Source organism: Dendrobates tinctorius, unplaced genomic scaffold, assembly GCF_039654945.1.
Source record: "Dendrobates tinctorius isolate UK_male_01 unplaced genomic scaffold, ASM3965494v1 ptg000120l, whole genome shotgun sequence".
Taxonomy (NCBI): Eukaryota; Metazoa; Chordata; class Amphibia; order Anura; family Dendrobatidae; genus Dendrobates; species Dendrobates tinctorius.
The window spans coordinates 32,884,910-32,956,500 of NW_027361788.1; the positions used below are offsets into that span (position 1 = coordinate 32,884,910).

General features: G+C 45.9%; 3 protein-coding genes and 1 long non-coding RNA gene across 4 annotated transcripts; 2 read left to right on the forward strand and 2 right to left on the reverse strand.

The window, feature by feature from the left end:
- The first annotated feature begins 2,143 nt into the window (after positions 1-2,143).
- On the forward strand, positions 2,144-41,169 carry LOC141046741 (uncharacterized). Its single transcript, XM_073541384.1, has 5 exons — positions 2,144-2,440; positions 6,298-6,496; positions 36,200-36,299; positions 36,381-36,499; positions 40,101-41,169. Exons 1-5 carry the CDS (start codon positions 2,144-2,146, stop codon positions 40,457-40,459), a joined length of 1,074 nt encoding a protein of 357 aa, XP_073397485.1. The 3' UTR covers positions 40,460-41,169.
- On the reverse strand, positions 27,860-32,241 carry LOC141046590 (uncharacterized). Its single transcript, XR_012219614.1, has 3 exons — positions 31,823-32,241; positions 31,570-31,722; positions 27,860-29,447 (listed from the first exon to the last, which is right to left on the reverse strand). It is a non-coding gene; the product is annotated as an uncharacterized lncRNA (long non-coding RNA).
- Positions 41,170-49,338: 8,169 nt separating the features above from the next.
- On the forward strand, positions 49,339-54,134 carry LOC141046592 (cilia- and flagella-associated protein 157-like). Its single transcript, XM_073541072.1, has 4 exons — positions 49,339-49,394; positions 49,683-49,833; positions 50,044-50,219; positions 53,791-54,134. The coding sequence occupies exons 2-4, from the start codon at positions 49,690-49,692 to the stop codon at positions 53,876-53,878; spliced, it is 408 nt and encodes a 135-aa protein (XP_073397173.1). The 5' UTR covers positions 49,339-49,394; positions 49,683-49,689; the 3' UTR covers positions 53,879-54,134.
- On the reverse strand, positions 54,099-57,553 carry LOC141046591 (probable peptidyl-tRNA hydrolase). The gene is made up of 5 exons (XM_073541071.1): positions 57,370-57,553; positions 56,959-57,178; positions 56,145-56,244; positions 55,688-55,733; positions 54,099-55,599 (listed from the first exon to the last, which is right to left on the reverse strand). The coding sequence occupies exons 1-5, from the start codon at positions 57,463-57,465 to the stop codon at positions 55,390-55,392; spliced, it is 672 nt and encodes a 223-aa protein (XP_073397172.1). The 5' UTR covers positions 57,466-57,553; the 3' UTR covers positions 54,099-55,389.
- Between the last annotated feature and the right edge of the window lie 14,038 nt (positions 57,554-71,591).

The window sequence follows — 71,591 nt, forward strand, 5'->3', positions numbered from 1 at the left end:
GATGCTGTGTGGCGGCTCGTTTTTTGCGGGACAAGATGATGTTTTCAGCGGTACCATGGATATTTATATGCGTCTTTTTGATCGCGCGTTATTACACTTTTTGTTTGGCGGTATGATGATAAAAAAAAACGAAGCAAAAAATAATTTATTTTTTAAGGGGTTCGCTAAAGGGGTTAACTAATGGGACAGTTTTATAGGGCGGGTCGTTACGGACGCGGCGATACCTAATATGTGTACTTTTATTGTTTTGTTTATTTTTATTTTCAAAAAATGAATTTATTGGGGAATATTTTTTTTTTTTTACTAATTTATTTGGCAATTTTTTTTTAAATTATTTTTACACTTTAATTTTTTTTTTACTTTATTACATAGTCCCAGGTGGGACATCACTGTCCTGTGAGAGATCGCTGATCTGTCACATCACAGATCACTGTGACAGATCAGCGATCTGTCACAGGCAGTGCCGAAGGCTTCCTCATGCCTGCGCTTTGCAGGCACTGAGGAAGCCAGCTTCCTGCAGGCCCCCGTCGCCATCTTGGATTCGGGGGCCTGCAGGAAAGGAGCCCCCAGCAGCAGCGCTGCACATTGCGCTGCCGTGGGGGGCTCAGGGAAGCACGGAGGGAGCCCCCTCCCGGCCGATGCTTCCCTTTAACTCCCGGTACACCGCGATCATGTTTGATCGCGGTGTGCAAGGGGTTAACGTGTCGGGGGCGGTCCGTGACCGCCCCTGACACATTATCACAGCCGACACCCGGCACAATCAGCTGACACCCGGCCGCGATCAGCGGCGCTCACCACGTGGGCGCCGCTGATCGCGGTAGACGTACTATCCCGTCCACGGTCATACGGGCCCGGGTACCGTGGACGGGATAGTACGTCGGATGTCAGGAAGGGGTTAAACGCCACCATATGTTTAGTAAAAAGCGGGCTGGGGTTAGTATTTTTATTAAAGTTAGCATGAAAATTATGAGGGAACAACCGATTGTTGAGCCTGAAATTGTCAGCTGCAACAGATGAGTTTCCTGTACACATAGAATATCACACTTTGACTTGTGAACCTCATTCCATATCATGTTACGCTTAGCTGGGGAATTTAACCCTTTAGTGTTCAACGATAAGAACTTTAACCCCATTTCAGATCATGCAGAATATTTATGTTACCTATAGGAAGGAAGGGAGGGGAGGGGGGGAGGGAAGTGGAAGATGGAGAAGGAGTGGGTGAGGAAAAAAGCATGATAACTAGAAGGAAAGAAGCAGAAGCTAGCAAAAATAACATGAAGAAAACATGCAGTCAAATAAACAGCTTTAACAAGAAGCTGTATCACCACCACCACAAAGGGGGTAGCTGGTGGCTAAAAATGAAACTGAGCCACTTGGGGGCACCTGGTGAAGAAAGAAAAAAAAAAAAATAGACCAGGATCTTGAGCAACAGTGAGCTGGCTCTCAACTTCAGGTTTTGATCCATTCCTCTGAGATCTTTTCCAACTTGGAATTATCTTGAGGGCGACCTGCAGCCTCACAATGTGGGAGAATGTTCCAGGATTCCATCAGTTTTGCTAGATGGGCAGGAGACCGGCAAACATGGAGGGCACCGTTGTGTGAAACTGAGAGACTGACTGGGAAGCCCCAGCGGTATTTTATTCCAGCATCTTGGAGAGCTTTAGTGAGAGGAGCATATTCCTTTCTTTTTGCAAGTGTCCCTGCAGATAGATCCGGGAATACCAACAAGGCTGCATATCTTGGGGATAAAACCGGCTGTCTCCTCAGAGCTCGCAAGAAGGCTTCTTTAGTCTTAAAGAAATGTAACCGGGCCAGGGTATCACGTGGGATGTCAGCTCCGAGCGATCTAGGCTTAGGCACTCTGTGGACCCGATCCACCATGAGACTGGCCGATTCAGCCTCAGGGAGCACCTCAGATAACAGACCTTGTAAAAACTCTGACAACTCCCCATTTGGTACCGACTCGGGGATTCCACGAATCCTTACATTACGGCGTGACTGATCCTCCAAATCTGTAACTTTAGCTTGAAGGCCACTAACGTGATCTTCTAGAGTAGAATGGGCGTCTATAAGGTCGTTATGAGACTCGGTGAGCTCCGCCATTTTAGATTCTAAATGATCCGTTCTGTCCCCTATAGCCGTTATGTCCTTCCGGATCCCCGCCAGCATACCTCTCAGATCCTCCTGTAAAGAAGCTCTCAGTGAGACCAGCAGGCTCTGCATTGTTTTCTTTGTCAGCGGGATGTCTGACTGGTCCGGTGCCGAGTCAGAGTTCACCACTGAGGCTCTTCTGGAGGAGCGGGAAGAAGTGGAGGCAGGGGAAGCTGCAATCTTCCCCTTCACCATGCTGCCATCTCTGGGGAAGAAGTCTGTAAGTTTGGCTGGAGAAGGACGCTTAGCAGCTTTCCCTCTGGTCATCTTGTTCCTGGGAGGCACGCAGGTAAAACTCACAACCCCAGCCAGGAGAGGAGGAATGAATCTATTTGAGCCGATTTAGAGCAGCTCAGAAGTTATGCAGCCAGCACCATTGCCAGTCAGGCCACGCCCCGACGTGTGAATGTATTTTAATGCACACCTGAAACCCAATGCATCTTTGTTTAGCATCATGGGAAAGTCTCAAGAAATCATCCAAGATACTAGGAAGAGTATTGTGGACTTGCACAAGTCTGGTTCATCCCTGGGTGCAAATTTTAAGATACCTGAGGGTGTGTGCACACGCTGCGGATTCTGCTGCAGATCGCAGCGGATTTGGCCCTGCCGATCCGCAGCAGTTTCTGCTGCGGTGTACAGTACCATTATTCCCTATGGGAATAAAAAACCGCTGTACACATGCTGCGGAATTTTCCGCGCGGATTGTGCTGCGGTTTCAAATCCACAGAAAGAATTGCATGTCAATCCTTTTTGCAGTTTCCGCTGTGGTTTGCCATCTCCTCCATTGTGGAGATGAAAAACCGCAGGGCAAAACCGCAGGCCAATCCGCAGATAAACCACAGGTCTTTTGACCTGCGGATTTATCTGCGGTTTTGCAAAATCTGCGCGGATGAATCCGCAGCACATTCCGCAACGTGTGGACGTACCCTGAAGGTGCCTTGTTCATCTGTATAAATAATTATATGCAAGTACAAACAAGATGGGAATGTCCAGCCATCATACCGCTCAGGAAGGAGATGGGTTCTGTGTCCCAGAGATGAACGTGCTTTGGTCTGACATGTGCATATCAACCCAAGGAGAAAAGCAAAAGACCTTGTGAAGATGATGGCGGAAGCATGTAAGATTGTGTCAATATCCACAGTGAAAAGAGTACTGTATCAACATGGAATGAAGGCGACTCTGCCAGAAAGAAGCCATTACTCCAAAAGAAACATAAAAAAGCCAGACTAATGTTTGCAAATGCACACAGGAACAAAGATCTTAATTTTTGCAGACATGTCCTGTGGTCTGATGAAACTAAAGTGGACCTTTTTGGGCATAATGACCATCATTGTTTGGAGGAAAAAGGGAGAAGCTTAGAAGACAAAGAACACCATCCCAACTGTGAGACACGGGGGTGGCCGCATTATGTTGTGGGGTTGTTTTGCTGCAGGAGGGACTGGTGCACTTCACAAAATAGATGACATCATAAGAAAAGATTATGTGGCAATACTGAAGCGACATCAGCCAGGAAGTTAAAGCTTGGGCGGAAATGGGTCTTCCAAATGGACAATGACCCAAAGCATACTGCCAAAATGGTAACAAAATGGCTTAAGGATAACAAAGTCAATGTTTTGGAGCGAACATCAAAAAGCCCTTATCTCAATCCTATTTAAAATTTATGGGCAAAGCTGAAAAGGCTGGTGTGAGCAAGGCGGCCTACAAACCTGGATCAGTTACCCCAGTTTTGTCAGGAGGAATGGACCCAAATTTCGACCAAGTGTGTTGTCTGTGTAGTGTTCTGCCCACAAGGAGATAGAGCCGGCGTTCAGTGGTATGAGCCCTGGTCCTTGCAGTCTTGCTAAAGACAGCCGGGCCAGCGGATGAGAGCATCCACTAATCCCCTTTCTCCACACTCACCACTGAGCAGATATAATGGTGAGAGATGGGTGATGTCCCCACTGAGCAGATATAACGATGACCGATGGTGTGACGTCACCACTGAGCAGACATCATGGGGGTGACAGATGGGTGATGTCACCACTGAGCAGATATAACAGGGGTGACAGATGGGGTGACGTCACCACTGAGCAGATATAATGGTGAGAGATGGGTGATGTCCCCACTGAGCAGATATAACGATGACAGATGGTGTGACGTCACCACTGAGCAGACATCATGGGGGTGACAGATGGGTGACGTCACCACTGAGCAGATATAACTGGGGTGACAGATGGGTGACATCACCACTTAGCAGATATAACGGTAGACGAGTGGCGTCACCACTGAGCAGATATAATGGTGACGGGGAGCACGCCTGTCTCCGCTGACAGCCTGGCAACGTGTGCCTGAAACCCCGCCCAGCTGAGTAGACACGCCCACTCGCATGAGTCATAGTAGGCGTGGTTTTGCTGTGCTCTCCGGCGGACAGGTCTTTGGTTGCTAGGTAACAGGACGCTACACTCTGTGACATCAGGAGAAGCAAGATGCCGCCCAAGAAGAAAAAGGGAACGTAAAGCTCCGCCGGTAAGAAGAAGACTCTGCTGGAGACGAGCAAACCGGAGCCGGTGTCTGAGGGGAGCAAGGAGTACTACCCAGGGCCGGATTAAGGTTGGTGGGGGCCCCTGGGCAGAAAATCTGGTGGGGGCCCCCATATCATTAACATTTTAGCCATAACAGTAGAGCGCGAACTGTAGCACTCAGATGTACAATCTAATCTTATCCTCTTGTTCTGCCACATTCAGATTTACAGTACTACAATAGAGATACAGTCCAGGATAACTCAAAGCAGTCCAATTATAGACAGAAAGAGTTACTCACTTTTTTTTATTCAACCCAATGTTAAGACAGCCAAGGAATAATAAAAATGCAGAAAGGGAAAGTTTTCACCGGCAGCAATTGTTGCTAACTACTGTATAACAATATGCTCTCTATTGTATTATCTCCGGAGTACAGCTCCCCCCCCCCCCACGCAAGGGTATACAGCTCTTGCCCCTACAAGGGTATACAGGCAGCTTTCCCCCCCATGGGAATACAACTCCTCCCCCAAATGTACAGCTCCCCTCTCGCGCATACAGCTCCCCCGATCAATATATAGCTAGCTGGAGCCTGGAGGCAAGGGGGTTAATCACCGTGGCGCTGCAGAGTTGATTGGCGGGTACACAGCAGGCGGCGGGCGCACGATGCTCGTGAACGCGGCGAGCAGGCAGAGGAGATCCACAGGACAGGAGGCGTGACAGGAGAGGAGGCGTGACAGAAAGAAAGAACAGAGAAAAAAAAGAAAAGAGAGAGAGAGAGAGAGAGAGAGATTTTTTTTCGTCCGCCAGAAGGGATTTCAGGGTTAAATTTCTCCCCGACTTCCTTTCTCCGGGCATGCGCAATGGAAAATGCAGATCCAACAACAAAAAAAAAACGTTGCAAGGTCCGTCCGGGCATGTCGGCGGCTGAAAAAAATTGGCAGTTACTCACAAAAACGGATCCAACGGATTACCATCCGTCAAGATCCGCCAGTAATGCAACTCTATGGGGAAAAAAACGAATGTTTCTTGCACTTTTTTTTTCCTTTTTAAAAACACATTGTAAAAAAAAACAACACCTCACCAAAAACTCATTGTGGGAACATAGAACGGCATTAGGCTATCTACAAAATCTGCAGGTAAAGCTCCACACATACCGGCTAGACAAACTGACAAGCCGTGGATGTGACACGAGCGCCGCAGGTCAGATTACACAGCGAAAGATAGGAGAAAAAGTTGTGGGGCCACGAGATCTCTATAAATCCCATCCACTTTGCTGGGACTGGGAGACGGTGCAGGCTTTTCTGGGGCGCAGTGAAAATACACAGAGTCAAGAACTTATGGTGGGAACTTAAAAGAAACAGAAAAAAAAAGGGAGAAGTGAACCTGACAAAGTATGGGCACGATTGCACACTTTAGTCTACATATAGAGTATACAGGCAGAGCGCGCAGTGCACATGTGAACATGCCCAAAGACTGCACAGAGGAGAAATGTGAGCCAGACACAGCACAGGCCCCTGTTCACACTGGCGGCGCTGGTCCAGCCCTGTCTCACCTCCTCTGCGTCTTTGGCTCTTGACAGGACGATGCACTCACCACAACCAATCAGATTCCACTTCTCATTTACACAGGCAGCTTGAAAAAATAAAAGCTGCTTGATTGGTTGCCATGGGCGACAGCTCCACATTCCTCTGCGCAGCCATATGGCGCACACTGCTCTCACCACGACACACGCCCGCGCCCCCAGCAGAACTACAAGTGCCAGCAGGCCACTACAGACAGACCTGAGAGCGGCGGGCAGAACTCCGGCAAGACGACGGACTCTCCCCGTGCCCGACTCCTTCCTTCAGGTAGTCCTGGAAGTGCACCTCCCGCATTCCCAGCCACAGGCGGTTGGCAGTGCCCTGCAACACTCGGCCGCTCCTCCCGGTGATGCTGTTGTTTTTCCCTACAGAGAAGATACCACCGCCATACGATGGGGGTGGACTGTAGCACTTATTCCAGTCTTACACCCCTCTATCAATCACCCCTATTTTTGAAAGTAGGAAATCCCTATTGTATTTGTTTTGATACGCAGCCGGTACCACAGCTATACGCTTACGGGGGTAGGAGGTCGCGACACACTTGTGTGGTCATTGCCCCCTGTTTCGATCCACCCCCCCCCCCCCTATTTTTAAAGGTGAAATATTCCACTTGCGTTGATTTCCCTACTGAGAAGATGCCATTGTAGACGATTTTAGGGGGAGAGTGTATTTAGAAAAATGTGTTTTGAAGTTCACAAGCTGAGCTGGGTGTAGAAGGGAGGTGACCTGTGCATGCAGACAGCGAGTACAGCACAGGCCTCCAGCCTGGGACTGCTTGGCAGGGTGAACGGTTGTTCTTGTAATTGCCCCTGGGAATATCCCAGTAATAGATCGTTCTAACCCTCAGGCAGTTTTCGCTTTTACTCTTCATTGCTAGACGATTTGTATTTTTTTGAACGGCGCCGTTCATTTCACCGTACAATGTACTGAAACGCTTCCGAGTGCGGAGAAATGGGGAAAAAATGCAATTTCCGCCATTGATATTTTTGGAATTTTTTATTCTGAGGTTCATTTTGTGCTAAAATGACCTGGAAATGTTATTCTCCCGGTCCGTACAGTTATGGCAACACCAAACGTGTATTTTTTTACGTTTATTTTAGTGCCTTAAAAAAAATGTAATTTTGAAAAAAATTGGTTCGTGCAACTTTAACCCCTTACTGCCATGTGACGTACTATCCCGTCCATGTGTCCTGGGACTTAATTCCCAGGGACGGGAGAGTACGTCACAGCTATCAGCGGCACTCACGTGGTGAGCGCCGCTGATCGCGACCGGGTGTCAGCTAATTATCACAGCTGACACCCGGCACAAAGTGTCAGGGGCGGTCATGGACCGCCCCGACACGTTAACCCCTTGCACACCGCGATCAAACACGATCACAGTGTACCGGGGGTTAAAGGGAAGCATCGGCAGCAGGCCCGGATTGGCAATATAACCAACCGGGCATTTTCCCGTTGGGCCGCTGTCATGTGGGCCGCGGGCGGCAGCGCCTGATCATCTGGCCACTTGCCAGCTGCTGCGGCCACTGTGGCTCCTGCCGCAGGCCCTCTGTGGGCATGGCGGTCATAGTTTCCAAGTTCCTCCCGCACTGCAGGGAGATAAGCCACCACGCCTCCCCCACGCACCCCATCCTCGCCGTAGCATGAGACCCCCCGCCCCCGCAGCCACTCACAGCGTCGCTTGCCTTCTCTGTTCGCAGGACCTGTGAAGAGGTCACAGGAGGGGAGGAGTCAGGGGGTCACCTGATCAGGAGCATTTGTCCAGACCACTGATCATGTGACCCCTGACTCCGCCCCTCCTGTGACCTCATCACAGGTCCTGTGCGCTCAGCCTTGCCTCTTGGTGTCTGCAAGACTCTGCTGTGCTGTTGGCTGTAGTCATGGTGCTGGATGAGATAAGTATGTGTGGGGTCAGGAGGGGTTTACAGGGTAGATGTAGCAGGGCTGTATGTGTATGGGGTGTATGGAGCGGAGCCGTGTTTGTATGAGGTGTATGGAGCGGAGCCGTGTGTGTACGAGGTGTATGGAGCGGAGCCGTGTGTGTACGAGGTGTACGGAACAGAGCCGCGTGTATGAGGTGTACGGAGCGGAGCCGCATGTGTATGAGGTGTACGGAGCGGAGCCGTGTGTACGAGGTGTATGGAGCGGAGCCGCGTGTGTACGAGGTGTACGGAACAGAGCCGCGTGTACGAGGTGTACGGAGCGGAGCCGTGTGTGCACGAGGTGTACAGAGCGGAGCCGCGTGTGTATGAGGTGTATGGAGCAGAGCCGCGTGTACGAGGTGTATGGAGCGGAGCCGCATGTGTACGAGGTGTACGGAACAGAGCCGCGTGTGCGAGATGTACGGAGTGGAGCCGTGTGTACGAGGTGTATGGAGCCGCGTGTGTTTGGGGTATACGGAGCGGAGCCATATGTGTACGGAGCGGAGCCAAGTGTGTACGAAGCATACAAAGCGGGCTTTTCCCTCGGACACAGGAGTACACGGCGGAGCCCCGAGGAGCATTTTAAAACACACACATGACGTTCCACCTGAAGTGATGTGCTGGAAGCTGACCGGAAATGAGATAATTTCTTGAGGAGATTGTAACAGAACCAGGAATGCTTCAGATCCATCACGTGTCCTCCTCCGACAGCGCAGACAGCAGGATCGCCTTGAAATCGGGGATGCCGGCCATGTGAGCGCATCATGATATGTCCTGCACCGGGAGGCTCAGGTGGGCACTACAATGGGAGCCGGGCTGCTATAGTATCTTTATAGAATCTTTATTTCTTTCTCTCTTTTTTTTTTTTTTTTTTTTTTTTTTTTTTTTCTTTCTCATTCTCTGTTCTGTCTTTCCCTCATTTTCTTTCTCTCTCTCTCTGTTCTTTCTTTCTCTCTCTAATCTTTCTTTTTTCTTTCTCTCTCTCTCTCTGTTCTTTCCCCTATTTCTTTCTTTTTCTTTCCTCTCTTTCTTTCTTTCTTTCTTTCTTTCTTTCTTTCTGTTCTTCCTTTTCTTTACTTCTTTCTCTCTCTATTCTTTCTCTGTCTCTCTCTGTTCTTTCTTTCCCCTCTTTCTTTCTCTCTATTCTTTCTCTGTCTCTCTCTCTGTTCTTTATTTCCCCTCTTTCTTTCTCTCTCTATTCTTTCTGTCTCTCTCTGTTCTTTCTTTCTTCCCCTCTTTCTTTCTTTCTCTTTTTTCTCTCTCTCTGTTTTCTCCCTTCCTTAGTGCCAGTCAGTGTGCCCATAATGCCAGCCACTGTGCCCTCAGTACCAGTCAGTGTGATCAGCAGTGCTAAATGGGTGCGATTAGGTGTGGACATGGGTGTGACTAGTTGCGGAATGGGTGTGGCCGGGCGTGGCCTAAAATTTGCAGCGGCGCGCTGAGCGCGCCGCAGTCTTTATCCCTCTTGCCCTTCCTCAAAACTTGGGAGGTATGATAGGGGCGGCTATGACCAGGGGGTCTGGTCCAATGGATAGCAGTTCTGACAGGAATTCTGTAATCGTGCATACAAAAGGGGACAGAGCTTTGAGAGGAGTACTGCAACTAAAAGTAATAAATAGGACTGAGCTGAAATACTGGGCACAGCTGTGACTACATGTTATATAGTCGTGCTAATCTCCTCTCACTGCTTGTAACCTACAAGTGTACAAAGATATTATATAGTCACCATGTGACTAGTGGGCCTGTGTAACTTCAAGTGCCAGGGCTGAATTTTAGTCCCAGTCCGGCCCTGATCGGCAGGGAGGGGGCTCCCTCCCTTCCCTGAGCCCACAGCAGGGGGTCTCTTTCCCTGCAGGTCCCCGGATCCAACATGGCGACGGGGACTTTCGGGGGCCTGCAGAGAGCTGGCTTCCTCAGTGCCTGCAAAGCGCAGGCACGAGGAAGCCTTGCTCGGTGCCTGTGACAGATTGCTGATCTGATACAGTGATCTGTGATGTGAGAGATCAGCGATCTGTCACAGGACAGTGATGTCCCACCTGAGACAATGTAATAAAGTTAAAAAAAAGTGTAAAAATAATTTTAAAAAAATCGCTAAATAAATTATTAAAAAAAAAAAAATTATTCCCTAATAAATTCATTTTTTGCAAATTAAAAAAAAACGATAAAAGTACACATTTGGTATCGCCGCGTCCGTAACGACCCGCCCTGTAAAACTCCCATTAGTTAACCCCTTTAGCGAACCACTTAAAAAATAAAAATAAAAAACGAAGCAAAAAATAATGATTTATTATCATACCGCCGAACAAAAAGTGCAATATTGCGCAATCAAAAAGACGCATATAAATATCCATGGTACCGCTGAAAATGTCATCTTGTCCCGCAATAAACGAGCCGCCACACAGCGTCATCAGAGAAAAAATTTATAGCTCGCAGAATAAAGCGATGCAAAAATAATTATTTTTTATATAAAATTGTTTTCATTGCATAAAAGCGTCAAAACATAAAAAAACGACATAAATGAGGTATCGCTGTAATCGTACTGACCCGAAGAATAAAACCGCTTTATCAATTTTACCGCACGCGGAACGGTGTAAACGCACCCCCCAAAAGAAATTCATGAAACGCTGGTTTTTGTAAATTCTGCGTCCCAAACATCGGAATAAAAAGCGATCAAAAAATGTCACGTGCCCGAAAATGGTACCACTAAAAACGTCAACTCGTTCCGCAAAAAATAAGATCTCACATTACTCGGTGGGTCAAAATATGGAAAGATTATAGCTCTCAATATGTGGTGATGCAAAAAACTATTTTTACAATAAAAAGCATCTTTTAGCGTGTGACAGCTGCCAAATATAAAACCGCCATAAATAGTAAATCAAACCCCCCGTTATCACCCCCTTAGTTAGGGAAAAATAATAAAATAAAAAAAAGTATTTATTTCCATTTTCCCATTAGGGTTAGTGTTAGGGCTAGGGTTAGGGGTGTGTTGGGGTTAGGGTTGGAGTTAGAATTGGGGGGTTTCCACTGTTTGGTCACATCAGGGGCTCTCAAAATGCAACATGGTGTCTGATCTCAATTCCAGCCAATTCTGAGTTGAAAAAGTAAAATGGTGCTCCTTCCCTTCCAAGCTCTGCCATGCGCCCAAACAGTGTTTTACCCCCACATATGGGGTATCAGCCTACTCAGGACAAATTGCAAAACAACTTTTGGGGTCCTATTTCTCCTGTTGCCCTTAGGGAAATAAAAAATTGGGGGCAAAAATATCATTTTTGTGGAAAAAAAAATGATTTTTTTTATTTTCACACCTGGGCGTTAAAACTTCTGTGAAGCACTTGGGGGTTCAAAGTGCTCACCACACAACTAGATGAGTTCCGTGGGGGGTCTAGTGTCCAAAATGGGGTCACTTGTGGGGAGTTTCAATAGTTTAGGTACATCAGGGGCTCTCCAAAAGCAACATGACACTCGCAGACCATTCCATCAAAGTCTGCATTCACAACGTCACTTCTTCCCTTCCAAGCTCCGACGTGTGCCCATACAGTAGTTTTCTCCCACATATGGGGTATCAGCGTACTCAGGACAAATTGGACAACAACTTTTGGGGTCCATTTTCTCATGGTACCCTTGGGAAAATAAAAAAATTGGTGACTAAAAGAACATGTTTGTGGAAAAAATACAATTTTTTTATTTTCACGCCCAGGCGTTATAAACTTCTGTGAAGCACTGGGAGGTTCAAAGTGCTCACCACACATCTAGATAAGTTCCTTGGGGGATCTAGTTTCCAAAATGGTGTCATTTGTGGGGGGTTTCTACTGTTTTGGTACATCAGAGGCTTTCCAAACGCGACATGGTGTCTGATCTCAATTCCAGCCAAAAACTTCAAATGGCGCTGCTTCCCTTCTGAGCTCTGCCATGCACCCAAATAGTGGTTTACCCCCACATGTGGGGTATCAGCGTACTCAGGACAAATTGCACAATAACTTTTAGGGTCCTATTACCCTTGGAAAAATAAAAATTGGGGGTGGAAAAACCTTTTTTTGGAAAAAATATGATTTTTTTAATTGTACCGCTGTACGTTATAAACTTCTGTGAAGCCCTTGTGGGTTCAAAGTTCTCACCATATATCTAGATAAGTTCCTTGGGGGGTCTAGTTTCCAAAATGGGGTCACTTGTGGGGGGTTTCCACTGTTTAGGCACATCAGGGGCTCTCCAAACGTGACATGGCGTCCGATCTGAATGCCAGCCATTTTTGCATTGAAAAAGTCAAACGGCGCTCCTTCCCTTCTGAGCTCTGCCATGCGCCGAAACAGTGGTTCCCCCCCACATATCAGGTATCAGCGTACTCAGGACAAATAACTTTTGCAGTCCAATTTCTCCTGTTACCCTTGGTAAAATAAAAATAAATTGAACCTGAAGTATTTTTTTTTGTGAAAAAAAGTTAAATGTTCATTTTTTTTAAATATTCAAAAAATTCCTGTGACGCACCTGAAGCGGTAATAAACTTCTTGAATGTGGTTTTGCGCACCTTAAGGGGTGCAGTTTTTAGAATGGTGTCACTTTTGGGTATTTTCTATCATATAGACCCCTCAAAGTGGCTTCAAATGTGATGTGGTCCGTAAAAATGGTGTTGCAAAAATGAGAAATCGCTGGTCAACTTTTAACCCTTATAACTTCCTAACAAAAAAAAATGTTGCTCCAAAATTGTGCTGATGTAAAGTAAACCTGTGGGAAATGTTACTTACTAAGTTTTTTGTGTGCCGTATCTCTGTGATTTAAGGGCATAAAAATTCAAAGTTGGAAAATTGCGACATTTTTCAAAATTTCGCCAAATTTCCATTTTTTTTTCACAAACGCAAGTTATATCAATTAAATTTTACCACTAACATGAAGTACAATATGTCACAAGAAAACAATGTCAGAATCACTGGGATCCATGGAAGCGTTTCAGAGTTATTACCTCATAAAGGGTCAGTGGTCAGAATTGTAAAAATCGGCCTGGTCATGAACGTGCAAACCACCCTTGGGGATTAAGGGGTTAAAAAAAAATATTGGATGGCTTTTAATATATATATATATATATATATATATATATATATATATATATAATTTTTTTTTTTTATTTTTTTTTTTTTAGATTTTTATCCTTTTTTTTTTTTATTTCACACCTTATTTTTTTAGTCCCCATAGGAGACTTGAACCTGAAATCATTTCAGCCCTCGTTCTATGTGAGGTAATACATTAATGATGCAGTGTATGGTACGAATCATGGTCTTCTTTGAAGGCCAGCCTGTGGCAGCAGCTTTTGTAGTATGAATAGCTCCGGAGAAGAATTTGTTATGCTTACAGCAGAAAAAGGGTCAACAGCAGGTCTGAGCTAAGAAGTAAAGAAACTAAAATTTGCAGAGAAGATTGCAGCAGGGAGATCTCTCCCCCAAGAGGAAAATTCCATGGAACATGGTAACTGGACACAAAGCATTTTGAATACTCAGACACACATAGGTGTCTCACTCAGCCTTCGAAGGCCTTGGGTGATGATGTTTGCTGTAACGGCTCCAACCCCCACTTACCGCGCTGCGCGCACCCCTTCGCGCGCTCCTGCTTCTCGGCGCGTCCCCGCTCCCGACCTCCGGCTCCCTTCTCGTCGGGCACCTGCACACTGCGTGACTCCAGGTGCGCAGCCTCCTGGGTAGAGTGACGCGCTGGCCCCGCCTCCAACATGGTGGCTCCCACCACTACATATGTCCGGCGTCTGGACAGGTAAGACGCCTGTCTATCAAACGCGGTAGCGCTGTCTCGTGCGGCGTGCTCTGTGTTTCCAGGCCCCTTCACCCTTGCCTCTGTCAGCGCTGCGCTCTGTGTCTCTGGGGCTCTCTGCCTGCGCTGTCTCTGCCTGTTAGTGCCTCCGTGCTTCTCCCTCCGTCTCTGTCCTGCTCCTGCCGCTTCTCGTCCATCCCTGTTACCTCCCTTGTTATTGCATACCCTCCTGCCTAGTGTATCTTTGTGCTTCCTCTCTTTTGCAGCCTCCCGTCCCGGACGCCCCTGGCTCTCCGGTCCTGTGCTCAGCTTAAGTCTCTGTGTTCTCTGGTGTCCTCCTGTGCGGATATGTCAGTGCCTCCTTCTAGTCTATTGCCCCAGTCGTCCCTTTGGTTCCGGCTGTCGCGGTTCTATCCCCTGGGGCTCTGTCCCTAACACTCCCTGTATAGGGGGTGGTCCTCACCTGGGTGCTCGCACTCGGGGGCTCTGGAACCGTGACCCAGAGGGTCCACTCTCGGGTAGCCTTTTGTTTTCCTCTTTTGCAATAGCGAACCGTAACAGATAGTCAGGCCATGGACCCCGCTGGAGCCACGGCTGCCCAAAAAGAGTTAGTTTTCCTTCGGGAGAACCAGACGCGCATGATGTCCTTTATGAAAACCATGGACTCGCGTCTTTCCGCTCTCCAGTCCTCTGACCCTGGTAACGCCGCCCAGTTGGCTGGCCTACAACAGGAATTGGCTCAGTAGCGTGACACCCAGTGCCATATCCTCAGCTACATGGCTTCGGTGGATGGTCGGTTGCTTTCCTTGCACTCGGCCGCCTCTGCTCCTCCTGCTGCGGCTTCCCATCCTCCTCCACGGTTGGCCAAACCACCCCGTTATGGCGGGGACGCCAAATTGTGCCAGGGATTTATAAATCAGTGCCGCCTGCATTTTGAGCTGCTGTCCCAGCAATATCCCACAGACCGAGCCAAGGTGGCCTTCATCATTTCCCATCTGGAGGGGGACGCGTTGGCTTGGGTCAATCCTCTCTGGGAGCGAGATGACCCGATAGTTACCCAGCTATCTGTTTTTCTAGACACTTTTAGTCGGGTTTTTGACGAACCAGGTCATTTAGCTTCCACCACTGAGGCTTTGTTCAACCTGTGCCAAGGTTCTCTGACTGTGGGCCAGTACGCCATACAGTTTAGGACCCTGTCTTCCGACTTAGGTTGGAATAACGAGGCCTTGGTGGGCGCCTTCTGGCGAGGCCTCTCGAGTCGCATAAAGGATGAGCTCGCTGGTCGTGACACTCCAACTGCTCTGGAGGATTTGATCTCCTTAGCCACTCGGATTGATCTCCGGTTTCAAGAACGGGCCAGGGAGAGAAGGGTCTCTCGTCCATTTTCTTCTATTCGTAGACCACCCAGTCCCCGACCTAGGAGCCTCCCTTCACCTTCGGCACCCGAACCTATGCAGGTGGACCGCCTGAAGCTCTCTGATCAGCGTCGTAGGGAGAGGAGTCTCCACGGTCAATGTTTCTACTGCGGTAGCAGTTCCCATCTCCTCCGAACTTGTCCAGATCGTCCGGAAAACTCCTCCGCCTAGGCCAGGTAAGAGAGTCCTCGGTGTATGTGATACCTCTCTTCCCCTCACTTTGTCTGTCCTCTTGCATGTTGGTGGGAAGCGGGCTTCTCTACTGGCCTATGTGGACTCGGGTGCCGCCGGGAATTTTATTAGGCTAGAGGAGGTTAACAAACTTTCTATTCCCGTGAGGGCTTTGCAGAATCCCAAAGTTCTCACCTCCATAGATGGTCGACCGCTGCTAGAGACAGTTACTCTTGTCACTCATGAGGTAGAGTTACAAGTTGGGATCCTACACAAGGAGAGAATTACGTTTTATCAGGTATTTCCCATCCAATCCTGCTTGGTCTTCTCTGGCTGCGTCTTCACGAGCCCACCTTAGATTGGCATAGTGGCAATGTTTTGCGCTGGGGGGGAGTCTTGTCGGGCTCGGTGTCTGCTGTCAGTGCATCCCGTAGGTACCCCTCTCCCTTCCCTTGTTCCCTGTGGATTACTGGTGGCGTACTATAACTTTTTGGATGTTTTTGACAAGAAAGAGGCTGAGACTCTACCGCCGCACCGTCCCTACGACTGCCCCATTGAGCTCGTTCCTGGCACCACTCCGCCTCATGGAAGGATTTATCATCTCTCCTCGGCAGAGACACAAGCCATGTCTGAATACATCCAAGACAACCTGGCCAGAGGCTTCATTCGGAAGTCTTCGTGCCCTGCAGGAGCAGGCTTCTTTTTCGTAAAAAAGAAAGATGGATCCCTGCGCCCGTGCATCGATTATCGTGGCCTGAATCGTATCACGGTGAAGAATAAATATCCACTACCACTCATCTCCGAGCTTTTTGATCGCCTGAGGGGAGCACGTGTGTTTACTAAGCTTGACTTACGAGGGGCCTTTAATCTGGTTCGTATACGCTCTGGGGACGAGTGGAAGACTGCGTTTAACACGCGAGATGGGCACTACGAGTATTTGGTTATGCCCTTTGGGCTCTGCAACGCACCTGCAGTATTCCAGGAACGCGTTAATGATGTCTTTCGAGATCTTCTCCACTCCCGTGTCGTAGTCTACCTGGACGACATCTTAGTCTTCTCCCCAGATCTGGCCACACATCGCCGAGACGTTCGCCAAGTCCTTCAGCGTCTCAGAGAGAACCACCTTTTTGCCAAGTTGGAGAAATGCCTCTTTGAGCAAACGTCATTGCCTTTTCTTGGCTACATCGTCTCAAACTCGGGGTTAGAGATGGATCCTGAGAAAGTCTCAGCAGTTCTCAATTGGCCACGTTCCCAATGCGTTAAGGCAATTCAGCGGTTTTTGGGTTTTGCCAATTATTACCGGCAATTTATTCCTCATTTTTCTTCTTTGACAAAACCCATCTCGGCTCTTGTCCGCAAAGGAGCCGACTCTAATCATTGGCCCGCTGAAGCAGAGGCTGCCTTTGAGATCCTGAAGCAAGAGTTCGCTAAGTCCCCGGTATGCCAGCAGACCCTTCATCCTTGAGGTCGACGCATCCTCTGTAGAAGCCGGAGCAGTTCTTTTGCAGAAATCCTCCTCTGGCCGCACTCTCACTTGCAGATTCTTTTCTAAGGCTTTCTCCGCTCCCGAACGTAATTATGCCGTTGGAGATAGAGAACTCTTGGCCATAAAAATGGCTCTTGAAGAATGGCGCCATCTTCTCGAGGGTGCTCTCCACCCATTGATCATTTTTACGGATCACAAAAATTTGGCTTACCTTCAGTCCGCCCAAAGGCTCAACCCACGGCAGGCCAGATGGTCACTGTTTTTCGAACGCTTTGACTTCGAACTCCACTTCAGACTCGGGGATAAGAACGTCAAGGCAGATGCCCTCTCACGATCATTCCTATCTGTCGATAAGGAGGAGGGTCCAGTCCATCTCATCGACCCCCGCCAAGATCCTTACCGTGGCCCCACTAAGCCTGGTTTCTCCACCATTCGGTAGAACCTTTGTTCGCAGTGGAGATAGACTAAAGGTTCTACGTTGGAGCCACTCTTCAAAATTTTCTGGACATGCTGGAGTTAGAAAAACTCTCTCGCTTGTCTCCCGCCATTACTGGTGGCCTTGCGCTCCGCAAGGATGTCCAAGATTTCATCGCTTCCTGTCCTTCCCACGCCCGGAACAAGGTCCCTCGACATCCTCCCTCGGGACTCCTTCATCCGTTACCAGTACCAGCCAACCCATGGACTCATATTGCTATGGATTTCGTCACCGATTTGCCTCCCTCTTCTGGTTGTACGGTGATATTGGTGGTCGTGGACCGATTTTCCAAAATGGCCCACTTCATCGCCCTACCAGGTCTGCCTTCCGCACTCGGGCTTTCTATCACTCCGTCCCATCGAGAGATCTTATCCCTGCTCATTTTGCCAGACTGTATTGACCAGGTGCTACTTGGTCTTCCCTGGCTCCGTTGCCACTCTCCTCATATTGAGTGGGCATCAGGGAAAATACTGGCCTGGAGCAAAAATTGTGAGGGAAAGTGTCTGAAGGACAGTCTTCAGGTGGCTTCCACTGAAGTGCCTGCGGATCTCTCCGCACTTCCGTTGATCTCTGAACTCTTAGACAGGTTGCGAGGGGCCCGAATCTTTACAAAACTAGTTCTACGAGGGGCATACAACCTGATCCGCTGTAACAACCCTGCTGGCATCACTGCATGGCCTCCCATCCCCCGCACATCAACTTACTCACTGCTCCGGGTCATGCTGTGAATTCTGTCTGTTGCCAGTCCTGTGATCTGTGCCTCTGCTCTGCTGTATGTTTCCTGGCTATGTGTGTATAGGGGGGCGGCACCAGAACTCTCTGGTTCTTATGCAGTCAGGGTGCAGCTGTTTAATCTGTCCCTGACCAATCACCTAGAGCCCTTGACTATTTAGTTCCGCCAAACCCACTGAAACATTGCCTGTGCTATGTCTAAAATCAGTTAGCTCCTTGCTGCTGAGCTAGCCAGGTCCTGTCCTATGTCTTGCCTTTTCTGAAGGCTCTTATTGCGTATTCCTGTGTCTTGGTACCTTGCCTAGTACTTCTCTGTCCGCCTGCCAGGAGGCAGAATATCCTGGTTCTTGTGTCTTTGTCCCTGTGTCTCTGTCTGAACTCAGTCTTACCTCTGTCTGTCAGTCTCCTTGTCTGTGGTTCCTTCTCTGCTGTCTTTCCTTGTGTCCTCTGTTGTGAGTTCATTTTTCCCTTCTTTACTGAGGTCTGGGGAACTCCCTATTCTGGTGGAGGAGCAGGGCCGGACTGGGACTAAAATTCAGCCCTGGCATTTGAAGTTACAGAGGCCCACTAGTCACATGGTGACTATATAATATCTTTGTACAGTTGTATTTTACAAGAAGTGAGAGGAGATTAACACGACTATATAACATGTAGTCACAGCTGTGCCCAGTATTTCAGCTCAGTCCTATTTATTGCTTTTAGGTACAGTACTCCTCCCAAATCTCTGTCCCCTTTTGTATGCATGATTACAGAATTCCTGGCAGAACTGCTCTCTATTGGGCAACCAGACCCCCTGGTCATAGCCGCCCCTATCATACCTCCCAACTTTTGAAGAAGGGAAGGATGGACAAAGACTGCGGCGCGCGCAGTCACGCCACGCCCAACCACACCCATTTCACAACTAGTCACACCCATGTCCACACCTAATCGCACCCATTTAGCACTGCTGATCACACTGACTGGTACTGAGGTCACAGTGGCTGGCATTATGGGCACACTGACTGGCACTAAGGAAGAGAGAAAACAGAGAGAGAGAGAAAAAAGAAAACAGAGCGAGAAAGAAAGGGGGGAAAGAACAGAGAGACAGAGAAAGAACAGAGAGAGAGAAAGAAGTAAAGAAAAGAAAGAGAGGAAAGAAAAAGAAAGAGAGGGGAAGAAAGAACAGAGAGAGAAAAAAGAAAGATCAGAGAGAGAATGAAAGAACAGAGAAAGAAAGATTCTACAAAGATACTATAGCAGCCCGGCTCCCATTGTAGTGCCCACCTGAGCCTCCCGGTGCAGGACATATCATGATCCGCTCACATGGCCGGCATCCCCGATTCCAAGGCGATCCTGCTGTCTGCGCTGTCGGAGGAGGACACGGTGATGGATCTGAAGCATTCCTGGTTCTGTCACAATCTCCTCAAGAAATTATCTCATTTCCTGTCAGCTTCCAGCATATCACTTCAGGTGGAACGTCATGTGTGTGTTTTAAAATGCTCCTCGGGGCTCCGCCGTGTACTCCTGTGTCCGTGGGAAAAGCCCGCTTTTAATGCTTTGTACACACTTGGCTTCGCTCCGTACATCCCGTACACATATGGCTCCACTCCGTGCACGCGTGGCTCCTCTCCGTCCACCTCGTGCACGCGCGGCTCCTCTCCGTCCACCTCGTGCACGCGCGGCTCCTCTCCGTCCACCTCGTGCATGCGCGGCTCCGCTCCGTACACCTCGTGCACGCGCGGCTCCGCTCCGTACACCTCGTGCACGCGCGGCTCCGCTCCGTACACCTCGTACACGCGCGGCTCCGCTCCGTACACCTCGTGCACGCGCGGCTCCGCTCCGTACACCTCGTACACGCGCGGCTCCGCTCCGTACACCTCGTACACGCGCGGCTCCGCTCCGTACACCTCGTACACGCGCGGCTCCGCTCCGTACACCTCGTACACGCGCGGCTCCGCTCCGTACACCTCGTACACGCGCGGCTCCGCTCCGTACACCTCGTACACGCGCGGCTCTGCTACATCCACACTGTAAATCCTGACCCCACACATACCTCAACCAGCACCATGACAACAGCAAAGCAGAGTCTTGCAGACGGTAGAGGCAAGGCTGAGCGCACAGGACCTGTGATGAGGTCACAGGAGGGGCGGAGTCAGGGGTGACATGATCGGGGGTCTGGACAAAGGCTCCTGATCATGTGACCCCTGACTCCTCCCCTCCTGTGACCTCATCACAGGTCCTGCGAACAGAGCGAGCAGGCAAGCGAGTGCGACGCTGTGAGTGGCTGCGGGGGGAGGGGGTCTCATGCTAAAGCGACGATGGTGGGGGGGGGGCGTGGTGGCTTATCTCCCTGCAGTGCGGGAGGAACTTGAATCTATCACCGCCGTGCCCGCAGAGGGCCGGCGGCAGGAGCAACAGTGGCCGCAGCAGCTGGCAAGCGGCCAGATGATCGGGCGCTGCGGCCCACGTGACAGCGGCCCAGCGGGAAAATGCCCGGTTGGTTATATTGCCAATCCGGGCCTGTGGAGGAGGGTGATGAGCCTGATTATCAGGCACCTGAGTCTAATGAGGATGACTGGCTGAGTGGGGTCACTGACTGGATATAAGGCTGCCGACGCCCTCCTGCCCTGCGGGTGATTTCTCTGTGGACTTAGGACACCAGTCTGATTCCTGCTTCCCTAAAGCTAAGTTTCTGCTTTGCCTGTTTGCATTTATGTTTTGTGTTTGTTTTCCTTGCTTTTCTGGATTCTGCCATTCCCTGCTGGGATGAGCTGAATCTCCTTGTGCCGGTTGCTCTGTCTTCAGAATATTCCTGAGTACTGACATAGCTTTTTTGAAGCCTAGCGTCTTCAGGGCCTTTTTCACTGTCAGTCTGTTGGCTCTTATTTTCATAGGGTTTTTCACGGATTGCAGACAGCAGCCTTCCTGTCCTTTTCTGTCTTGTTAGCTTGGGCCCCGTCTTTGCTCAGTCTATCTTTCTGTCTGTGTTAGTATTTTCATCTTGCTTCACCGTCATTATATGTTGGGGGCTGCCTATTGCTTTGGGGTCTGCTCTGGGGCAGTTTAGATTTCCCCTTTCTTTCTTTAGGCCTATTTAATTCTCCGGCTGTGATCGAGGGGTCTAGGGCATCGTAGGAACCCCCCACGGCTACTGCTAGTTGTGTTGATAGGTTCAGGGGTCTGCAATCCGATAGCTGCCAACTTCTCTGGTTTTCTGGACTTAGCTAGCATTTTGTTTTTGCCTCCTACGGTGACTCAATCATAACAGAATCACCCGCCATACCGCAGATCCTAGGGTACTCAATAGCAGGAAAGTATTGTGTTAAAAAAAAAAAAAAAAAAAAAAGGTGTGTGTATATTCTTTCCTCTATATCTCTGAGGCCGTAGGGGGAATTTTTTTTTTTCTCTCTCAATGGAGATAAAGCAATTGTCTGATCGTGTGGAGCAGCTCACTGCGGAAGTGCGGGGAATTTCTGCCTACCTTGCTCGTTCGCATGCTGTTGAACCAAAGATCCCTACACCCGATGTATTTTTTGGGGATCGATCTAAATTTTTGAGTTTCAAAAATAATTGTAAATTATTTTTTGCCTTGAAGCCTAACTCGTCAGGGAGCTCCGCGCAGCAGGTTAAAATTGTCATCTTTGCTGCGTGGCGATCCCCAGGATTGGGCGTTTTCTTTGAAACCAGATGATCCTATTCTGACTAATGTGAACGCATTCTTTCAAGCTTTGGGGTTGTATGATGAACCTAATGCTATTGATCAGGCTGAAAAGGCCCTGTTGGCATTGAACCAGGGTCGAGATTCTGCAGAGTTGTACTGTCAAAAGTTCCGAAAGTGGGCGGTCCTTACTACCTGGAATGATAATGCCTTGGCTGCTCTCTTTCGGAAGGGTTTGTCAGAAGCCGTAAAAGATACTATGGTGGGATTTCCTGTTCCCTCTGGTCTGGACGATTCTATGTCATTAGCCATTCAGGTTGATCGGCGTTTACGTGAACGCAGGATTGCACAAGAGGTGTTGCCACCGGTTGAACAGACGTCTGAACCTATGCAATGTGATAGTTTTGTCTAGGGCGCAACGTCAGGAGTTCAGAAGGCGTAATAAGCTGTGTTTTTTCTGTGGAGATGCCTCGCATATTATTTCTGTTTGTCCTAAACGAGAGAAACGCTTTGCACACACGTTTTCTGTTGGTGGTGTTCAACCTAAGTTTCTTCTGGCAATTAGGCTGAGTTCACACGTGGCGTTTTTTTCGCGTTTCCGTAGCAGTTTTAACCGCGCGATTTTGCCGCGAAAACGCGAAAAATAAGCATCCCATGCATTCCTATGGGATTCCACAATGCTGTGCTAATGCTGCGGTTTTTACCGCGGCGGAATCGCTTCGCTGTAAAAACCGCAGCATGCTCATTAATTTGCGGAATCGCGGCGATCCCGCACTCAGGAATGCATTGTTCCGCTTCCTTCCCACATGTGGCTGTGCATACCATGCGGAAAGTAAGCAGAACAATTGCGGATGGTACCCACGGTCCGGAGGAGAGGAGACTGTCCTCCGGGCTCCCTGTAAAAAATAGAATTATAAAATAAAAAATATTGTTATTCTCACCTTCCGGCGTCCCCCGCAGCCTTCCCGCCTCTCTCCACGCTCTCGTTCCCAGTAGTCCTTTGCGAAAATGCCTGCGATGGCGTCCGATCTCGCGGGATCCCGAAGTCTCGCGGTCATCGCGAATTACCGCGAGATTTCGCGATCCCGCGAGAACGGACGTCATCGCGGGCATTTTCGCAAAGGATTACTGGGAACGCCTGCGTGGGACGTCGGAAGGTAAGAATAACAGTATTTTTTATTTTTTTTTTACATTCTATCTTTTACTACTGATGCCGCATAGGCGGCCTCAGTAGTAAAAAAGTTGGTCACACTTGTCAAACACTGTGTTTGACGAGTGTGACCAACCTGTCAATCAGTTCTCCAAGCGATGCTACAGATCGCTTGGAGAACGCTAGCATTTTGCAAGCTAATTACGCTTGAAAAATGCTAGTTTTTCCGTGGGAAAATCGCGGGAATTTAAAATGCGATTTTCCCGCGGACTGGAATTCCGGAATTCTCGCGGTAACTTCCGCGAGAGTTCCGGTACGTGTGAACTTAGCCTTACTCTGATCTGCTCCCTGTCCACGTTTTCCGCCAAGGCTTTTGTGGATTCGGGAGCAGCGCTAAACCTAATGGACTTGGATTTTGCTAAACGTTGTGGATTTCTGATGACACCTCTGCAGACGCCTATCCCTTTGAGGGGGATTGATGCTACTCCTTTGGCTAAAAATAAACCTCAGTTTTGGACCCAGGTGGTCATGCGGGTCGCCCCAGACCATCAAGAAAATTGCAGATTTTTGGTATTACATGGTCTGCATGATGCCGTTGTTCTGGGGTTTCCCTGGTTGCAAATTCATAATCCAGTTTTGGATTGGAAATCTGTGTCTGTGGTGAGTTGGGGTTGTCGGTGTGCCTTTAGTGAGGCTCCAGTTTTTTCCACCTCTCCTCAGTCGCATGATGTTCCTGACTATTTGGCGGACTTTTATGATGTATTTAGTGAGAATGAGTCTGTGTCCTTGCCTCCTCATAGGAGTTATGACTGTGCAATTGAATTAAGCCCGGAGTGTAAATTTCCCAAGGGTCGGCTCTTCAATTTATCTGTACCCGAGCACGAGGCTATGCGGTCCTATATTAAGGAGGCGTTGAAGGGTCATATTAGACCATCCTCTTCACCCTTAGGTGCCGGGTTTTTTTTTTGTGGCCAAAAAGGATGGTTCTTTAAGGCCTTGTATTGATTATCGTGCCCTCAATAAAATTACTATTAAATATCAGTATCCGTTACCCCTGATTTCGGATCTATTCTCTAGAGTTAGAGGTGCTTGCTGGTTTACCAAGCTTGACCTCAGGGGGGCGTATAATCTTATCCGCATTAAGCAGGGGGATGAATGGAAGACGGCGTTTAATACTCCGGAGGGACATTTTGAGTACCTGGTGATGCCTTCTGGGCTCAATAATGCCCCTTCTGTCTTCCAGTGCTTCATGAACGATATTTTCCGAGACTTTGTCGATTAAATTTTTGATTATCTATCTGGATGATATTTTGATCTTCTCCAAGGATTGGGATTCTCATGTGGAACATATTCGGACTGTGTTCCGGATCTTGAGGCAGAATTCCCTGTATGTCAAAGGATCGAAATGCCTTTTTGGAGTACAGAGGATTTCATTTTTGGGATTTATTTTGTCTCCGTCAACTATTGAAATGGACCCGGCCAAGGTACAGGCCATTTATGATTGGGTTCAGCCCACTTCTTTGAAGGCCCTCCAGAAGTTTTTGGGTTTTGCTAATTTTTATCGGAAATTTATAGCAAAATTTTCTAGTATTGCCAAGCCATTGACTGATCTGACTAAGAAGGGTGCTGGTGTGTTGAATTGGTCTCCTGAGGCTGTTGCTTCCTTTCAGGAGCTGAAGCGAAGATTTACCTCCGCCCCGGTTTTGCGGCAACCTGATGTCTCACTCCCGTTCCAGGTAGAGGTGTATGCTTCTGAGATTGGTGCAGGAGCTGTTTTGTCCCAAAAGGATCCTGTAACATCTAAAATGAATCCCTGTGCTTTCTTTTCCCGAAAGTTCTCTCCATCTGAACGTAACTATGATGTGGGGAATCGGGAACTGTTGGCCATGAAATGGGCATTTGAGGAGTGGAGACATTGGTTGGAGGGAGCTAAACATCAAGTTGTGGTCCTCACTGACCACAAGAATTTGATTTACCTAGATTCGGCTAAACGCTTGAACCCTAGACAGGCTAGGTGGGCCTTGTTTTTTACACGTTTTGATTTTGTGGTCTCTTTTCTTCCTGAACTAAGAATGTCAAGGCAGACGCCCTCTCTAGGAGTTTCTTTGCTGATTCTCCTGTGGTGACCAAGCCTGCTACCATCTTAGGAGAAGGGGTAGTTCTTTCTGCCATCTCGCCCGATTTGAGACTTGCTCTGCAAGAGTTCCAGGAGGACAAACCTGAGCGTTGTCCCAGTGAAAAGTTGTATGTTCCTGACCAGTGGAAGAAGAGAGTGATGTCTGAAGTTCATTGCTCTGCATTGGCTGGTCATCCAGGTATTTTTGGTACTAGAGATCTGGTGAGTCGCTCTTTTTGGTGGCCCACCTTGTCTCATGATGTCAGGAATTTTGTGCAGTCCTGTGGGACTTGCTCCCGGTCTAAATCTTGTTCTCGCTCTAGTGGGTTATTGATGCCTTTTCCAGTCCCCAGGAGGCCATGGACCCATATTTCAATGGACTTCATCTCTGATATGCCGGTCTCTCAAAGAATGACTGTTATTTGGGTGATTTGTGATAGGTTCTCTAAGATGGTTCATCTTGTACCACTCCCTAAGTTGCCATCTTCCTCTGAGTTGGTGCCCCTGTTTTTGCAACAGGTGGTTCGCTTACACGGGATTCCTGAGAACATTGTATCTGACAGAGGAGTTCAGTTTGTGTCTAGATTTTGGAGGACTTTCTGTTCCAAGCTGGGAATTCAGTTGTCCTTCTCTGCTTTTCACCCTCAGACCAATGGGCAGACAGAGAGAACAAACCAGACCTTAGAGTCGTATTTGAGATGTTTTATTTCCGCTGATCAGGATGATTGGGTTTCATTTTTGCCCTTGGCCGAATTTGCTTTAAATAATAGAGCTAGTTCTGCCACTTTGATGTCACCTTTTTTTTGTAACTTTGGGTTTCATCCTCGATTTTCTTCAGGGCAGGTGGAGCCTTCTGCCTGCCCAGGTGTTGACACTGTGGTGGAGAGAATGCACCAGATCTGGGACCAAGTGGTGGATAAGTTATCTCTCTCTGGTCCCCAGTTTAAGATTGGTGATATGGTGTGGTTATCATCAAAAAATATTGCTATGAAGGTGGCTTCTCCTAAGTTTAAGCCTAGATTTATTGGCCCTTACAAGATTTTGGAGATCATTAATCCGGTCTCTTCCTGTCACATTTAAAATCCATAATGTGTTCCATAAGTCCTTGTTGAAGAGGTTTGTTGAACCAGTTGTTCCTGGGGTGGCACCTCCAGACCCTGTATTGGTTGAAGGTAACATGGAATATGAGGTAGAGAAAATACTGGATTCCCGTCTGGCTAGACTGAGACTCCAGTATTTGGTTAAGTGGAAGGGTTATGGTCTGGAGGATAATTCCTGGGTCTCTGCCTCTGATGTTCATGCCAAGAGATTGGTGCGTGCATTTCATCGGGTTCACCCTGATCGCCCTGGTGGCGTGGTTGAGGGTTCGGTGACCCCTCCTCAAAGGGGAGGTACTGTAGTGAGTTCATTTTCCCCTTCGTCACTGAGGTCTGGTGAACTCCCTATTCTGGTAAAGGAAGGTAATGAGCCTGATTATCAGGCACCTGAGCCTAATGAGGATGACTGGCTGAGTGGAGTCACAGACTGGATATAAGGCTGCCGACGCCCTTCTGCCCTGCGGGTGATTTCTCTGTGGACTTCTAGGACACCAGTCTGATTCCTGCTCCTCTAAAGCTAAGTTTTCTGTTTTGCCTGTTAGCATTTTTGTTTTTTTGTTTTCCTTGCTTTTCTGTATTCTGTCATTCCCTGCTGGGGTGAGCCGAATCTCCTTTTGCCTGTAGCTCTGTCTTCAGAATATTCCTGAGTACTGACATAGCTTTTTTGAAGCCTAGCATCTTCAGGGCCTTTTTCACTGTCAGTCTGTTGGCTCTTATTTTCATAGGGTTTTTCACGGATTGCAGACAGCAGCCTTCCTGTCCTTTTCTGTCTAGTTAGCTTGGGCCCCGTCTTTGCTCAGTCTATCTTTCTGTCTGTGTTAGTATTTTCATCTTGCTTCACCGTCATTATATGTTGGGGGCTGCCCATTGCTTTGGGGTCTGCTCTGGGGCAGTTTAGATTTCCCCTTTCTTTCTTTAGGCCTATTTAATTCTCCAGCTGTGATCGAGGGGTCTAGGGCATCGTAGGAACCCCCCACGGCTACTGCTAGTTGTGTTGATAGGTTCAGGGGTCTGCAGTCCGATAGCTGCCAACTTCTCTGGTTTTCTGGACTTAGCTAGCATTTTGTTTTTGCCTCCTACGGTGACTCAATCATAACAGTGGTCATGATGACATCCGCTCACCATGGCAACGATCGGGACCCCGCGTCACACCACGGGGTCTCCGATCCAAAGGCAGAGGGTCTGTCAGCCCTGCGCCGACTCCTGGAATATTGCGATCTTGTTTGATCTCAGTATTTCCAGGGTTAAAGTGGCGGGAGCGGTCTGTGACTGCTCCAGGCACCTCGTGCCGGATGTCAGCTGTGAACGCGGCCGATCGCGGTGACGTAATATTACGTCCATGGTCAAATTGGCCCAGGGCACATGGATGGAATATTATGTCTGATGTCAGAAAGCGGTTAAAGGCCTTATGTAAGACTTTCTTAGGGTTCCCCCCCCTGAAGAAAATCTCTGAAATAAAATGTGACTTTCCTTGCCAAACAAAACATTAGAGCAATTACGCCTTGCCTTAAGGTATTGCCCAACTGGTATCCGAGCTTTGAAGGAAGGAGGGTACCAGCTTTCCCAATGTAAAAAATTATTAGTGAAGGTAAGCTTCCTAAAATATCATCCCACAACAAGGGCCTTAGAAAACATGGCGCTTCCCACCAAATGTATAAACCAAACAGACTAAGGAAGCATGTTGCCATAAAATCCACATTGCTTTATTAAAGTACATATAAGACACACATACATGATAAAAGGAGATATGTATACCAGGGTATCACAAGTACATGGCATCCAAAAATGGAAATACGGGGCTCAAAACACAGTACTATACCACCAGAAAGAGAGAATGCAATATGATCATAAAATGGGCGCTGTATTGTAATTTACTGAAGTCATGCGCCACATTGTATCATATGCTGCTATATTAATATACAAAGAAAATCCTGAATATGGACATCATCCTGACGGTGAATCAGGGGGCATAATACAAACAAGTTTTTCCCCAATGAAGTTAGTGTAATAACAGTCCCTCATGAAGGAATATACATGACCTGTGACACCGCGATCCCCGACGCGCGTTTCGCCTTAGCTTCGTCCTGGGAGGTGAGTAATAGTGGATCTAAGGTACATGGGGGCATATATAGCAGTATAATTACCGAAAAATTTCTTGCACCTGAAAGGAATGGCGCCCGGCGTGTGGCGTCATCGTGGCACGCGCCTCCCGGCCCCTCAGCCACTCCCACCGCACATGTCACGATGTGGAGACAGGTGATGAGGGCCTGAGACGACGCGCAGCCATGGCAACCCACCACGCTGCAAGATGGCGCTGAGGACATGCAAGCCACTCCCCCGCCCGACGTGTAAGGGGGGAGAGACGGACCGCACATCAAACAGACGCCTCTATACAGAGTGTGCACAGAGCTCCAAGTGGCGCTAACTAGAATAGTGTGAGGACTCGCTGCCAAGAGTTCAATATTGTGTTACATATATGCAAAAGAATAGGAGTGATATTTTGGAAAATATTTGAGAATACTAAGGGATGAAATTGTGGACCTGTGCTGCATATTACATAATGCACGGCGATATACCCAAATTTAATATAGTATTATACTCTTTAAAGAAGGGAGCTATAACACTTCCCACCAAGGATATACATATGTGGAATATATTAGAGGTAATATGCACAGAGGGCAGTATCCTGTTCAAAATGCATATATAGTGACCAGTGCAACACACCTCAAAGAAATGAGGACTTAGACATATATATACAAGTGCATACTCACACCCATATGCATATATAAATGTGCACAGATGTATGCCATGCCAATAAATACAGTTAGAGATATGTAACGTAACACATCGGAAGTTCAAAACCATCTCGATATTATTGTAGACAATGAATTGCCAATACACAATATGAAGAGGGTTTTTATATATATAAAATAACCTAATTAGTCCATAACAATATATAAGGGATCATAGTGCAAGAATTATCCACTAAGCAGCACATAACAGTGTGTAAACCAATCTATCGTACATATTGTAGCCCATAAAATCACATTGATTAGAAGGTAGATATGTATTTTTGAAGTACAAAAACTCAAAGTTAGTCAGATTTTCCCCGAGTATGGGCCACATATCTTCCGAATATTCTCCAAATGGTGATGATGTAGCAGATCCACCAACACGTTGCTGGAGGACGACATCCCAATCCAGTGTTCACAATGCACCTCATGCCCTTCACATCCAAAGTACGAAAAGGTAAATACGCTAGAATAAAACTGAAAAATAAAATAAATTAAAAACATGTAATCCATCACCATATCAAAAGCATCCTACAGAAAGGGGGCAAAGCTTAGGACCTCATTAAGTCCTTTAGGTTGAACCGTACCCAATTTATATATCCATTCGACTTCTTTCTGAGCTAGTTTCTTCCTCCAGTTGCCACCACGGTGGTCAATATGAACTTTATCGATTCCACAGACTTTGAGTAGTTTGGGATCACTCTCATGGCACAGCTTAAAGTGTCTCGGGATTGGTTTGAGCATCATATCATCCTCTATCTTGGAGGCATTCTTAATGTCCCTATGATGTTCTCTCACTCTGACTCTCAGAGGTCTAGAAGTCATCCCAACATAAATCCTTTCACATGGACATACGGCATAATATATTACACCATTAGTGTTACAGGTAATATGTTGTGTGATGTTATACGTGGTTCCACCATCACTGGATACAAAAGAGGACGCTTGTTTCATGTTAGGGCATGCAATACACTCTCTACAAGGAAAAAATCCCCATTTAGGGCCTTTAGAACCAAATGCTTTCTCTGGTCTTGGGCCCTCAGAGTAACTATGCACAAGTTTATCTCGCAAATTACTTGACCTTTTATATGTAATAGAAGGATATTTAGGAATTTATTGTTCCAAAGTCTTATCTGTCATAAGGATAGGCCAATACTTATTCAAGGCCTGCTTCATCTCAAACCACTTATCATTGTACGGAGAGATAAACCTTACTTTTTGTGTCAATGTGGATCTCTGTTTGGGAACAAGTAGATCCACCCGTTTAGCCCGATTGGCTCTCCTCATTCCCCTGAGGATACTACGTTTGGAGTAGCCTCTAGATGCAAACCTTGATGTCAAATCTTCTGCTTGCCTTAGATATGTTTCCTCACTGGAACAGATACGTTTTGCCCGGAGGAATTGACCAGTTGGAATTCCTTCCACCAGTGATTTAGGATGTGAGGATGTAGCATGTAGAATTGAGTTTACCGCAGTTTCTTTTCGGAACATGTCCGTATGTAAAAAGCCATCATGTCCTCTAAAGATTTTGACATCCAGGAAATCTATGTCAGACTGACTACACTTACAAGTGAGCTTGATATTGATAGAGTTACTGTTCAATATCTTAAGAAAACTGAGAAGGTCCTGCTCTGTTCCCTGCCATATCATGAGTATGTCATCAATATAGCGGGCCCAGAACAGGACCCTCTCAATGAAGGCAACAGGCCGGGTGAAGAAAATGTCTTTCCCACATGCCCAAAAATAAATTTGCATATGAGGGGGCAAAGGCCGCCCCCATAGCAGTACCTTGTTTTTGCAAATAGATAGATTCCTTGAACATAAAGTAGTTATGCTCAAGGGCAAATCTCAATAATGTCACTAATAAATGAACAAATCTCTCATCATGGTCAGACATCATAAGATAGGTCTGAGTAGCCCGTACACCATCCAGATGTTGGATAGAAGTGTATAGGGACTCCACGTCAAAACTAACTAGCCACATGTCGTCCTCAATGGGGATGCCCTCAATTTTTCTGAGGACATCGCTCGTATCTTTTACATATGATGGGAGATCATGGACCAGAGGTTTCATATAGAAGTCTAGATATTTAGATACAGTCTCACATAGACTCCCGTTTCCAGACACGATGGGTCGTCCTGGCGGGGTGGTACAGGTTCTTATGGATTTTGGGTATGAAATATATGCATGCTACCTTGGGGAATTCAGGTACTAGATTGTCCCTAAGTTCTTGATTAATCAATCCATCAAGAAAGGCACGATCTAAAATTGCCTTAATTTCTTGCTGGTAGGCTGACGTGGGATTGTAAGTCATTTTTTGACAGCACTGGCTGTCCCTCAACTGTCTCAACGCCTCTCTCTCATATGCTGCCACAGGCCATAGCACCACATTTCCCCCTTTGTCAGCGGGTTTAATCAGCACTTCTTTAAGTTTGCTAAGTTCCTTGAGCGCTTCTCTATGAGCAAAAGTGAGATTGCCATGTGAAACGCGTCTTGAGATCTTTTCAAACTCATCGGTGACCAGACGGACAAAGATTTCAATGTTCGAATACAAATTCAAAGAGGGGAATTTTTTTGGCATCGGCGGTCTAAACTTACCCGTATTAGTAGTTCTCTCATTTTCATCACTGAGTTCCTCCAAAATAGCAATCGCCTCGATTTCTTTAGGGCTCCATACTCCACCATCATTGCCCTTATCATGTAACTTTTTAAGTAGTAATTTTCGTGCAAACAAATGGAGATCCTTTACCGCTGTAAAACAGTTAAATGGAGCCGTCGGTGAAAAAGAAAGGCCTAAGCTCAGGACTTCCATCTGTGATTGTGATAGCTGCAGATCTTAAAGATTTATTACCTGTAATCTAGAGGGAGCCAAGGTATCCACTTTCCTCTCTCTTTTTCTATGCTGTTCATGCCTTCTCTTAAAGTTGTTCTTTCTTAAATTGTATACCCTATGATCAGATCTATATTCATCCTCTTTTGAAGAGACAGATGACATGGAGGATGACCTGGAAGTTTCCAGACTGTCTTTGTTGATGGTTTGCCACCTGTACATGTGGCCATTTTTAAGATCATTCAGATCCCTTTGAAACTTCCTAGCCTTAATGTCTTTGACCTCTTTTTCCCAGATATTCAATTGGGCATCTATTTCCTTGTTAAAGGTCTCTACCTCTGATCCAGATAATTTCTCAAGCAACTTAGTACGAATATGCTCAATTTCCAAGTCTACTTTATCCAAACTCCTTTTATTATTCCCAATAAGTAGTTCTATAAGTGATCTCGAGCATGTATTGCACACCTCCTCCCATCTCGTACGGAAGGTGGAATCCTCCACTGGGTATGATGGCATGATTCTAACCCTTAGGCCTCGGGGTATGAGGCTCTTTGCCAGGTAACTCTCTAATGATGCCTTGGTCCACCACATCCTCGTCCTTTTCTTTAACAAGATTTTTATTGAACTCTTGAGGTCTGAGCTTTGCCCACCCTCTGCAGTGCTACTGGATCTACCATCTCCATTAAAAACAGTATCCATAGAAGATAACCAGCATTGATCTCTAACTTTAGTATCCATAATGGCCGCACAACACTGTAACAGAGTACAGAAACCAATTAGTATATATATTCCCACAACAAGGGCCTTAGAAAACATGGCGCTTCCCACCAAATGTATAAACCAAACAGACTAAGGAAGCATGTTGCCATAAAATCCACATTGCTTTATTAAAGTACATATAAGACACACATACATGATAAAAGGAGATATGTATACCAGGGTATCACAAGTACATGGCATCCAAAAATGGAAATACGGGGCTCAAAACACAGTACTATACCACCAGAAAGAGAGAATGCAATATGATCATAAAATGGGCGCTGTATTGTAATTTACTGAAGTCATGCTCCACATTGTATCATATGCTGCTATATTAATATACAAAGAAAATCCTGAATATGGACGTCATCCTGACTGTGAATCAGGGGGCATAATACAAACAAGTTTTTCCCCAATGAAGTTAGTGTAATAACAGTCCCTCATGAAGGAATATACATGACCTGTGACACCGCGATCCCCGACGCGCGTTTCGCCTTAGCTTCGTCCTGGGAGGTGAGTAATAGTGGATCTAAGGTACATGGGGGCATATATAGCAGTATAATTACCGAAAAATTTCTTGCACCTGAAAGGAATGGCGCCCGGCGTGTGGCGTCATCATGGCGCGCGCCTCCCGGCCCCTCAGCCACTCCCACCGCACACGTCACGATGTGGAGACAGGTGATGAGTGCCTGAGACGACGCGCAGCCATGGCAACCCACCACGCTGCAAGATGGCGCTGAGGACATGCAAGCCACTCCCCCGCCCGACGTGTAAGGGGGGAGAGACGGACCGCACATCAAACAGACGCCTCTATACAGAGTGTGCACAGAGCTCCAAGTGGCGCTAACTAGAATAGTGTGAAGACTCGCTGCCAAGAGTTCAATATTGTGTTACATATATGCAAAAGAATAGGAGTGATATTTTGGAAAATATTTGAGAATACTAAGGGATGAAATTGTGGACCTGTGCTGCATATTACATAATGCACGGCGATATACCCAAATTTAATATAGTATTATACTCTTTAAAGAAGGGAGCTATAACACTTCCCACCAAGGATATACATATGTGGAATATATTAGAGGTAATATGCACAGAGGGCAGTATCCTGTTCAAAATGCATATATAGTGACCAGTGCAACACACCTCAAAGAAATGAGGACTTATATATACACACAAGTGCATACTCACACCCATATGCATATATAAATGTGCACAGATGTATGCCATGCCAATAAATACAGTTACAGAGATATGTAACGTAACACATCGGAAGTTCAAAACCATCTCGATATTATTGTGGACAATGAATTGCCAATACACAATATGAAGAGGGTTTTTATATATATAAAATAACCTAATTAGTCCATAACAATATATAAGGCATCATAGTGCAAGAATTATCCACTAAGCAGCACATAACAGTGTGCAAACCAATCAGTGTGCAAAGAAACTGCGGTAAACTCAATTCTACATGCTACATCCTCGCATCCTAAATCACTGGTGGAAGGAATTCCAACTGGTCAGTTCCTCCGGGCAAAACGTATCTGCTCCAGTGAGGAAACATATCTAAGGCAAGCAGAAGATTTGACATCAAGGTTTGCATCTAGAGGCTACTCCAAACGTAGTATCCTCAGGGGAATGAGGAGAGCCAATCGGGCTAAACGGGTGGATCTACTTGTTCCCAAACAGAGATCCACATTGACACAAAAAGTAAGGTTTATCTCTCCGTACAATGATAAGTGGTTTGAGATGAAGCAGGCCTTGAATAAGTATTGGCCTATCCTTATGACAGATAAGACTTTGGAACAATACATTCTTAAATATCCTTCTATTACATATAAAAGGTCAAGTAATTTGCGAGATAAACTTGTGCATAGTTACTCTGAGGGCCCAAGACCAGAGAAAGCATTTGGTTCTAAAGGCCCTAAATGGGGATTTTTTCCTTGTAGAGAGTGTATTGCATGCCTTAACATGAAACAAGCGTCCTCTTTTGTATCCAGTGATGGTGGAACCACGTATAACATCACACAACATATTACCTGTAACACTAATGGTGTAATATATTATGCCGTATGTCCATGTGAAAGGATTTATGTTGGGATGACTTCTAGACCTCTGAGAGTCAGAGTGAGAGAACATCATAGGGACATTAAGAATGCCTCCAATATATCTTCCCCAAAATAAAATGTGATTGGTGTAAAAAATCAAATCCTCACAAAAAACGTGCCCATCCTCCCACCACCCTAAAAATAAATAGGCAAATGTTGGTGCACAGGAAGTACCCATCGCGAGACCCCTCATCAGCATTTGTTGTTTATCCGTTGTTTAGCAATACCACAAACAACCCCTGGAGAGGGATGGCGCTGTAGCTAGAAGAAAAAAACACAACTATGTTTTTGTAATCCTGCACAATCCCTTTAATTAACTAATATTTCTGTATTTTCAAAGGATCTACAGCAACTTCCTATTATCACAAACTGGTCAAGCGATGCTGGAATAAGGTTATTTTTTTTTTTTGTCTGCAATCTCCGTCTTTTTATAGTGCCATATACTCAACGGTTTATTATGTCATTGCATCCAATATGTCTGACTATGGTTGAAACTTCCTGGCCCAGCTTAGGGAAGTTATAGACCAGGGCAGCACCTGGCAACCTCAGGCAAGTGCTGGGGCCACTGCGCCTGGGCAGCTCCGTCTCCCCCAAGTCTCAGTTTGCAGCATCCGACATGCATGTGTATCCGAACGGCTGTCGGCTGTGTTTTACAGCCAGCTCCTGAGTCGTACTGCTGGGATTGCAGCAAGCTCTGATCATTGCAGTTTAAACTTTTAGACAATTGTGACAAATGTATTTAAGAAGTTGGAAATGGTGGGAAGGTGATTGTGGAGTGCAGATGGCACTGAAGACATCTACGGTATGTCTGCCATGTTTGTACAACCATGTCTGCCTAGCTTGTGTCTAGGCTTTATAGTAGTTTGGTGATTTTACAATACACTGCAATATTACAGCACAAGTGAAAGTGATCACAGGTTGAATTCCCCAAGGAGGACCAATAATAATGTGAAAAGAAAAATATTGAAAAGTTCATATATAGCCATTTTTTACATAAAACAGATAAAATCTTAAAAATAAAAATTAGTTTAGTATATTTGGTATCTCTAAATGCATAAGTTTATATGGGCTTTTTTAATTTTAATACTAATTTTTATGGTCTTTACCAAGGGGGCGTGGTTCACAGGGTAATAATGCAGAGCAGCCTAAAGACACACCCCTGAGGACCATGTAAAACACTTTTCCTCTGTAAAGACTATAAAAAAGACCATATAGATTTACAGAAAAAGAATCAACGATATACCAAGGGGAACAGTGGGAATAAAATAAAAACAAAAAGTGGCCATTTTTGACCTGGTGACAGGTCCTCGTTGAAAAAAAAACAAAAGGAAAAAGGTAAGAGACTGATATACCAATTATGATGCTGGTTCCCAGGATTCCAGTTTGTCCACCACACCCAATGCACATTTCGCCAAGCTTGGGGTTAGTCTGATTTTTGTATATACCCCATGTAGAATTCATGAAAGACTGTTTTCCAGGTCATGGATTCTGCTTCTCTAACCCCAATTACACGGTTTTTCTCTTGCAGTGATCCCCGGACATCCAACCTTGGCCCGAGTGGTTGTTGCAGGAACGTTCTTCATATTGGCGGCTGTGATTGCTGGACTGTTTCTTTTCTTTTATATCTAGTAAGTTCTTCTTAGTGCAGTGTCTGATGGCAATAGTCATCACGCTTTATGACGGGGCATCTCACCACTTTTACAATTTAGTTGCAGACACAAGGATGAATATGCCGATCTCGAAGAAGGTCTGTTGTCACGAAGACGATGTTTTAAGCCACAGTTAGAAGATGTGGAGGCTGGTTTACCTACATACAAGACAACTCCAGGTAACATTAGGACACCATGGTTCTCAAAACGGTTGTGTGAAATTAGAAAAAAAAAATCCATATAGGACTGGGTGATTAAGCAAATTAATTTGATTTTGCACAATTCTACTTTTGCTCGCACCCAGTGGATGCGGCAACAATATATAGAACGGGAACGGTAAGGCTTTTGGGCTCGGGATGGTCATAGAATGGATTATTCTTCTGTCTGTAAAGGGAGGAGGGGACATGGTGGGACATGGTCACCGCCACATCAGTGCAGTACAAGCAGCTCGATCTTTTACTTAAAAAGAATCAAGCTGAACCCGATTAACTGACAGTGATGAAAGATGAAAAGCCACAGTAGATATAACAATCAGGAGGCCATTGCCTGTGAGGAATTAGATTCCTCTGGAACGCTGCCAGAAGCCGGTGTCTTGCTATGTACACGTGCTTCTCACTAAATTAGAATATCATCAAAAAGTTAATTTATTTCACTTCTTCAACACAAAAAGTGAAACTCATTATATATAGTCATTACAAACAGTGATCTATTTCTGTTAATGTTGATGATTATGACTTACAGCCAATGAAAACCCAAAAGTCATTATCTCAGTATATTAGAATAAATAACTAAAAAAAAAAAACTACAAAGGCTTCCTAAACGTTTAAAAAGGCCTCTTAGTCTGTTTCAGTAGGCTCCACAATCATGGGGAAGACTGCTGACTTGACAGATGCTCAGAAGGCAGTCATTGACACACTCCACAAGGAGGGTAAGCCACAAAAGGTCATTGCTAAAGAAGCTGGCTGTTCACAGAGTGCTGTATCCAAGCATATTAATGGAAAGTTGAGTGGAAGAAGGTGCACAAGCAACTGGGATAACCGCAGCCTTGGAAGGATTGTTAAGAAAAGGCCATTCAAAAATCTCGGGGAGATTCACAAGGAGTGGACTGCTGCTGGGGTCATTGCTTCAAGAGCCACCACATACAGATGTATCCAGGACGTGGGCTACAAGTGTCACATTCCTTGTGTCAAGCCACTCATGACCAATAGACTACACCAGAAGCCTCTTACCTGGGCCAAGGAGAAAAAGAACTGGACTGTGGCTCAGTGGTCCAAGGTGTTGTTTTCAGATGAAAGTAAATTTTGAATTCCATATGGAAATCAAGGTCCCAGAGTCTGGAGGAAGAGATGACAGGCACACAATCCATGTTGCTTGAGGTCTATTGTGAACTTTCCACAATCAGTGATGGTTTGGGGAGCCATGTCATCTGCTGGTGTAGGTCCACTGTGTGTTATCAGGACCAAAGTCAGCACAGCAGTCTACCAGGAAATTTTAGAGCACTTCATGATTCCCCCTGCCGACAAGCCTTTTGGAGATGGAAATTTCATTCTCCAGCAGGACTTGGCACCTGTCCATACAGCCTAAAGTACCACTACCTGGTTTAAAATCAAACAGTATTACTGTTCTTGATTGGCCAGTAAACTCACCTGACCTTAACCCTATTGTCAAGAGGAAGATGAGAGACACTATCAAAGCAATCTGGGCTTCCATAACACCTCAGCAGTGCCACAAGCTGATCACCTCCATGCCACGCCGAATTGATGCAGTAATTGCTGCAAAAGGAGCCCCGACCAAGTATTGAGTGCATTTACTGAACATGCATTTCAGTAGGCCAACATTTTGGATTTTAAAATAATTTTTCAAGCTGGTGTTATAAAAGTATTCTAATTTACTGAGATAATGACTTTTGGGTTTTCATTGGCTGTAAGCCATAATCATCAACAGTAACAGAAATAAACGCTTGACATAGATCACTCTGTAATGACTACATAATATGAGTTTCACTTTTTGAATTGAAGATCTGAAATTAACTTTTTGATGATATTCTATTTTATCGAGAAGCACTTGTAACGTGTCTGCCGCAGGTTATAACAGCCAGAGGGGCTCTGCTACTAAAGGGGAGAATAATACTGAGAATGGAGTAGTCAGTAAAAGTGGCATTTTATACTGAATTTTGGAGAAACCACTTGTTCTATTAATTATTTTGAGCTAATTACATTATATTATTAGTTAATTGTTAGTTTGAGAGATACCTCTCCTGATTCCTCCATACACATGAGCACTCGGCTTAGCAATCTTGTTTTTTCAATGGAGAGAGCTGTCAACAGACTCCTCTGGCAGCGGCTAATCTACGCTGAAAACAAAAGGATGGGCGTGCAATCATAAGAAGTGAAGTGATCGCTTAAGTTGGGAATTTCATAAAATCATCGCTGAGAACATCTGACAACCCGGCCCACGGGACGTCATCACTGGGGAAGGATGTAATTCAGGTGCTGATAAAAGGTCAAGACATATTATGATCTGTGTCCAATGTAGAGAGATACAGTTGGAACCAGAAGTCTACATACACTATATAAAAATACACATCTGCATGTTTTTCTCAATATCTGACATGAAATCAGACTAAACCTTTCCCATTTTAGGTCAATTAGGATTACCATAATTATTAATATTTGCCAAATGCCAGAATAATGAGAAATATAATGTTTTAAGGCATTTTTCATCCTGCAAAGTCAAAAGTTTACATACACTTCATTAGTATTTGGTACCATTGCCCTTAAAGGGAATCTGTCACCCCTTTTTTGAGATATCATGTAATGATATCATTCAATTGTGTGTCACATAAGGATTCTCTTAGTACTTTTGCTTCCCCCTGACCCCGCACCTTTCATGCATGAATACCTTTTTTATATTGGTTCAGATGTATGTAAATTGCCGCGGTCCGGTCCGATGGGCGGGGCATATTCTCCTGTTCCCCCCCCCTCCCTGTCTTGCTTTACGCATTTCTTCTTCCTGCGTTTACATATTGTTTCAGCGCTTGCGCATTGCAAAGGCATCCGGCGCTTGCGCAGTACGCTTTGCCCAACTGTGGGCAAAGCATAAAATCGTTACTGCGCATGCGCCGGTATTTTTTCAGTGCTGTTTGTGCCCCGGAAGTCTTCACATGCAGGACGCCGGCTGCCTAGTAAAGCCCTGCGTACCCTGACGGAAGCCGAACATAGACGGCGCTGAAAAATACTGGCGCATGCGCAGTAAAGATTGTATGCTTTGTCCAGCGCTGTCTATGCCCAGGAGTGTGTCCTGCATGTGAAGACTTCCGGGGCCTAGACCGCTGAAAAATACCGGAGCATGCGCAGTATCGCTTATATGCTTCGCCCACAGTTGGGCAAAGCATACTGCGCAGGTGCCGGAGGCCTTTTTGAATGCGCAACAACGCTATCTGTGATATTCACAGATGAAGATTACGCTCAGCAAGCCGAGGAGGGGGGGGAAAGAAGCCGACTAAGCCACGCCCATCGGACCGGACTGAGGCGATTTGCATACATCTCCACCAAGATAACAAAGGTATTTTTGCATCAAAACGTGCGGGGTCGAGGGGACTAAAAAATCCTAATAGAATCCTTATGGGACGCACAATTGGGTGATATCTTTACATGATATCACTAAAAAGGGATGACAGATTCCCTTTAAGTTGTGATTATGGACCAACCCTTTAAAACAAAGGTGGGGGCTCTGCTTTACACATACCTGTAAAACTAACCACTGTACTTTATATAGCAGTTGCTTTCAGAAGAGCACCACTAAGAACATTTTGGAGAACAGAAAAAGAGGATGATGACAGCTATACTCGGAGTAAAAAGACATTTCAAGGCCTGGCAAACATATTGGGGAGGAAGACGAGAACAAAAATGAGAGATGATGACAGGCAGGTGGATGATGGAGACCTAAGAAAGCTGGGCAAAGATCGGAATATGACGGAGGTTAAGGAAAAACTGAAAACAGAACAGAAGAGAAGTTCCGACATGTCAGATCCATTAAAAAAGAAAGATAAAGGTGACCACAAGAAGAAAGAAGATGGCGAGACATCGAAAAAAGACAATAAATCAACACGAAAGACAGAAACTTCAGAAGACAACTGAAGGGACCTCCAAAAGAGAGGATAAAAATGTGACAAAGTCAGAAGAGTATAAGCAAGCGAAACCAGCAAAACAAGAAAGGAAGCGGAAAATTCTAAAGGAAATAAAGATGGCCAAGCGTCCCAAACTGAAGAAACTGAAGACCACAATGCTGAAGAAAAATATAAAGACCAAAATTCGCAGGAAGAAAAGATGAGGCTTCCTCTGCTCTTATTCATTTCTTATTGTTTTCCTAACCATTTCAATAAAAGTGGTTCCGATCCGTCCGGCCACATTACAACCTTAGAAAGCAGGGCTGTGGAGTCGGTAAGCCAAACCTGCGACTCCGACTCCTCAATTTCCCTTACACTGACTCCAACTCAGACGCTCCGACTCCCACATATTTTGCTTATATTTAAGTGAAAAATTTATTGTAGTACAATGTGAACATCAGCCATTTAATCATTTCTATAATCCAATAATCAAGATATTTAGATAGAACATATCTATTTATTGGAATACAACTTTAGAACACTAAAAACTGTAATAAATTGTAAATCTGTAATACACTGTGTACATGTATACGGTACAGACCAAAGTTTGGACACACCTTCTCATTCAAAGAATTTTCTTTATTTTCATGACTATGAAAATTGTAGATTCATTCTGAAGGCATCACAACTATGAATTAACACATGTGGAATTATATAATTAAAGTGTGAAACAACTGAAAATATGTCTTATATTCTAGATTCTTCAAAGTAGCCACCTTTTGCTTTGATTACTGCTTTGCACACTCTTGGCATTCTCTTGATGAGCTTCAAGAGGTAGTCACCAAAAATGGTCTTCCAACAGTCTTGAAGGAGTTCCCAGAGATGCTTAGCACTTGTTGGCCCTTTTGCCTTCACTCTGCGGTCCAGCTCACCCCAAACCATCTCGATTGGGTTCAGGTCTGGTGACTGTGGAGGCCAGGTCATCTGGCATAGCACCCCATCACTCTCCTTCTTGGTCAAATAGCCCTTACACAGCCTGGAGGTGTGTTTGAGGCCTTTGTCCTGTTGAAAAATAAATGATGGTCCAACTAAACACAAACCGGATGGAATAGCATGCCGCTGCAAGATGCTGTGGTAGCCATGCTGGTTCAGTATGCCTTCAATTTTGAATGAATTCCCAACAGTGTCACCAGCAAAGCACCCCCACACCATCACACCTCCTCCTCCATGCTTCACGGTGGGAACCAGGCATGTAGAGTCCATCCGTTCACCTTTTCTGCGTCGCACAAAGACATGGTGGTTGGAACCAAAGATCTCAAATTTGGAGTCATCAGACCAAAGCACAGATTTCCACTGGTCTAATGTCCATTCCTTGTGTTCTTTAGCCCAAACAAGTCTCTTCTGCTTGTTGCCTGTCCTTAGCAGTGGTTTCCTAGCAGCTATTTTACCATGAAGGCCTACTGCACAACGTCTCCTCTTAACAGTTGTTGTAGAGATGCGTCTGCTGCTAGAACTCTGTGGGGCATTGACCTGATCTCTAATCTGAGCTGCTGTTAACCTGCGATTTCTGAGGCTGGTGACTCGGATGAACTTATCCTCCGCAGCAGAGGTGACTCTTGGTCTTCCTTTCCTGGGGTGGTCCTCATGTGAGCCCGTTTCTTTGTAGCGCTTGATGGTTTTTGGCAATGCACTTGGGGACACTTTCAAAGTTTTCCCAATTTTTCGGACTGACTAACCTTCATTTCTTAAAGTAATGATGGCCACTCGTTTCTCTTTACTCAGCTGCTTTTTTCTTGCCATAATACAAATTCTAACAGTCTATTCAGTAGGACTATCAGCTGTGTATCCACCAGACTTCTGCACAACACAACTGATGGTCCCAACCCCATTTATAAGGCAAGAAATCCCACTTATTAAACCTGACAGGGCACACCTGTGAAGTGAAAACCATTTCCGGTGACTACCTCTTGAAGCTCATCAAGAGTGTGCAAAGCAGACATCAAAGCAAAAGGTGGCTACTTTGAAGAACCTAGAATATAAGACATACAGTATTTTCAGTTGTTTCACACTTTTTTGTTAATTATATAATTCCACATGTGTTAATTCATAGTTTTGATGCCTTCAGAGTGAATCTACAATTTTCATAGTCATGAAAATAAAGAAAACGGTTTGATTGAGAAGGTGTGTCCAAACTTTTGGTCTGTACTGTGTGTGTGTGTGTATATATATATATATATATATATATATATATATATATATATATACACACACTATGACTTATCTCGGCTAAGATAAAGCCTAGATCCTCAGGCTACATTCACACTATGGGCGTAGCCAGGATCAAACCTAGGGGGGGGTGGCAGAATCTCATACTGTTGCGCAGAATTTCATACTGCACACCTCAGCTGCTGCAGAACCTCATACTTCACACCCCTACACTTGAAAATAAAGCCAGCACCTTAAGAAGATGTGGTGATGAATGCAGTCTATTTATTCCAACTATCAATTGATGTTGATGTGTTACTGAAGACGAGCAATGCCTGTCCTGGGCGGCCTTTTGGGCAGCTATGAGGTGTACCTGACTGGTGCTAAAAAAAAGGAGTGTTAGTCTGTGTGCTATCCGGGCCGGCTTTCATTCTTTTTGGCACAGATATGATATGGATAGACAGATATGGATAAATGGATATATAGATAGAGCAGATTTCTAATCTGCTTTTGCTATTGAAAACATTATCTATGAGCGCAAAAACCTTTCAGGTGATGCGGTTTTTAAAAAGGTGATCTGCTTTTGCAACTGAAAACCGTATCCTCAAAAACGCAGGAAAAACGCTGTGTGTGAATGTAGCCTTAGATCAGGAATAGAACAGTCATTTATAGGACATTTCATAACTTTCCCAAATTCCTATGGAAAAATATTCAGTACATTCTGCATTGATCTACTGTACCCAATTTATTATATATTTTAGGAGTCGGAGTCGGTCCATTTTATACCGACTCCAATGTTTCCCGGAGCCTGGACACATTACGGGTATATATGATTTGGATTTATATATTAAATATTTTTTATGCATTTTTTATGCACTTTATGAGTAGCTGATTTTTCAGCCCATTTATATTATGCACTTTATTATTATTATCCTTATCATTTTTGTATGATTTATTTATAGTGGTCACTATGTCCTTTTTATATGTATTTTGCTGTAATTATGGTATGTTACCATGTCTGGTTCTGTAAGTTCATGTTTATGGAGAGGTCATAATTATTTCTGTGGCACAGCTACAATATCCAATCACTTTCAGATTGTGGGAGCAGCGCTTGGCTCCTTTACAAATGCGACCTCCACAAAGACAATCCTAGCCAAGTACTGTGCAGGGGAACTAGAACATAGCAGGTAGCCAGCCGCAGCAGAAGCCACACGCAGAACGGAACCGAAGATCTAAGTTCATGTCATCAGTAACAACCTCTTCTTACCTGGAGTCCAAACATGGGGTCTCTCCAGACTTTTGGAATCCAATGAAAGAATGAAAATGTTGGGACTTAATGATAAATATACTGAAGATTACACTCCCTCTAGATTATATGAAGATCTTCTGTGAAATCTGACAAAAAGAAATCTGTCTCCAATGTGTACAGATAAATGATTTTATTACAAGATGAGGGAATGTTATAATAATTGTAATAAAGTCCTTTCTTTTATGTGTATTTATATATATATGTGTATGTGTGTGAGTGTATGTGTGTATATATATATATATATATACACACACACTGTATATATATACACACACACACGATTGCATATATGCCGTTATTTTGCTTAGAAACTTTTCAGCTGACGTATTGTGAACATATGGAGGTTACCTTTGGGTGTTACTTTTGTGAACGCTAGCTGGCTTTCCTTGTCTTACGTGCAAATAAAATGTCATATGTTTACTTCTCTGGTAACGTAGATAAGGACTGCTGACAGCTAAGCATATTCCAATCGTATGTACTATTTTGCAAACGTAGTCTTTTGAACGCCCTCTTCTTGCTCTATTTAAACTCTAAGGCCGGAGTCACACTAACCTGCGCAAAATACGGTCAGTATGTTACAGGCGTAATACGGATGAATGGCCCCTAAACAGTGCTCCGTATGTCATCCGTAATCAAGGTGTGGTCGCGTATTTTTCCCATGTCAGCATCCGTATGTAATCCGTATGGCGAGATTTTCTCGCAGGCTTGCAAAATGGACATATAATGGAGCCCTATGACAGGGTTTCTAACAGAAACCAAAGAATAGATATAGACACATAGAATACATATATATATATACATACATTCTATGTGTATATATATCTATCCTTTCTTTATTAAACCTGTCAGTGTGAGTTTACTGTATAGCGCACTGAATTGCCGGCTTTGCTAAAGGACACCGGGTGCGTATTTCTCGCAGGTCACATGTGTGGTCCGTGTGTAATCCGTATTTTTTGTGCACCCATAGACTTGCATTGGCGTATTACGGCCGTAGTACGCTGACAATAACAGCATGCTGCGATTGGCACGGACCGTAGAATACGGATGAGAAATATACGGCTGGTGCGAGGGACCCCATAGAGAATCATTGGTCCATGTGTAATGCGTGCTTTTAGCGCCTCTCACTCGCCCGTATTCCTCGCCAGTGTGACTCCGGCCTAAGAACGTATTGAGTCAGACAGATGACTGCCCACAGCTGGTGTGGCTGTCATTCTCTCTCCATGCCGGCATGATCAATAAAGAATCATCTTACTTATTCAGGTCTGGATGATTTCTAATTGGAAGACTGACACTCCTCTGACAAAAACGGTCACACATGTGACACAAGTGAACAATACATAGGCTCATAATAAAGCCAGTACCCTCTAGACTCAAATGTGTGCAATCTGTATAATACCCATATAAACAGCATACCATCACAGAGAAAAAATAACATGTCCACTGTTTGTGAACATACCTAGGCAAAAACCGCATATATCCCTAATAAGTGAAAAAATACCTTGTTATAATTGAAGGTTTTCAGGTAGCTTGCAAAAGGATAATCAAGATGTAAATAATAAACCTGTGAAAAAGCGCAGCTTACCCTACAATGGAAATCGCAACATCCCATATGAAGGAACAGCAATTGCACAAGGGATAAAAAAAAGTGCTATGCCACAAAAAACCCCATTAAATGATCAGAGATTTAAGGTGAAAAGATCAGGTGTGGACACAGCAAGGGTCACAGCAAATGCTGTGAAAACTGCCTATGAGTGGAATCAAGGCACAGCTGTGATGGTAGTGAATAAAGCACACATAGGGCCTCGTGGGGCAAAGAGCAAGAGATTTTTTCTCTGTGATGGTATGCTGTTTATATTGGTATTATACAGATTGCACACATTTGAGTCTAGAGGGTACTGGCTTTATTATGAGCCTATATATTGTTCACATGTGTCACATGTCTGACCGTATTAATGTTTTTAATGTTTTTTGCATGTTTCTATATGTCTAATAAAATTCATTTGCTATTTCCATGCCTTGTGGTGATCCCCTCTTTATAGCCTATACTTTTCTTCTGGTTGTGTTTGAATCCCCGTACAGGATTATGGAGAGGTACCCACTACCCACTGTGCTGCTGAAATGGACGGCCACGGCAAGGAAAGAGCTTCTCCTCCATAAAGCATCAGGGTTGTCCAGGAATAAGATGGTGAAGACCTGCCATCAGGCGCCGGTCCGCAGTGTACGGTGCACAGCACTATGCGCTGTGTAGTGGCCCTTATTGGGTATTGCAGCTCACTTCCCATTGAAATTAATGGGAATATTTGGTTTTGAAACCCCCCAAGTGTAGTTTATTTTAATAAAAAAAAACAAACAATTGAGCTTTACTCACCCTCCCTGGGTCCAGCACTGAGTCTCCACTGCAGCTCCCATCCACAGCGTGGAGCGCTCAGCGGCTCATGCCAGTGACTTGGGCAGAGTCTCAGAGCTCAGTTACTGGCTGCAGTGTTGGAGCGCTGTGGAGACTGAGTGCTGGACCCAGGAGGTGAGTAAAGCTGATTTAACAAAAAAAAGAAGCTGCCATCAGGGAACAGTGGGTTTCTGAAACTAGAAAGGCAAGGTACCTAAGGATAGCTCTTCAATTTCTAAGGGCCCCGTCACACATAGCGACACGCCAGCGATCCCAACAACGATACGATCTTGTCAGGATCGCTGGTGCATCATTACATGATCGCTGGTGAGCTGTCAAACAGCAGCACCAGCCACACGCGGGTAACAAGCGACGCACGTCGCTTAGTTATCCGCAGTGTATCTTAGTTACCAGCGTGCTTATGTAGGGAGCTGGTAACCAAGGTACGCATCGGGTTTCTAAGGGGCGCATTTAGAAACCCGACGTGTACCTTGGTTACCAGCTCCCTGCATCAGCTCGCTAGTAACTAAGGTACACATCGGGTTTCTAGGCGCCGCGCACCCCTTAGAAACCCGACGTTTACCTTGGTTACAAGCTCCTGCTCGCTGGTCTCCCACCTGTCACACGCAACGATGCGTGCTGGCCAGCGGGAGACCAGTGACCCCAAAAAAGTCCAGACATTTCCCCAGCGATCAGCGATACCCGGCAGGGGGGGCGGTCGCTGATCGCTGTCACACACAGCGATCTCGCTGGTGAGATCGCTGTGGCGTCACAAAACTTGTGACTCAGCAGCGATCTCGCTAGCGAGAACGCTATGTGTGACGGGGGCTTAAGTCTTGGACAACCCTATTGGCATCTTTAGGGTAGTAGGGTCGCACAGCAGGGGAAGCTGCAGATTTCACCTGTAGATTTCCGCAGAGGATTATAGTATCGGGCATGAAGACGAGATTTTACTGATACGACGCAGAATTTTCCCACGTGAAAACTCACCTGCGGAGCTGATTTTAGCTCCTTCCCTACGTAGGACGGTACTGGTAAAGGGGGGAAAAAAATCACCACCAAAATTTCCATTTGTTTGGTTGTTGCCGCATCTCCCTCTATAAACATTGTACGGTGCCCAAAATGGTACCAAGAAAATGAGCTCTGTCAATGGAAAAGTAAAAGAAAAAAATGGCAGTACAAAACTATTCTTTTTGAAAAGTTTTGTACCAGCCCTTATTCTGCCATCTTGATTGAAAAATAATAAAAAAATTAAAAATCGCCTGAGTGGGAAGAGGTTAAAATCCCATGCAGATTTTACCCTCCTTTTTCCAATGTATGAGGGGGGGGTGAAACTTGCAGTAGAAAAATCTGCACCGTGTAAACCTATCCTTAAAGGGTCACGGTTACATGACAATGGTACTATAAAGGGACCCCCATCTCATTTACAGAGTGGGACATAAATGTATAGTAGATATGGGTCTAATGGACGATAACACCATAGAAATGATAAGAATAATAGGCCTCAGTTCCCACAACTGTCTACAAAGAAAACTGTTGCTGATAGCAACCAATCACAGCTCATTTTCCATCTTTTAAACAGCTCTGGGACAGCGTGGCGAGTGCTGAGTGGCGACTTTTGTGTTTCGACTTTTATGTGGCGAGGTTGGTGTATGTGTGGTTAAATGTGTGCTGAGGGTGGTATATGTGTTGAAGCACGTGGTAGTGTGTGGCGCATTTTGTGTGTTCATTTCCCCATGTGTGGTGAGTATCCCATGTCAGGGCCCCACCTTAGCAACTGTACAGTATATATTCTTTGGCGCCATCGCTCTCATTCTTTAAGTCCCCCTTGTTCACATCTGGCAGCTGTCAATTTGCCTCCAACACTTTTCCTTTCACTTTTCCCCCATTATGTAGATAGGGGCAAAATTGTTTGGTGAATTGGAACGCGCAGGGTTAAAATTTCGCCTCACAACATAGCCTATGCCGCTCTCGGGGTCCAGTCATGTGACTGTGCCAAATTATGTGGCTGTAGCTGCGACGGTGCGGATGCCAATCCCGGACATACATACACACACCCACATTGAGCTTTATATATTAGACTAGATTATGGCCCGATGCTATAGCATCACACCTCTTGCCATGTTAACCCTCAACACACACACTCCTCTCACCTTTCACCATCTCCACTCACGTCCACTCACTCTTTCACTCCACATACGACCCCTTGTCTCACTCCGTCTCTCATACTCACGCCGTCATCGCCGCTACTCCACGATCCCCGACATCATCTTCCGCCGGCGCCATCCTGGATCCAGACGTTGTCCACGCCGGCGACATGTTCTTGCGGCGACGCCATCTTGAGTATCGTGAAATCCCGCGATACTCAAGATGGCGTCGCCGGAAGAACATGTCGCCGGCGTGGACGACGTCGGGATCCAAAATAGCGTCGGCGAAATCTCGTGAATTTTCGCCGACGCCATTTTGGATCCCGACGTCGTCGTCGCCATGTTCTTGCGGCGACGCCATCTTGAGTATCGCGGGATTTCGCCGATCCAAAATAGCGTCACCGCAGGAACATGTTGCCGGCGTGGATGTCGTCGGGATCCAAAATGGCGTCGGCGAAATCTCGCGAGATTTCACCGACGCCATTTTGGATCCCGACGTCCTCCACGCCGGTGACATGTTCTTGCGGTGACGCCATCTTGAGTATCGCGGGATTTCGCGATGCACAAGATGGCGTCGCCGCAAGAACATGTCGCCGGCGTGGAGGACGTCTGGATCCAGGATGTCGCCGGCGGAAGAAGATGTCGGGGATCATGGAACAGCGGCGATGACGGCATGAGTATGAGAGACAGAGTGAGAGAAAGGGTCGTGAGTGGAGATGGTGAAAGGTGAGAGGAGTGTGTTGAGGAGTGGTGTGTTGAGGGTTAACATGGAAAGAGGTGTGCGGTGACGTCACCGGTTACAACTGGACGGAAGTTGTTACAACCGGAAGCTGCTTAGGGCATTTATTATATTAGATAAGTCTTTTTGCATAGTGATATTCAGCTGTGCGTGCGCTCCATTCTGTGCTTCTTTTTCTCGGTACTTCCGGCACTGTGCTGCACCCAGCTCTCATTTATGTGTTACATGTCGTGGTGCCCACCCACACATACATACCTTGTTTGTTACACTACAAATAAACCCTATTTGTAGACTGATTGTGAGGTCAAGTGCTGCTACACAAAGCAGGGAATCATCATGGAGCCATATCATCCCCTACTTGTAGCCACAGGCTGTGCAGCACTGGTCACATAGACCTCAGTGAGGCATCCTATACCAAGTAGTAATTCTACATGACCAATGGTAACAGCGTCTGCTTCTCCCCCACAGGCAGAGGATGACGTCCCTGGAGGAAGAGGTGCAAAGACTTATGGAAGGGATGAACACAGCAAGCAGGCAGGCAGATGACGAGGTGAAGAAGAGGCAATCGGTGGAGAAAGTCCTAAGTCAGGCAGCGTCTTCTCTGAAGGACATGCTCGTGGTATGACACCACCACACATTATGCCTGAAATATCAGTATATGGACATGGTCACACAGTGCGATTGTGGCGACCCATCTGATGTTATGGAGGTCACACACCCATGCTTTGCCAGTGCTCACTCCGACCATTTAATGCACAGCATGAAGCCCCACACCGCTCCCGGAGAGGCCCATCTCTAGCCCATTCACAGCATTCTCGTGTCTTTACAGGAGAAGTCTGCGGACGAGGAAGGTGAAAGACACGATGAATCCCTGGAAAGACGGAGCAACGTGCTGCACAGTCTCCTGCTGCTGCTGACCAGTGCGGCCGCTCTGGGGCTGGGGCCAGGGCTACATGACTTCCAAAGAATAGACCCGGACCATTACGTGGCACCCAAGGGCAACAGGTACATGAAGGTCATCACCGAGTTCAGTATATGCTTTGTTACGGGTCCGTGCTTCCACTAGAGTCCATGCATTACACAGACAATGTATAACTACAGCATTAACCCCTTCACTCCCGGAGCTTTTTTCGATTTTCACTCCCCTTCGTTCCAGAGCCATAACTTTTTTATTTTTCCGTCAATATGGCCATGTGAGGGCTTATTTTTTGCAGGACGAGTTGTACTTTTAAACGACACCATTGGTTATACCATGTTGTGTACTTTAAAACGGGAAAAAAATTCCAAGTGCAGTGAAATTTAAAAAAAAAGTGCAATTGCACACTTGTTTTTTGTTTGGCTTTTTTACTAGGTTCACTAGATGCTAAATCTAACCTGCCATTATGATTCTCCAGGTCATTACGAGTTCATAGACACCAAACATGTCTAGGTTCTCATTTATCTAAGTGGTGAAAAAAAATTCCAAAGTTTGCTAAAAAATAAAAAAAAAAAATTGCGCAATTTTCTGAGTCCCGTAGCGTCTCCATTTTTCGTGATCCAGGGTCGGGTGAGGGCTTATTTTTTGCGGGCTGATCTGACGTTTCTAATGATATTACTTATGTGCAAATACGTTCTTTTGGTCGCCCGTTATTGCATTTTAATGCAATATCGCGGCGACCGGAAAAAGTAATTCTGGCATTTTGAATTTTTTTCCTCGCTACGCCGTTTAGCGATCGGGTTAATGCTTTTTTTTTTTTTTTATTGATCGGGCGATTCTGAACCCGGCGATACCTAATATGTGTATGTGGGACTTTTTTTTAAACTTTTTTATTTTGATTGGGGCGAAAGGGTGGTAATTTGAACTTTTTTTTTTACTTTTGGCATGCTTCAATAGCCTGCATGCACAACCCGATCGGCTGTGCTACATATGAGCAATGAGCAGATCGCCCATATGTAGCAGATTTACTGCTGTGCTTTGAGCACCATCCACCGGGCAGCGCTCAAAGCCATCTGCCTGGAACAACCAAAGAGGTCTCTGAGACCTGTGGTTATCCAGGCAACGCGTCGCCGACCACCGATCACGTGACAAGGGTCGGCGATGAGGTCACTTCCGGCCCGGCGGCCAGAAGTGCTATTTAAATGCCCGCTGTCAGATTTGACAGTGGGATTTAACTAGTTAATGGGCGCAGGCGGACGTCGATTCCGCTCGCGCCTATTGCGAGCACATGTCAGCTGTTCATAACAGCTGACATGTCCCAGCTTTGCGGTGGGCTCGCCACCGGAGCCCACCGTAAAGCAGTGGATCCTTACCGATGACGTACTATTCCGTCATCGGTAAGGAAGGGGTTAATATTGCAATGCCTCATGTCTCCTGTGGAGGCGCTGCAGTGAAATCCAATAATTGCTTTCTGGTTACAGGCAATCACTGGTCTGCCAGAGAAACACCCTGTGATCAGCTAATCATTAGTGGATGGAGGTTATTCCCAGAATAAACATTATCTTCTTTCACTGATCTCTAAGGCTGGTTTCACATTAGCGCTTTTTAAGCGCACGCACGGCCGGGGGTAGCTCCGCCCCCGAGCCGGCTCTCTGCCCGGCGTGCCCGCCCCTTGCTTGTAGCGCCGCCTCCTAGCGCACAGCGGCGCCTGCGATCGGCGCACCCTATCTTTAGCATAGGGTGCGCAGATCGTGCGCAGGCCGTGCGCTAGTTGCGCTTTGACCTGCGCTGCGCACCTTTGACGGTGCGCCGTGCGCACCAAAATCCGAAAAGTTTGATTTTGGCGCGCACGGCGCACCGTCAAAAGTGCGCAGCGCAGGTCAAAGCGCAACTAGCGCACGATCTGCGCACCCTATGCTAAAGATAGGGTGCGCCGATCGCAGGCGCCGCTGTGCGCTAGGAGGCGGCGCTACAAGCAAGGGGCGGGCACGCCGGGCAGAGAGCCGGCTCGGGGGCGGAGCTACCCCCGGCCATGCGTGCGCTTAAAAAGCGCTAATGTGAAACCAGCCTAATGTGTCCAACCCTTGGGACCCCCAGTGATCTTGTAAAGGGGGTTCCAGATCCATTATAACAGGCCCATTTTGAATGCAGTGAAGGTGCCCATGCTCCACCTTGGCTTCATTCATTGTCTATGGGATTACCAGAGAAAGCTGAGAGCAGCGACCCCTATTTCAGGCAGTCCTATAGACAATGAATGGAGCAGAGGTGAAGCATGTTCTCTTTGTGCCTCTGCAGAGCCCCATTCTCAGGATCGTTGGGGGGCTTCAGCGATCAGCAAGTCTCTCCTATCAATTGGCGATTAAAAAGTTATTTCCCAAATAGCAAGTTAACAAAAAAAGGATTGTCCAAAGCAGGCAACCCATTTCCCTTCATGGCAGGCTGGATATGCCATCAACAGGGGTCTGACCTCGGGGGCTCTAATCAAAGGGAGGCAATATGGTGCAGGTTAAAGCAAAGTGGTCCGTCAGGACTTTGTCCCACATAGCGCAGGTCAGTAACTGGAACAGAGCTCCATTTTCTTAAAGGGAATCGGTCACCCTTTTTCTTGGCCTATGAGCTGCCGGCATCGACATCAGGGGCTTATCTACAGCATTCTGTAATGCTGTAGATAAGCCCCCGATGTAACCTGAAAGAGAAGAAAAAGGAGATTATACTCACCCGGGGGGGGCGGTCCGGTCAGATGGGTGTCGCGGTCCGGCGCCTCCCATCTTCATACAGTGCCGTCCTCTTCTTCCCTTCCTGTCGTGGCTCTGGCGCACGCGTACTTTATCTGCCCTGAATTAAAGGGACTCTTACAATACCAGTCACCAAGCCTGGCCCAGAGTGGCCGCACGCTCTGGCGCACGCGTACTTTATCTGCCCTGAATTAAAGGGACTCTTACAATACCAGTCACCAAGCCTGGCCCAGAGTGGCCTGAGGAAGGGGCCCATGTCACGCTATGAGTGCATTCATTCAGCTTATTACTTTCTTACCTTCTATTCGGCGACTCTCCTCACCAGAACCTGCAGCCTCTTATATGCCTAGGAGGCCATTAGTTCAGGTCAGGAGACCCTCGGGGGTGTGGGGGATTGCGGCCATGACACGGACGGTAAATATGAAGGCTGGGTGAATACGGCCCATGTTAAGAACCCTGACATTTTATGTGATTTCCCCAAAGGTAAAGCTCCACTAGTGAGTCAAGAATGTATTCGCCCCCGTACCTCAAGGACTGTATACATAAAGGGGTTGTCCACCTTTGGATGCTTGGAATTGGGGCTAAAAATCATTTTTAAAATTGGGCATTATTAACAGTATTGCACAATTTCTCTTCTATAGCTTCTGTGTTGCACTCTATTGTTATTGCAGAATGAGTTAACTGAGAATCAGTCAGTGAGCTCATAGTAAATGGCAGTAGAGTTTAACTCTGTCTTTTTTTTAGTTCCTCTCAGCTGATTTTCGACCCATCAAAGTTGACTGTGAAGCGAAAGCCTGTAAAAGCCAACTGGTGCAATGTTTTCAATAAAACCCAACTATAAAGATTATTTTTGCAACTACGAAAAAAAAAGTTAAATTGTCCCCAAAGATAGACTAGCCCTTTAATATACCCTGTTTACTTGCAGGACCTTACAGGAAGCCCAGATGGAAAACTCCCAAAACAGAAGCCATTACCAGGAATCTCCTCCACCCCGGCCGGCAATGCTCTTCTAATAGCGAAATGACAGTAACCTGCGCCTAGACACATAAGATGGACCGATTATAATAAAGGCGGACGGTTGAGGCCGATCACATAGTTCAGTCACCGCCCACAGGAGCCGTCAGGGGTCATGTGATCAGTGTGCAAAAGTCATTGCTCCCTTCCCACCTTAGGAGGCGCATGTAATATTGAGCTCTATTCTCAATGTATCTGATGTGAAAAAGGAGAATATAATGCCACTATAAACGCTTCATATTTATTCGGAGAGAATTGAGAATATTCTTCCCATTCATAAAACCGAGCAAATCTGTAATATTGTGTTATGCCTGGTACAGGGCTGAGGAGTGTGTCCTGCTCTCCCCTCCCCGGCCCTGCACCAGGCATAAGTGTTCCTTTATTCCGCTCCCACCCAAAAAGGTATCTTTATGTGTGTTTAAGGTAGAAATATGTACAATATATTACTATACTTCAATTAGGAAAGGGGTCCTGATCTGTAGCGGTCACTGCCAGTCCTGACACTCTGCTGTGTGGGTGAAGGGGGCTGCCTGCCTGATGATTTCAATAGGTAAGCCAGCCCCCTTCTTTCTCCATCATGGCTGATTCAGTCAGGAGGGGGCAGGCTTAGCTATTAAATTAGACAGCCAGTCCTCTTCACATACAGCAATGATGATGAGCCGATTCAAGACATTTTCTCCTGGCTCAGGCACAAGGTAAAAGTGGAGCTGCCAGGATCGGCGCTGGTACCTGGAGATGGGGGCACGTGTTTTAATACAAGTATATTGGTACGTTGTGCATATTTCTATGTTAACACCTATAAGCATATTATGAACTATGTATGGCATCTGTGCATTGTATTATTAAAGTAGTTTCCCAGTCCAGTAAAATCTTTAGTATAGGAGATCACTATTGGATTTTACGGGGGGGGGGGGTCCCTGACAATCAGCTGTTTGACGGCATGGACCATGTCCTCCATCTTTATTCCTTTTAAGTGAATGGTTCCGGACTGCAATACCAGTAATTAAAGTATAAAGGAGTGTGACAGCTGACAGGAAGGGGTGTCAGACCCCCCCACCATTATTGTACTGATGAATGAATAGGTAAACAATATTTTGGATAGAAAAGGAAATCCCCTTTAATACGTGAGGCATGGGAGTGCTTATGAGGTTAAAAAAAATGAAGGGGGCTGTCCACGTCTGACACTGAAGACCTAGCCTCTATCACATTAGTAAGGGTCCAACACTCGTTGCTGAGAACTGCAACCAGGGGTCTCATTGAGTTGAAGAGGAGCTGATCTGCAGTACCTATTATGGCCACTATACGGTGTGTGTGGTGCTGTGCTGTTCCAGCGCCTTACACTGTGTATATGGCCACTACCAGAGCTGATAACAGCTGATCATGGGGTGCTGGGGGCCCAAGTAATCCTGTGATTACACCAGATGAGAGGTGGCGCCCTCCGCAGGTGGTTCTGTGCCGTGGTCGCCTTCTCTTCAGTTGAACGTTTATGAGCTGAATATTCCAGCTACCTTCATATTCTGTTTTGCACCGGCCTAGTTATTGGCATACTAGTCGCGGCCTGTGTCCTTTTTTGGATATGTCCAAGTAACAAGTCCAGACCTTTCTCCAAAACCAAGGTCAGCGTCTCCTGCTCATTCTTTGTAAAGCGTGCCAGTACATAGGGGGTCACCGAAGACTTGTCAGCCGGGCGTCCAATGCCAATCAGGAGTCTGATCATCGTCTGCCAAGGAAGAAAGAGAAAAACACAAAGTCTTCATTACCGAATCCCGGTAAATGAAAGGTGGGCAAATATGGGCTCCAGAACTTACGTCTGATTTCAGGTGGTCAATGCAGGAACGGACACCATTGTGGCCCCTAGAAAATACAGGGAGCAGCCAAGGTCAGAATACACATCATGTGGGTATAGCTTACAAGCTACAAGCTATCACCCACCAAAACAGGGATCAGACACTTAAAATAATCATTAAACAGTTAAAGCTCAAAGATTTATAGATGTCAATGATTTGATTCAGTATTTATTGAGGAAGCCTGAGAGTCCTGCTCCTCCCACACGGTGTAAGCTGTCAATCACTGGCTGGGTGGGTGGAGCAAGGACTCCCACATTCTCTATTAATCCTAAAATAAAAAGTATTAATGAAGTCACAGAAAATAGATCTTCTCAAGCTCAGCTTGTCGTCTATGCAATGCTGCTGTGAATAGGGGGCAGGGTGAGTCCTCTAAAGTTGGCCAAGTGGTCTGCATTTCACTCAATAACGGACCAGATACCTCGCGCTCCCTCCGAGCTTCAGAGTCACCTTCCCCAGAGACTTGTCCAGTTCATCGTGCAGTAGATAGATATTCTCAGGGGTCAGGCGGAACTTTCCAGCTGGGGAAAAAAATCCATATAAGATTATCCAACAGTAATTATCCCAAATAATAATAATAGTAATAATAATAATAAACTTTGCAACCAAAAAACGTCATTGATTATTGAGACCATAGATCAGAAATCATAGAAACTGAAGATGTTAAACGGAATGCTGCAGAACATCAACACTTACACTGAGCCAGAACAGAGCCAGCCTATAACAGGAACCCCATAACAAGGCCAGCAAGTCCCTCTATGAAAACCAACAGTGATGGATTAAAGACAAAAAAACAAAAACCACAGGATGCAGAGTTCCCTCATTACAAACCCAACGTGCAACAAGACCTCGCTATCCAAGGCAGCTGGTACAAGTGTCCCTATAACAGTAACTGTCTCCAAAGGATGCAGAACTAGGGGACTTATGTACATCCTAGATCTATGCCCAAAAGGGGTCTGCTGGTTTGGTTAGGGCCAGCTTGACCTGTCATTGGGGGGGTTGCTAGGCGAACCAGAAAACAGCTCAATCTGCCATGGGGGGATGGGGACGGCTCGATCTGCCATGGGGGGGGGAACCAGATGTCAGCTTGATCTGCCATGGAGGGAAGGAAACCAGATGATGGCTCGGTCTGCCATGGGGGCGGCGCCAGAAGACAGCTTGATCTGCCATGGGGGCACTGTTGTCTCATGTAAGTGACAAGTACCCCTCTTACATGAAGCGATTATTGACCTCACCAGCATTGGCCACACTGGTCCCATTAACATTCATAAACTGTCGAGGTTTTATCAGGACTAGATGGACGCCATCAAACTGGGCGGTGACAAGATCGGCTCCCGTCTGTCTGTCTGTCTTCCACTGATCGGCGACATTGAGCCTCCCCGCCAGCTGATTAATGGCGGTCATGCCCACACTGTGCCTGGTGCCAGACATGCCATGATTGCCCAGTCCGACCACCTACACATAGGAGACAGTATAAAACATGTTACATTACACCAGATCACAAACTCACATGTAATACAGAGACACTTAGGGGACATGTGCTCCCCGGTAACACATCACACGGGGGGCAGCTTCCCATACAAACATGGCAGACAAGTAAGGTTACAGTATGTCAAATACACCACTGTGAATAGTAATAAGCTCACCATAAAGAGCCGCCCCCTGGTGGGACCCGCACTGGCTCCATGACTCATACACCGACCCAAGCGGAGACAGCACACGGCAGTCACCGACTGCAACATAGTCCTCTACCAACATGGTGGAAAGCAGCGGACAACTTCCGGGTCATGTGACTGGTAGTCACTGATGAGGCTTCATGATGTGATCCCTGCGTGCAGTACTATAGAGAGAAATGTATCGTGCAGAGAGAACATCGTAGTGTTGTGTGTCAGGAGGGAGAGCGAACCCTGCTGGTGGAAAATACAATTACACCTACAACGCCAAATGTGACAGAGATGATACAGATACAGAGATATAAACTAGAGACAGAGATTAGATATGGGATGGGGACTGCAATACAGTGGGAGGAACCGCAGCAGCTCAGCCACGAAATGGAGACCCTGCAATGTTACCGAGCAGGGGGGCCGAGTGCTGAGGAGCAGAGGGCTGAAAAGTCACCAACTTTCTGCTGACTCCATAACTGCCCAGACCTCCTCTGGTATAATATCAGCACCAGGGCCGGTTTTAGGCAAAGTGGGGCCCTAGGCAAAGTTTAAAATGGGGCCCCAAATGCTAACATATTGCACATCACACAGAAGCATTTCGATTGTAGTTACATGCGCTGAGTTCAGGACGCTAAACGAGTGTGATCAATTATATTGAAGTCGTTCAACACTTGTTTCCCGGCTTCTTTCCACCGTCTGAGAAAGAATGATGGGAACAGAACAATCACTAATGGATCACTAATCAACATACAGTATCATGTTATCAGCAGCACATCTACATTTACACCCCATAGTCCTCCATATAATATAATGTCCCCCATAGTCTTCCATATAGTATAATATACTCCTCAGTCCTCCATATAGCATAATACACTCCCCATAGTCCTCCATATTGTATAATACATTCCCTATAGTCCTCCATATAGTATAATACACTCCTCATAGTTCTCCATATTGTATAATACACTCCCTATAGTCCTCCATATAGTATAATACACTCCTCATAGTTCTCCATATAGTATAATGCACCGCCATAGTCATCAATGTAGTACAATTCACTTCCCATAGTATTATGCACCCCACAGTTCTTCATATAATGTATTCCCCATAGTCCTCGATACAGTATAATGCAGCCACCCCATAGAGCATTATGCAGCCACCCCACAGAGTATAATGCAGCCCCGCCATACAATATAATGTAACCCCCATAGAATATAATGCAGACCTTCTCTTATAATATAATGCAGCCACCCCTTAGAAAATAATGCAGCTACCCCAGAGTATAATGCAGCTACTCCACATACTATAATGTAACCCCCCATAGAATATAATGCGGCTCCCCCATATAGTATAATGTAGCCCCTCCATAGAGTATATGGCAACCCCCTCATAGGATATAATGCAGCCCCTTATATAGTATAATGTAGCCCCTCCACAGAATACAATGTAGCCCTCCACATAGTATAATGCAGCCCCCATAGAGTATAATGTAGCCCCCTCATAGTATAATGAAGACCCCATATAATATAATCTAGCCCCTAATGCAGACCCCCATAGAATACAATGTAGCCTCCTCATATAGTATAATGTAGTACTTATGTTGTAGTACTTAATGTTGTACTTATAAAGTATGATGCAATCACCCCCCATAGAATATAATATAATACAGCCCCCCATAGAATATAATGTAGCCCCAAATAGAATATAATACAGCCCACCTCCCCATAGAATATAATGTAGCTTCCCCATATTATATACAGTGGGGAAAAAAAGTATTTAGTCAGTCAGCAATAGTGCAAGTTCCACCACTTAAAACGATGAGAGGCGTCTGTAATTTACATCATAGGTAGACCTCAACTATGGGAGACAAACTGAGAAAAAAAAATCCAGAAAATCACATTGTCTGTTTTTTTTTCATTTTATTTGCATATTATGGTGGAAAATAAGTATTTGGTCAGAAACAAGCAATCAAGATTTCTGGCTCTCACAGACCTGTAACTTCTTCTTTAAGAGTCTCCTCTTTCCTCCCCTCATTACCTGTAGTAATGGCACCTGTTTAAACTTGTTATCAGTATAAAAAGACACCTGTGCACACCCTCAAACAGTCTGACTCCAAACTCCACTATGGTGAAGACCAAAGAGCTGTCAAAGGACACCAGAAACAAAATTGTAGCCCTGCACCAGGCTGGGAAGACTGAATCTGCAATAGCCAACCAGCTTGGAGTGAAGAAATCAACTGTGGGAGCAATAATTAGAAAATGGAAGACATACAAGACCACTGATAATCTCCCTCGATCTGGTGCTCCACGCAAAATCCCACCCCGTGGGGTCAGAATGATCACAAGAACGGTGAGCAAAAATCCCAGAACCACGCGGGGGGACCTAGTGAATGAACTGCAGAGAGCTGGGACCAATGTAACAAGGCCTACCATAAGTAACACACTACGCCACCATGGACTCAGATCCTGCAGTGCCAGACGTGTCCCACTGCTTAAGCCTGTACATGTCCGGGCCCGTCTGAAGTTTGCTAGAGAGCATTTGGATGATCCAGAGGAGTTTTGGGAGAATGTCCTATGGTCTGATGAAACCAAACTGGAACTGTTTGGTAGAAACACAACTTGTCGTGTTTGGAGGAAAAAGAATACTGAGTTGCATCCATCAAACACCATACCTACTGTAAAGCATGGTGGTGGAAACATCATGCTTTGGGGCTGTTTCTCTGCAAAGGGGCCAGGACGACTGATCCGGGTACATGAAAGAATGAATGGGGCCATGTATCGTGAGATTTTGAGTGCAAACCTCCTTCCATCAGCAAGGGCATTGAAGATGAAACGTGGCTGGGTCTTTCAACATGACAATGATCCAAAGCACACCGCCAGGGCAACGAAGGAGTGGCTTCGTAAGAAGCATTTCAAGGTCCTGGAGTGGCCTAGCCAGTCTCCAGATCTCAACCCTATAGAATACCTTTGGAGGGAGTTGAAAGTCCGTGTTGCCAAGCGAAAAGCCAAAAACATCACTGCTCTAGAGGAGATCTGCATGGAGGAATGGGCCAACATACCAACAACAGTGTGTGGCAACCTTGTGAAGACTTACAGAAAACGTTTGACCTCTGTCATTGCCAACAAAGGATATATCACAAAGTATTGAGATGAAATTTTGTTTCTGACCAAATACTTATTTTCCACCATAATATGCAAATAAAATGAAAAAAAAAACAGACAATGTGATTTTCTGGATTTTTTTTTCTCAGTTTGTCTCCCATAGTTGAGGTCTACCTATGATGTAAATTACAGACGCCTCTCATCTTTTTAAGTGGTGGAACTTGCACTATTGCTGACTGACTAAATACTTTTTTTCCCCACTGTAACAGCATCCCTCATAGAATATAATGTAAAATGTACCCCCCATGGTATATAACACAACCGCATAGTATATAGCCCAGTACCACATGGTATATAGCCCAGCACCACATGGTATATAGCACAGCCCCACATGGTATATAGCACAGCACCACACATTATCTAGCACAGTACCACACGTTATCTAGCACAGCCCACCATGGTATATAGCACAGCACCACATGGTATATAGCCCAGCATGGTATATAGCCCAGCCCCACATGGTATATAGCCCAGCCCCGCATGGTATATAGCCCAGCCCCACATGGTATATAGCCCAGCCCAGCATGGTACACAGCCCAGCATGATACAGCGTCGGACTGGCCCACCGGAGAACCGGAGGATTCTCCGGTGGGCCCTGGCATCTGGTGGGCCCTGGCACCTGCTGGCATACAGGGCCAGCAGTTGCCTAGGGCCCCTGCTGCTCCAGGGGCCCCCAGCCAATGGTGTGTCGCACACCATGCAGCTGCTTTGGGGGCCCCTGCCAGTGGAGCAGCAGCGGGTGACAGGAGGCAGGAGCCCCTATCCCCGCTGCTAAAGAGAAATGAATATTCACTGCGAAGCAGTGAATATCATTTCACAGTCTCCACCCCCAGAGGACCTGCCACCAGCCCAGTAAGCCGCTCTGCATCAGGGCCGGTGCCGCCCTCAGTCCCCTCTGCTCCTGACTCACAGCCAGTGCGCGATGACGTCACTACATCACGCACCCGCTGTGTGTCTGGCAGATGGGGCAGCTCCTGACACTGAAGCCGAGATCAGCGTGGGAGCGAGGAGGAGAGGTGAGTATTGTGGTTTGTTTTTTTATCTCTCTATCTATCTAGATATCTATCTCTATATCAATCTAGCTCTCTTTATTATCTATATCTATCTTTCTCTATCTATATCTATCTATCTCTATATCTATCTTTTATCTCTATATCTATTATCTATCTCTATATCGATCTATCTCTATAGCTATATCTATTATCTATGTATCTCTATAGCTATCTATTATCTCTATATCTATTATCTATCTATATATCTATCTTTCTCTATCTCCATATCTATTATCTATCTATCTTTGCATTAACTATCTCTATATCTATCTATCTCTCTATATCTCTCTCTATCTATATATATATCGCTCTATCACTATATCTATCTTTCTATCTATATCTAACAATCTATATCTATGTATATCTATATCTATCAATCTCTATATCTATCTATATCTATTTCTATATCTATTATCTATCTCTATCTATTATCTATATCTATCTATCTCTATATCTATTATCTATCTCTATCTATTATCTATATCTAACTCTATATCTATCTATCTATCCATTATCTATTTCTATATCTATCTCTCTATCTATCTCTATATCCAACTCTATAGCTATATCTATCGCTCTATCTATATATCTATCTCTATAGCTATCTATTATCTCTATATCTATCTCTATAAAGATATATATTTTTTTTTGTATATCTATCTATCTCTATCTTTCTATCTATCTCTATTTATCTATCTATCTATCTATCCATTATCTATCTAACCATCTATCTCTATCTATCTATTTATACATCTAGCTCTATATCTATATATCTATATAGCATTATACCCTATGAGGGGGCAGCATTTTACCCTATAAGGGGGTCAGCATTATACCCTATGAGAGGGCTATAGTCTATGAGATGGCTGCATTATATTCTATGAGGGGGCTGCATTAAATTCTATGAGATGGCTGCATTATATTCTATGAGGAGGCTGCATTATACTATATGAGGGGGCTGCTTTATATTCTACCCCAACTCCTGCTACATAATTAAGTTTTGTACTACCTTATATTATACCCTGATATTAGCGTGTTTTACCGCACAATTGGTGGTCTTGTATTTATCTCTATGTAGTTACATAGTGGGCCCCAAGAATGATTTTCTCTGGTGGGCCCAAGGTGTTCCAGTCCAACGCTGGCATTGTATATAGCCCAGCCCCACATGATATATAGCCCAGCTCCACATGATATATAGCACATCCCCACATGGTATATAATAATAATAATCTTTATATAGCACCAACATATTCCGCAGCGCTTTACAGTTTAACAGTTTCAAAACACAAGTCATAAGTAACAACGTTGACAATACAATAATTAAAGCAAAATAAGATGACTCTGCTCGTGAGAGCTTACAATCTACAATGAGGTGGGGGAGATACAAAGTACAGGTGTGTATTTACAATGGTGTATTTACAATGATGGTCCAGCCATCTTGAGGGAGTGAGGAATGGATGGGGATAGTGAATGGGCTACACATGCACACTTACACATAGAATGACTTTGATTAGTGAATGTGATAGGCCGCTCTGAACAAATGTGTTTTGAGGGAGCGCCTGAAACTATGCAAATTGTGGATAGCCCTGATTTCTTGGGGTAGAGCATTCCAGAGGATTGGCACAGCGCGGGAGAAGTCTTGGAGTCGGGAGTGAGAGGTACGGATTAGTGCAGAGGTTAGTCGAAAGTCATTTGCAGAGCGCAGTGGTCGGTTAGGCCGATAGACAGAAATGAGGGAGGGGATGTAGAGGGGTGCTGCACTATGGAGAGCTTTGTGGGTGAGAACAAGTACTTTGAATTGGATCCTATAATGAATGGGCAGCCAATGTAAGGACTGGCGAAGAGCGGATGTGTCCGAGTACCGATTAGCCAGATCCTGGCCGCTGCATTAAGTATGGACTGGAGAGGGGATAGTCGAGTAATGGGGAGGCCAATTAATAGAGCGCTGCAGTAATCCAGGCGGGAGTGGATCAATGCTACAGTGAGGGTTTTTGTTGTTTCCATGGTGAGAAAAGGGCGTATTCTAGAGATGTTCTTTAGGTGTAAGCGGCAAGAGCCGGCATGAGATTGTATATGGGATGAGAAGGAGAGATTGGTGTTAAACATAACACCCAGACAGCGTGCTGTTATGAATGAGTCACCGAAGGAGGAAAAAACAAAAATACAAGCTAAGTCCAGAAAACCAGAGAGGTTGGTAGCTATCGGATTGCAGACCCCTGATCCTATCCACAACAACTAACAGTAGCCGTGGGGGGTTCCTACGATGCCCTAGACCCCTCGATCACAGCCGGAGAACTAAATAGGCCTAAAGAAAGAAAGGGGAATTCTAAACTGCCCAGCGCAGACCCCAAAGCAATAGGCAGCCCCCAACATATAATGACGGTGAAGCAAGATGAAAACACTAACACAGATAGAAAGATAGGTTGAGCAAACGATGGGGCCCAAGCTAACTAAAAAGGACAGGATAGAAAAGCTGCTGTCTGCAATCCGTAAAAAACCCTACCAAAAAATGTCCCAACCGTCTGATAGGAAAAACAGGCCCTGAAGTCGCTAGGACTTCAAAAAGACTATATCAGCACTCAGGTAAGTTCTGAAGACAGAGCAAAAAGAAAAACTGATCAGAGACAAAAATGGAACTCAGCACACCCCCGACCGGTGATGGCTGAACTCCAAAAAACAAGGTAAACAAAACAAAACTAATAAGTTCAATAGCAGAGCAAAAACTTATCTTTGGGAAGCAGGAATCAGACTGGTCTCCAAGAATCCAGCATAGAAATCACCAGCGATTCAGAAGGGTGTCGGCTGCCTTATATCCAGTCAGAAGTTCATGTTACCCAGTCATCATCTACAAGATCAGGTGTTTGGTAATCAGCCTCACTACCTTCCTTCACCAGAAGAGGGAGTTCATCAGACATCGACGGTGAAGGGGAAAATGAACTCACAACAGCGTGCCTGCTGCCGGGGTGCTATTGTGGTGCCACCCACGGAGAGGGAAATGACAGATTTAGGGAGGTTATTAGATGGCGGGAGCAGAAGAAGTTCAGTTTTTGAGAGGTTGAGTTTCAGATAGAGAGCGGACTTGATGTTGGAGACTGCGGACAGAGAGTCACTGTCGTTCTGCAGTACAGCAGGGGTAAGGTTGGGGGAAGACGTATAAAGTTGTGTGTCATCAGCATAAAGATGGTACTGAAAGCTAATTCTGCTGATGGTCTGTCCAATTGGGGCCGTGTAGAGAGAGAAAAGAAGAGGGCCAAGGACTGAGCCCTGAGGTACCCCGACAGTGAGAGGAAGAGGAGATGACGTTGAGCCAGAGAACAAAACACTGAAGGAGCGGTCAGAAAGATAGGAAGAGAACCAGTAGATAGCAGTGTCCTTGATGCCTAGTGACTGGAGCCTAGAGAGTAGGAGATGGTGGTCAATAGTGTCGATAGCTGCAGATAGGTCAAGAAGAATGAGCAGAGTGTAGTCACCGTTACATTTTGCTATCAGAACGTCATTGGTCACTTTGATGAGTGCAGTTTCAGTCGAATGTAGGGGGCGGAAGCCGGACTGTGAAGGGTTTAGAAGGGAGTAAATGGAGAGGTAACGGGTAAGGCGGGAGTAAACTAAAAGTTTAGAGATGAAGGCGAGATTGGAGACTGGTCTGTAGTTGTTTGTGCAGGATGGGTCGAGAGCGGGTTTCTTTAGTAATGGAGTAACGAAGGCATGTTTGAAGGAGGATGGGAAAATGCCTGAGGAGAGGGAGAGATTAAAGATTGTAGTTAGGTGAGTCGTAACGACTGGAGAGAGAGACTGGAGCAGATGTGAGGGAATGGGGTCGGTATTACATGTAGTCGGACGAGAGGAAGAGAGGGGTCTGGAGACTTCTTCTTCTTTCCCCAGCCTCCCCCCTATGCAAGGCCCTTCACTGGCTTCCTATTGCCCAGAGGCTTCAGTTCAAAACCCTAACCATGATATACAAAGCCATCCACAACCTGTCTCCTCCATACATCTGTGACATGGTCTCCCGGTACCTACCTGAATGCAACCTTCGATCCTCTCAAGATCTCCTTCTCTACTCCCCCCTCATCTCTTCTTCCCACAACCGCGTACAAGACTTCTCCTGTGCTTCGCCCATACTCTGGAACTCTGCCGCAACACATCAGACTCTCATCAACAACGGAAACCTTCAAGAAGAACATGAAGACCCACCTGTTCCGACAAGCCTACAGCCTGCAATGATCCTCAGTCTACTGAACCACCCCACGACCCGCTCTAACCACTCCTAGTGTATCCTCACCCATCCCTGTAGACTGTGAGCCCTCGCGGGCAGGGTCCTCTCTCCTTCTGTACTTGTGTGTCCCTTGTCTTGCACATGTTTATTGTACTTATCTATATTTCCCCTTTTCACTGTAAAGCGCCATGGAATAAATGGCGCTATATAAATGTATAATAATAATAAAACTTCTTCTGTGATGGGATCAAATGTGGAAAGTGAGCCAGGGGAGATGCAGGAAGGGATGGGAGTCACAGCACTTGGTGGTTGGGAGGAGATTTCCTGACGGATATTATCTATTTTTTCTGTAAAGTGGGAGGCCAGATCATCAGCACAAATGTCTGTTATAGGAGCTTGTGCTTTTGGCCTGAGGAGGGAGTGAAAAGTGTCAAAAAGTTTCTTGGGGTTGTTGGCTAGTGAGAAGATCAGGGTGGTGAAGTAGATCTGTTTGGAGAGGTGACCGGCAGCGTTATAGGTTCTTAACATGAATTTGAAGTGGATGAAGTCTTCTGGTGTGCGGGTTTTTCTCCATAGGTGTTCAGCACTCCTAGAGCAATGCTGGAGAACTTGATTTTGCGATGTGAGCCAGGGCTGTTTTACTCTGTGCTTGGAGGTTCTGAGGGTGAGGGGAGCTACTTGGTCAAGGGTGCTTCTGAGAGTATCGTTGTAGTGATGAACAGCCAGATCAGGACAGGAAAAAGAGGAGATTGGGGACAGTGATGAGTGTAGGGAGTCTGAAAGTGTCTGGGGGTTAATAGCTTGTAGATTTCTGAATATGTGGCAGGTAGTAGTGAGCTGAGGTGGGTGAAGATTTGTGAGCGTGAAGGAGAGAATGTTGTGATCAGAGAGTGGAAGCGGTGAGTTATTTAGATGGGAGATTGAACAGAGCCGGACAAAGACCAGATCAAGGGTGTTACCGTCCTTGTGTGTCTCAAAGGTCAAAAGCTGCGAGAGGCCTAGAGAGGTGGGGATGTTGAAGTCTCCGAGGATAAGAGTTAGTAGTTCTGAGGACATGAAGTGCGGCAGCCAGGCTGAAAAGTGGTCAAGGAAGTGGGTGTGTGAGCCTGGGGGCCGGTATATGACCGCTACTGTGAGGGAGAGGGCACAGCCCAGCATGGTATACAGCCCAGCATGGTATATAGCCCAGCATGGTATACAGCCCACCATGGTATATAGTCCACCATGGTATACAGCCCAGCATGGTATACAGCCCAGCATGGTATACAGCCCAGAATAGTATACAGCCCAGCATAGTATACAGCCCAGCATGGTATATACTGTAGCCAAGCACAGTATACAGCCCAGCATGGTATACAGCACAGCATAGTATATAGCCCATCATGGTATATAGCCCAGCATGGTATATAGCCCAGCATGGTATACAGCCCAGCATGGTATATAGCCCACCATAGAATACAGCCCAGCATGGTATATAGCCCAGCATAGTATACAGCCCAGCATAGTATACAGCCCATCATGGTATGTAGCCCAGCATGGTATACAGCCCAGCATGGTATATAGCCCAGCATGGTATACAGCCCAGCATGGTATATAGCCCAGCAGAGTATACAGCCCAGCATGGTATATAGCCCAGCATGGTATACAGCCCAGAATGGTATATAGCTCCGCCAGAATGGCCCCACAGTCCAGTACTCACACGGATTAAAAAACAAAAACAAAACACTCCTCACCTTCTCCTCGTGCCTGCGCTGCTCCCGGCTCCTGTCTCCTGCACTGCCTGGCACACAGTGAGTGCGCGATGATGTCATCGCCCACCCGCTGTGTCAGAGGCAGAGCAGGGAATGATGGGAGAGGGAGCGTCAGCTGACGCTCTCTCCTCCATCATTGCCTCCTTCAATGCGACAGCGGGGGGAGTCGGCGCTGGGGGCAGGCGGGCCCCCTTGCCTCACAGGGGCCCCATAGCGGCGGCATGATGTGCCGCTAGCTGGGGGGCCACTGGGGGAGCGGGGGCCCTAGGCAGCTGCCTGGTTTGCCTGCCCCTAACGCCGGCCCTGATCAGCACAAACAGAGCCCCCGCAATCTTACATCACCAAGCACAATGGTGAGCGCCGGATGGAGTAGTGTAAAGCCACCACCACTGGACTCTGGAGGATACGGGTCCTGTGGAGTGATGAATCACACTTCTCTACAGTCCTGCTCATCGTTATCGGCACCTATGAATTTTAAGTACATAATGTAGAATATCTAAAACAAATATCAGAGGCGCCAAGCGCTATACACCGGAATACTAAGCTGCAAATGATAGATAAAACCAGCTAATTTGTCCAAAAAGTCTGAAATTCATATAAATTGAAAATATTATTTGCGCTAGAGTAATATCCGGAGAGAAATGGATAAGTTAGAGTCTGCAAGGTAGTGGGATTTACATAAAAGCACTCATAAAAAATGCCTGCAGAAATTGGTATAAAGATCCAAAATATCTAAAAAACAACACTCTGGTAGGTTTGTTCACAATGCATACACAGCAATGCCTGCACTGATTATGAAATGATAATAAGAATAATAATATTAAAAAGTCAAATGACTGCTACGACCAGCCAAACGTACCTTAGTCTCAGCACAAAAATGAACAGTGGAAGGTCCTTGGCTAGGGGGACCACACTGTGGTCCTTTTAGCGCTCCATAGCCAGTCACGTGTTCTTACACGTGACCGTGACGTCACGCAAGGTCCTGCAGGTTGCTGCTTCACCTTGCCAGCTACAGCTTACACGCGGTGCCTTCACCGTCTCTGAGTAGCGGCCAGCACGCGGTAAGCGGGACGTCTGTCACCGGCCGGGACAGCGTCCAATATCCACGCCATCATTTTTGTGCTGAGACTAAGGTACGTTTGGCTGGTCGTAGCAGTCATTTGACTTAATATTATTCTTATTATCATTTCATAATCAGTGCAGGCATTGCTGTGTATGCATTGTGAACAAACCTACCGGAGTGTTGTTTTTTTTAGATATTTTGGATCTTTATACCAATTTCTGCAGGCATTTTTTATGAGTGCTTTTATGTAAATCCCACTACCTTGCAGACTCTAACTTATCCATTTCTATACGGATATTACTCTAGCGCAAATAATATTTTCAATTAATGTAGAACATCTTCTGAAAAAAATGAATCAAGTTGAACAGTTTTTTGTATAGAACAGTCGTGTTAAATACAAGAGAAAATTATAAACAATTTAAAACAAAAAATAATGGGAGGAAAAATAGAAAAATCTGACTCTTGCTGTGACACTGGTATTAGTCCCCTCTGTTACACTAAATTAGTATGGAAACACATTTTGATTCGCCTGTGGTAAATCGAAATGAGAATCACCTGTGGTTAATTGTCGGTGCCCATGTGACATGAATTAGCCTATGAATGATGACTTCAGCATTTTAAAAAGCCACATGGTAGGCCCTATTCCTTTGTCACAATGGTGAAGGCAAAGGACCTGTCTGAGGACATCGGAACTGCTATTATTAGCAAACACAAGACTTTCAAAGTGTAGAAGGACATCTCCAAAGACCTTGGAATCCCAGTTTCAAAAGTGTGCAATGTTAATAAAAAGTTTGCCAAGCATGGTACCATCAAGAGCCTCGCTGGAAGTGGGGGAAAGAGGAAAATTGACAAAAAATGTCTTTGAAGGTTGGTGCAAATGGTGGAAAAAAACACCATGTCAAACATCCAGAGACCTGAAGGCTGACTTGGAACAGTCTGGAGTCATGATTTCAACAAGTGTCATATGTCGCACACTAAATCAAGCAGAGCTTTATGGGGAAAAAAACATTGCTGAAGAAAAGAGATAAAAAAGAACAACTGATCTTTGCCAAAGAGTACCTTGACAAACCACAATCCTTCTGGGAAAATGTTCTGTGGACAGATGAAACAAAAATAGATCTTTTTGGCAATGCAAAGCAACGGTTTTTTTTCTTTACAGACAGCGCAATGAAGCTTATAAGGAAAAGAACACCCTACCAACAGTTAAGCATGGTGGAGAATTCATAATGCTGTGGGGTTGCTTTGCTGTGTCTGCTACTGGAGGCCTTGACCATATCACAGGAATCATGAAATCAGAGAATTATCAAAAGATTTTAGAGCGAAATATCCTACCCAGTGTAAGAAAACTTTGCTTGAGTCGAAGATCATGGGTCCTCCAGCAAGACATTGACCCAAAGCCCAGATCCAAAAATACATAGGAATGGTTGAAAACTTAAAAAATGGACTGTTTTAAAATGGCCAGCAATGAGTCCTGACCTTAATCCCATTGAAAATCTTTGATTAAAATACAAGCTGACAAGTGCAAGAAACTTATCGATGGCTACAAAAAATGTTTGGAGGCTGTCATCAATGCCAAAGGGTGTGCAACCAAGTATTAACTAGGGGAGCCTTTATTGCTGCACATGCTGTTTATTCTGTTTCTTCTTTGAAATTGCAGCATGTAAGTGGAAAAATAATGTTTTATTGTTGTATTACTTTGGACCACTAATTAAAAAATCCTGAGGATATAACCTTGGTACATTTCCATTTATTTCTGCAGATATTGTACTGTCTATGGAAAAAATGAAGAGGTGGCAATAATGGTGAGCAGCACTGTATCCGGCATCTGATGGAGGAGTCTGGATTTGGTGAATGCCAGGAGAATGTTACCCCCTGACTACATTGTGCCTGCTGTACAGATGGTGGAGGAGAATAATACTATGGGATTGTTATCAGGGGTCGGCCTCGGCCCCTTAGTTCCATTGATGGGAAATCTTTATCCTTCAGCACAAGACATTGTGGACACTTGTAGCCTCCAGCTTTGTGGGAACAGTTTGGAGAAGATCCTTTATGTTCCCCATGACTGTGCCCAGTGCACAAGGACCATACAGACATGGAGGGGGAATTTTCACCGACGCCATTTTGGATCCCGACGTCGTCCACGCCGGCGACATGTTCTTGCGGCGACGCCATCTTGAGTATCGCGGGATTTCGCCGATCCAAGATGGTGTCGCCGCAAGAACATGTCGCTGGCGTGGACAACGTCTGGATCCAGGATGGCGCCGGCGGAAGAAGATGATGCCGGGGATCGTGGAGCAGCGGCGATGACGGCGTGAGTATGAGAGACGGAGTGAGAGAAAGGGTCGTATGTGGAGTGAAAGAGTGAGTGGAGATAGTGGAAGGTGAGAGGAGTGTGTGTTGAGGAGGTGTGTATGTTGAGGGCAGGGCCGCGATCAGGGCATTACTGCCCTTACTACTGTATGGGACCCCATGAACAGTAGCAAAAAGAGGGGCCCGGATGCGCTGGCAGACCGGGCCCTCCTCTCTTGATACTGCTGTTTGGGCTACAGGTGCAATACTTCATGGCAAGCCAGATACATAACACTGCGGTGATTTAAAGATACACCTACAGTGTTGTTAGTGAATGCAGTGGCCAGAAATCAGTGCTGTACCTTTAAAGCAGCAGCAGGACCAAGTGCATCATGGTCCTGATGCAGGTCATGTGACGGTTGAGCCTAGACTGTATGGGCTCCTTCCAGGTCCTAACTGCAGCCCAGACAGTCTAGCCAGCTCACTACTGAAGATGCTAGACTGTATGGGCTCCTTCCAGGTGCCTGACTGCAGCCCATACAGTCTAGCTGGCTCACTACTGAAGATGCTAGACTGTATGGGCTCCTTCCAGGTCCTGACTGCAGCCCATACAGTCTAGCCAGCTCACTACTGAAGATGCTAGACTGTATGGGCTCCTTCCAGGTGCCTGACTGC

Excerpts from the sequence above, each read along its gene's own strand:
- LOC141046741 (XM_073541384.1), top strand. The coding sequence starts at position 2,144 with ATGTCCTTCCGGATCCCCGCCAGCATACCTCTCAGATCCTCCTGTAAA. Across the intron at positions 6,497-36,199 it reads TGCCCGACTCCTTCCTTCAG|TGATCCCCGGACATCCAACC; the intron begins GTAGTCCTGGAA and ends TTTCTCTTGCAG. Across the intron at positions 36,300-36,380 it reads TTTCTTTTCTTTTATATCTA|TTGCAGACACAAGGATGAAT; the intron begins GTAAGTTCTTCT and ends TTTACAATTTAG.
- LOC141046591 (XM_073541071.1), bottom strand. The coding sequence starts at position 57,465 with ATGTTGCAGTCGGTGACTGCCGTGTGCTGTCTCCGCTTGGGTCGGTGT. Across the intron at positions 57,179-57,369 it reads CCAGGGGGCGGCTCTTTATG|GTGGTCGGACTGGGCAATCA; the intron begins GTGAGCTTATTA and ends TCCTATGTGTAG. Across the intron at positions 55,600-55,687 it reads TTGACCACCTGAAATCAGAC|ACGATGATCAGACTCCTGAT; the intron begins GTAAGTTCTGGA and ends CTTCCTTGGCAG.
- LOC141046592 (XM_073541072.1), top strand. The coding sequence starts at position 49,690 with ATGACGTCCCTGGAGGAAGAGGTGCAAAGACTTATGGAAGGGATGAAC. Across the intron at positions 49,834-50,043 it reads CTCTGAAGGACATGCTCGTG|GAGAAGTCTGCGGACGAGGA; the intron begins GTATGACACCAC and ends GTGTCTTTACAG. Across the intron at positions 50,220-53,790 it reads GTGGCACCCAAGGGCAACAG|GACCTTACAGGAAGCCCAGA; the intron begins GTACATGAAGGT and ends GTTTACTTGCAG.